This window comes from Camellia sinensis, chromosome 6 (genome assembly GCF_055761805.1).
Source record: "Camellia sinensis isolate YWXY chromosome 6, ASM5576180v1, whole genome shotgun sequence".
NCBI lineage: Eukaryota > Viridiplantae > Streptophyta > Magnoliopsida > Ericales > Theaceae > Camellia > Camellia sinensis.
This window is the reverse complement of record NC_138966.1, coordinates 15,163,094-15,235,182: the sequence shown is the minus strand read 5'-3', so window position 1 is coordinate 15,235,182 and position 72,089 is coordinate 15,163,094. Positions and strand designations below refer to the sequence as shown.

General features: G+C 41.7%; 2 protein-coding genes across 2 annotated transcripts; both read left to right on the top strand.

The window, feature by feature from the left end:
• The first annotated feature begins 46,154 nt into the window (after nucleotides 1-46,154).
• LOC145793184 (uncharacterized) lies at nucleotides 46,155-47,341 on the top strand. Its single transcript, XM_082875937.1, has 2 exons — nucleotides 46,155-46,404; nucleotides 46,797-47,341. The coding sequence occupies exons 1-2, from the start codon at nucleotides 46,155-46,157 to the stop codon at nucleotides 47,339-47,341; spliced, it is 795 nt and encodes a 264-aa protein (XP_082732063.1).
• Nucleotides 47,342-47,386: 45 nt separating this feature from the next.
• LOC145793183 (uncharacterized) lies at nucleotides 47,387-48,309 on the top strand. Its single transcript, XM_082875936.1, has 3 exons — nucleotides 47,387-47,534; nucleotides 47,632-47,750; nucleotides 47,842-48,309. Exons 1-3 carry the CDS (start codon nucleotides 47,387-47,389, stop codon nucleotides 48,307-48,309), a joined length of 735 nt encoding a protein of 244 aa, XP_082732062.1.
• The last annotated feature ends 23,780 nt before the right edge of the window (nucleotides 48,310-72,089 follow it).

Genomic DNA, 72,089 nt, shown 5'->3' with positions numbered 1-72,089 from the left:
AACAGGGTAGTCCCGAAGAGGAACATAAGAAAACCACGGGCGTACTGCTCCGTCTCCTCAGGGGTCTCGGGCACCATCTCCGCCCGTCGGAAGTGGGAAGAGAACCAAGTATATCTGACTCTCCCAGAAACCCTGTCAACAGCCGGGCGAGCCCCCAACAGATATGTCCAAGCGGCCTTCCACTCGCCCATGTCCTCGTCATAGGGGATGGGCCAACCTCCTATGTCTAGGCCGGTCAACACAGCGAAGTCTAGAGGGGTCATAGTCATGTCCCCGGTGGCAGAGAAATGAAAGGAGTTGGTGGTGTCCCACCATGTCTCTACCAATGCTGCCATCAGAGTCCTCCTGGCAGAACAACGTGACAACCCAACGTAGAAGGCCCCGAACCCTGCCAAATCTACTAAATCTCGGACACCCTCCGGGAGCTCAGCGTACCAGTCCCGCGCGGCGGTGGAACCATACCCCCGTACACTACGAGAACCAACCTGCATTCAGAATGAATACATGTGTCAATAACGAAATGGGCTGTGTGCCGATGAAATGAAATGGGCTGTGTGCCGATGAAATGAAATGGGCTGTGTGCCGATGAAATGAAATGGGCTGTGTGCCGATGAAATGAAATGGGTTGTGTGCCGATGAAATGAAATGGGTTGTGTGCCAATGAAATGAAATGGGTTGCGTGCCAATGAAGTGTGGGCTGCGTGTTCACTATTCAACTGGGCTGTGTGTTCAGAAAATTTAAAATTTGGGCTGCGTGTTCAAATTTCAACTAGTGTGGGCTGCGTGTTCACTATTCTAATCTGGGCTGCGTGTTCAGAAAATTTAAGTTTGGGCTGCGTGTTCAACTTTCAACTAGTGTGGGCTGCGTGTTCACTATTCTAATCTGGGCAGTGTGTTCAGAAAATTTTAAGTTTGGGCTGCGTGTTCAACTTTCAACTAGTGTGGGCTGCGTGTTCACTATTCAACGGGGCTGCGTGTCCAGAAAATTTAAGTTTGGGCTGCGTGTTCAAATTTCAACTAGTGTGGGCTGCGTGTTCACTATTCTAATCTGGGCTGCGTGTTCAGAAAATTTAAGTTTGGGCTGCGTGTTCAACTTTCAACTAGTGTGGGCTGCGTGTTCACTATTCAACTGGGCTGCGTGTTCAGAAAATTTTAAGTTTGGGCTGCGTGTTCAACTTTCAACTAGTGTGGGCTGCGTGTTCACTATTCAACTGGGCTGCGTGTTCAAAAAATTTAAGTTTGGGCTGCGTGTTCAACTTTCAATCAGTGTGGGCTGCATGTTCAGTATTCTAGTTTGGGCTGCGTGTTCAAATTCCAACTAGTGTGGGCTGCGTGTTCACTATTCTAGTCTGGGCTGTGTGTTCAGAAAATTTAAAGTGTGGGCTGTGTGTTCACTTCCAAATTCGGGCTGTGTGTTCGACAAATCAGTGTTTGAGCCGTGTGTCCACCTCTTAACTAATGTGTACTGTGTGTTCGCAATTAATTAATGAGCCAAGTGTTCAGAAATTCGAATGTTTAAACTACGTGTTCAGGATGCAAGCAAAGTACTATGTCATAAGCTAATCTGCGTGTTCAAGCATGGCAAAGGTGCTGAAGTGTACGAAAAATACAGAAAATGAAGTAAATACCTCTCGGGCCTCATGGGAGAGGTGATGCTCTGGCTCTCGGAGAAGCAGATCCCCGGGTGCTCGCTCATCAAAATCAGTAAAATGACGGAAGACGGCACGAGGGAGGACATGTGCTGGCGGATTGTACCTCCCGGGAATAAAAGGTCGGACCCTCGGAGGCAAAGTCATAGGATCAAAATCGTCTCCGGCACCTGGAAAGCCTCCACCATGAGGAGAATTACCCGCCATTTTTCAGAAAATCTGCAAAAGGAGCAAAAATGAGTGAAAATGAGCCAAAATTGGAAAAAGTCAACAAAAGTCAACTCTCGGGAAATGAAAAAGTCAACAAAAGTCAACCCCCGGGAAAATTTTCCAAATATTGAGACAAACTCACCTCAAGTGGCGGAAATGAGAAAAGAAGCTCCGAAACCAAATTTGATCAGTTCAAACTGCTTGAAACTGAATATTTTTCCGAAAACAACTTGCGTGGGGCGTTGGAAAACGCGTATGGAACTCAAATCTGGAGAAGAAAGTGGTGTAGGAGGCAAGAGAGGAGAAGATCTCGGCTGCATTATATAGGCTCCAAGTCTTGGGATGAAGTAGCATGAAGAAAGGAGGTGAAAAGACAAAATGCCCTCGGATTTGGGCATATGGCCGGCCGGCCACCTTTTCTAGCCGGCCAGTCATTTCCTTTTTGGAAAACCGGCCGGCTAGCCATCCACTTTTTGTAAAACCAGCCGGCCACCTCCCCCTTCCCATAAAACTGGCCGGCCATGTCCCCCACAGGCTCACCTAGCTCCCTGCAAATTTTGAAGAAGATCGGAGTTCCCGGGACCTGAAAAAGTTTAAGAAAAGTACACTTCCGGTCGCGAAATTGCTCCGCCGGAACTTCAGCTTCAGGATCTGACATGTGTCTCATCATCATTCATCAAAATCAAAGTATATCCTTTTTGAATGAGTTGTAGCCTTTCCAGGAAGCGGATCGGAGGCTGTGATCGAGTTGCCTTCGCCGAAACACGCATTTCTGTGCTCGTTATTTCACGACAAACGGGCACCCTGATTTATGCTCGTTTTGTACTATCATGCACATAACTTGCATTCTCATGAGCATACTTACATTTTTATGCACATTTCTTGATATTGGCATACCTCTATTCTTGAGCATACGTTGTCACGCATGTTCCACTCTTGCATTGCGATGCATTCACTCACCGGCGCTGCGTGTGTCAAACTTTCAGAATCACATTGAATATATGTTATTAGCATATTGTGCTTGTTGAATTTCTCTCTTTTGCAGGCACGATATTGTATGTACGGTTCAATTGAGGCTGGTGCGACCAGACGAATCGCGTAGGTATCGTATCTTCTCCGTGTGAGACGTGGCGGGGATTGAATAATACTCCGCATTCTAAACTGCATGAAATGTAGTTGTTGCTTTGCATTCTTGCTTAAAACTGTTGCATCTATTTGCGAATACTTGCTTCATTACAGCTTGCTGCATATGCATGATCATTGAGTTATGTTGGGCTTCTTGCATATCGCTTTGCATTTTGCCCCCCCTGCCTGCAGGCCTGCCTGCGGGCACATCTCTGTTTATCTTGTATGTTTGTCTAAGTCTTCGGCCTTGTCAAAAATGGGTCGTCTCTGGGCTTTGACATTCACTCCCGTCACTTGTGACTTTCGAGTTCTGTCAAAGAGGGGCAACTGTAGACACCCCATTTTTGACCGACCTTAAGACTCAGATGTCACTGATTGAGCGCTTGGTGATGTTGCATAATGTGCTCGTTCAGAAGTTTCAGAGTTGCGGCCGTGAGCCCTGCCTCCGGACATCCGAACCCTCTTCTGTGCCTTGTCTCGGTTTGCGAACCAGACTCGGTTTTCTCTGTTTCTTTTCCTGAGGGGAGGGAGAGGTCCCATAGACCATCTCTCAGTGGCCGCGGGCTACATTTGGTGGCCGTAGGCCATTTTGCCCATTTCGGAGTCCGGTTCCCGGTTTTCGGGATCGTTGGCCATGTGCCTCAGTTCGGGACCGCTTAACCATCTCCATTTGCTCTGATTTTTGGTATACTTTCTATTTTCTCCCTTTTGAGGGACACTGGGGTCTGAGAAACCCACTTCGTGGCCGAATGCCACTTTCGGTGCTTAACAGCACATTTTCGGGACCCCGAACTGCGCGTTTTGGCCCCCGAACATTCGTTTTGCAACAGTTTTCGTTCATTTTTGGCAGGTACCTCTGTTTTATCACTGGGAAGGCCGTAGAATGGTGGGAGGCCAGTAATTGTTGCAGCAACCAGTTATATATCCTCCGACGCCCTCCGATGCCTGTTTTTTTACACTTCCGGGCTAATGTTGAACACCTTGGGGCCACTTTCTTGAACTTTGAACCACATACTTGTGATGTACACACATGGGAGGACCCTAAAAGTTGGTGGCCGGCCAGTAATTCCACCTGACCCTTTTGAACCCCTCCTTCCAGGCTAATGTTGAACACCTTGGGGCCACATTCTTGAACTTTCAACCACATATTTGTGATGTACACACTTGGGAGGATCCTAAAAGTTGGTGGCCGGCCAGTAATTCCACCTAACCCTTTTGAACCCCTCTTTCCGAGCTAATGTTGAACACCCTTGAGCCACTTTCTTGGACTTTTAACCACAGGGTTGTGTTGAGGACACATGGGAGGACACCATCATGTGGTGGCCGGCCACTAAACCAGCTTGACCCTTTTGACCCCTAGCCGGCCGGCTAGGGGATGTGGCCGGCCGGCCACCTGCAACCAAAATACTTGGCCGGCCATGATCCTCACACTGTTCACTTTACAGCTGTATGGCTTTATCCCCCAGAAAATATCAATATCCGGGGGATATTTTGTGGGGAAAGTTTGCCTCCTTTTTCCCCCACCTTTACACCTTCTTTTGTTCCATATAACCAAGGGAAAACACTTATGTTTGGGGTTAGAAAAAATTGCTTCCAAGTCTTGCATTGCTTCCCCTCTCCTTCTCTCATTTCTACCCTAAAACATTCAAGTTCCACACTTCATTCCTTCATCACCACCAAGCACCACCATCACCACTTCATTTCCAGCAACAAGGAGAGCTTCTCAAAGGCTAAAGGTGCTGCAACTTGGTCCAAGAAGCAACAAAAGACTTGTCTCCAAGGGTGAGTTGCCTTTTTCCCTTTTTTGAGCTTTTCTTTGCAACATTTCATAGCCATCTATGCTTTTTGCTTTGAGCCCTCCATCTTGCACTTGCTTCATTATCCCTCTAAAATGTCATTTTCTTGCATGATATTTTTAGCTTGTGTGTGATTTGTTTTGGAACATGTTGTAAACTGATAATAGGCTTAGTTTGAGCCCCTCTTCAACATTGAAGAAGAGCTCAACACTGTTTGGGACTTCCATGTTGTACTTGCCTTTATACTCCTTTTTTGGTCCCATTTTTGCATGCTTTGGCAGCCTATTGTGCTTTGGTTTTTGGCCATTTTACAGTTCTGAAAATAGTCTTATTTTGGTCTATTCTTCATGTTTCATTTAGGGCCTTTCATGGTTTGGGACCTCCATATGTCACTTCATGTTATATCTCTCTTTTGGTCCCCATTCTTGCATGTTTTGTTAGCCTATCATGCTTTTGTTTTTGGCCATTTTACAGTTCTGCAAATAGTCTTATTTTGGCCCATTCTTCATGTTTCATTCAGGGTCTTTGGCCGTTTGTGGAATATTTGGCATACCTCATGTTATAGCCTCTTTTGAGCCTTATTTTGCATTGCATTTCTAGCATGTTTGTATACTGTTTTGGAGTTTTTACAGTTCTGTAAATATGCTAATTTTTGGTCCCTCTTCAATGTTGTAGAAGGTAATTTTTCAGTTTGGGCTTTGCATATACCACTTGCCTCTTTGGCCACCTTTTGGCCCTTTTTCTTGCATAGGAGTGCAGCCATACCTGTGTTTGTTTTTGGGGCTTTTACAGTTCTGGAAAACATCATATTTTGGGCCCCTCTTCAACTTTTCTGAAGGGCCCTAACCTGTTTGAAGACAGTAGATGTGAGTTGCTTCCTAATCTCATGTTTAGGGCCATTTCTTGCATGCTAGTTTTGCCCTGTCTTGGTTTGCTGTTTGGCCATGATATAAACTGGAAAAGTGCATATTTAGGGGCTGCCTTGCTTCTGTCTATTCATTGTATGTGCCAATTGTGCATGTTTGGTATAGCTATAGGCCATTTCGGGTGCCAAAATTCATGTTTCGGGACCATTCCGTGCATCGGGTGTACTTTCGCCTCGTTTCAGGGCTGTTTTCCCCCACTTTTCATTGCTGAAAATCCATTAGCATGCTTATATGTCATTTTCATGCCATTGCATTGCGTATGCCATTGCCTCGGTTTGCGTGCCCGTGTGCACGCATTTCGAGGCACTTCATTTTCATCTATCGACCTTTTATGTGAGTGCGGCTGAGGCTCTCTCATGTTAGTATAAGTCCATGTTGCATTCTATATCTCATTTCCATGCATTTGCATTGCATATGCATTGCCTCGGTTTGCGTGCCCGTGTGCACGCATTTCGAGGCACTTCATTTTCATCTATCGGCCTCTTATGTAAGTGCGGCTGAGGCTCTCACATGTTAGTATAAGTCCATGTTGCATTCTATATGTCATTTCCATGCATTTGCATTGCGTATGCATTGCCTCGGTTTGCGTGCCCGTGTGCACGCATTTCGAGGCACTTCATTTTCATCTATCGGCCTCTTATGTGAGTGCGGCTGAGGCTCTCTCATGTTAGTATAAGTCCATATTGCATTCTATATGTCATTTCCATGCATTTGCATTGCGTATGCCATCGCCTCGGTTTGCGTGCCCGTGTGCACGCATTTCGAGGCACTTCATTTTCATCTATCGGCCTCTTATGTGAGTGTGGCTGACGCTCTCTCATGTTAGTGTAAGCCCATATCATATTTCTCTATCATTTGCATCGCGTATGCCATCGCCTCGGTTTGCGTGCCCGTGTGCATGCATTTCGAGGCATCTCATTTTTACAGCATAGTGCATACTAGGTTGTATCTTAGATCGCATTCTGTCATTTTCTCGGTTTGCGTGCCCGTGTGCACGTATTTCGAGGCATCTCATTTTCATAGCATTGTGTATGTTAGGATTGTATCTTAGTCGCATTTCATGCATATCATGCATATTGCATCGTATCCGGGATAGAAGTTAGCCCGGGTGCGGGAAACGAGGTGCATTTCGTACTCCGAGTGACGGAATGTGTCTCAATTCCCAGTCACCGACACTCCGGATTACCCATGATGGAGTTAGGTTTTAGTTGTGTTTTCATGTGCATTCATCCTATATTGAATTGTGCATTTCGACTCCTCGGCCATCATGCCTCGGTATGCGTGATTGGTGGCATGAGGATCGAGGCATGCATATATCTGTGAAAATACATTGCTATGCCCCTTTCCTGCTCTCTGTTGCAGCAAAATGAAGGATCAGCAACTTTTCGGAGATCGGCACGCTTTCCAAGAATGACTGCTAAACAGAGGCTAATTGGGGCATCCCGGTGGATTTCCGCGCAAGGCAGCCTAAACATACATCATCCATCAGAAGCAAGGCAATCCCGGGCTTGCACGCCAGTTTTACTTGCTTTCTTAGCTAATTCATTAATTAATTAGGAATTTGTACATTATTTGGACTGTAATATTCGGACTGTAATATTCTTTTATTTGGGACTGTATTATTTATTCGGACCCTCTGCGCGAGGGCACAACCGTAATAAGTGTGCGTGTGTGTGTTGTATGTCTTCCAACCCCACGTCTTTCTCCCTTTTATTTATCCGCTTATGATGGCTAGATTAGGGCATATTTCAATTAGCATACAGTATGATAGCATGTTTGCATTCATTCATCTGTTTTGCATGCACCGGGCTCGGCGCATCATACTAACTGCATTGTATTTTTCAATTCTAAATTGAATACATGATAGTTGTAGCATCTCATATGCCATGTTTAGAATAGCCGAGCCTGCTATAGTTGCATTTTGCATGTGTTGCATTAGGCATTTCTGTATATTTAGGATTCATACATGATTTCTAATGTAGTTTTTGTTTTGGCTTGGAGTACCCGGTGAGCTTTATGCTTTAGCATCCTTACGTGCGTGTGAGTGACTGCCATGAATAGCATGCTTAACATGAGGCTATTTGCTTACATGATATAACTGCCTGAATGCCTGTGGGTGAAGGTTGGGTTACTTAAATTGGAATAAATCATCAAATGTTTTAAGCCTACCTGCGAGTAGCAAACCACCTTTCAAAAATAAACATGAAATGTTTTGTCCCAATTTGGGCGACCCAGTCTATACTTGTATGCTGTACGCATCACATAGTAACCTAGGCTAATAACCGGAATAAGAACATACAATGTTTTCAAAAATAGATATCATGGTTAGTAGAGGCCGGTCTACGACCGGGCGAGCGGGGGTGCTCACGAAGTGACCTTTCCCAATCGTACCCAAGTTCCCGAGCCGAGGCGACTTTGGTGATGACGGACACGTGGCCTTTGGCAACGAGTCAGGGTTTCCTAAATTTCTCAAAATAAAATATTTAGGTGGCGACTCTGTATCTGGAAAAGCAGTCCATGTTTGGCACTTCTTTCAAAAAATCTGTTTTCTCAAAACGATTTGCCGGATTTGGACTCTTTGGTTCAGACTTAGAACCGTGACTACAAGTTGAGTCCGAACTGTAGCGAGGTCCCCCCCGCGGACTTGTTACATATAGCTGTTTCGCCCAGAAAATATCTTGATCCGGGGGATATTTTTTGGGGGAAAACTTGCCTCCTTTTCCCCCACCTTTACTCCCCCTTATTTTGGTCCATATAACCCGCAGGCAACATTGGTGAGAAGGGTTAGAAAAATTGGTCTTCAAGCCTTGATACACAAATCTCCCTCCATCTCTCTTATTTCCTTGAAAAACCTCCAAGTCCTACACCACCATTTCTTCTACACCACCAACCCCCACCCTTCCATCCTCCATTCCAGAAGTTTGAAGGTGTTCTCCAAGGCCTAAGGAGCCACAAACTCAAGCCAAGAGACAACCAAAGTCAAGCCTTCAAGGGTAAGTAGTTTTTTTCCTTTTTTGAGCTTATTTTGGTATCTTTTCTTAGCCATACGTGCTTACTGATTTGAGCTCCGACCAAAACTGAAAAGGTCATTTTTTTGAGCTCATTTTCTTGTTTCATTAAGGGTTGAACCCTGTTTGAGCCCCCCATATTGCACTTGCTTTAATATCTTCCTTGAATGCTGTTTTCTTGCATGCTTTGGCAGCCCATTATGCTTCCATTTTTGGTCATTTTACAGAACTGAAAATAGTCTTATTTTGGCCCATTCTTCATGTTTCATTCAGGGCCTTTGGCTTTTTGATGGATATTTAGTATACTTTGTGCTTTGGCCATCTTTTGGCCCATTTCTTGCATAAGAGCTTAGCCATATCTATATTTGTTTTTGGGGTTTTTACAGTTCTGTAAATATGCATATTTTTGGTCCCTCTTCAATGTTGTAGAAGGGCATTTTTCAGTTTGGGATTTTCATATGCCACTTGCCTCTTTGGCCACCTTTTGGCCCATTTCTTGCATAAGAGCTTAGCCATATCTATGTTTGTTTTTGAGGTTTTTACAGTTCTGTAAAGTGGCTTATTTTTGGCCCCTCTTCAATGTTGTTGAAGGGCCCTAACCTTTTTGGAGTCAGCAGCTGTGAGTTGCTTCATAATCTCGTATTTAGGGCCATTTTTGCATACTAGTTTTGCCCTATTTATGCTTGCTGTTTGGCCACGATTTGTACTGGTAAAATGCTTATTTTGGGGCTGTATTGCTTCTGTCTTTCCATTCCATGTACCAATTATGCATGCTTTGTATAGCTGTAAGCCATTTCACGTACTTAATCTTGCATTTCGGGAGAAATTCCATGCATCGGGTGTGTTTTCGCCATATTTCGGGGCTGTTTTCCCCACATTTCAGTGCTGAAATTCCATTAGCATGTTTGCATATCATATTTCCATGTCATTTGCATTGCGTATGCCATTGCCTCGGTTTGCGTGCCCGTGTGCACGCGTTTCGAGGCACTTCATTTTCATCCATCGGCCTCTTAGCATAGCATTTCAAACCTCGCGTTTGGAGGGATTGCCCGGTGTTTCAGAAAGAGAGAGAAACGGAAACGTAGGAACGTATCCCAGTGTTTCAGAAAGGTATAAGAAACAAAAGGACGTATCCCAGTGTTTCCAAACAAAGGAGCGCGCAAAACAATGCAATGCAGGTGCACAAGACAATGCGATAAAATGCATTTTCTATGCAAGTATGGGGGCATTTTCTATACAACATTGAAAGCATATTCTATGCAGAAACATAACGATGCGCGGCACGCATGCAACCGAAGTGTATATGAAAGTTCACATTCTATGCAATGGAAGGGCATCAAACAAGTACTCTGGTGCCTCCGATTTACCTTTCGGAGGACTTGGCAACACAACTCTGCTCGAAAAAAGGGACACCCTGTTTACATTGGCGAGAGATAACATCTGCTGCTGCTTTAATTGCCATTCTGACTTGAAGCAGGCTTAAGCTTGGAGTAGAGGGACACTCATTCTTCGGTGCACTGACAAGGCCTGAAGAGGTACATCCCAAGCACAATCACGGAGTTTTCCGAAGTTGAAGCACACTCAGATACCCGATATTTTCCTCTTTTGCTTTTGTTTTGTAGTCTGGAACCCATATAGCTTCAAATAGGTCCTTGTTTTACTGTTCTTGCATGACCTGGGTTGAACCCTGCGGTTTTAAGAAAGAACAAATTCTTGTTTTGCACAAGTGTAGAGAATGGCACAGCACTCTGAGCACAAAACGATTCATTGAAATTGAGAAATGAGTTCTCGATCGGGTATTGAGCCTACAACTGACCACGGCCAAAACGACTCAAAAAAGGAAAACAAAGGTAAAATAACCTAAACACAACGAGACACGCTCGGAACGACTCAAAACAAGATTTGAGACAAACAAAACAAAAGTCACGACATACAGACGTGCACAGGGAGCCTGTTTCTTCGGGTATTGTTTCCCACCCTTTCTCATTTGTGATTCTCACATCACTCGGCCCTCAAGCTCTGTTTTTCTGAAAAAGCCCTTTTCCTCACTTTTTCTCTCAGCGCACATCTCTCTGTTATTTAATCTCTCATTTTTCATCCCTCCCCAGGGTGGTTGATGAATAAACAGGAAGTTGCGAGTTCTTGCCCCTAGCATTCTGCTAGATTCTCTTCTTCTGCTCACAACAGCGAACTTTCTCCCATAGAGGGGTTGTGCTACAATCAGGTATGTAGCGAATCTGCAGCTGGCGTTGGTTGACGATGCTCTGCTGGGGAGCTTGGACGTGATCAGATTTGTCCATATGAGGGAGTGGAATATCTTGATCCATTCCAACTCGTGCTTCGCACTTGGCTTGATACCTCGTTGCTTGGAGGATGTGAGAGCTTGCTGTCCTTTGTTGTTAACTTCAGTTGTGTCCTTTCTGGCAAGTAGAGTGCCCTTTTTGGCAAATGCATTGACAATAGAGAAAAGACAGGAAGCCTGACTCAACTGTGCCCCTAGTTCATTATTTTGACCATTTTTGTTTTTGCTTTCTACTAAAACAATCTTGACCAATATGAGAGTTAGATTAACATACTTGTTCGATTTTTGATTTGAAAATCATGCAAGTTAGGTTATGAGCACTGAAAATTTTCCCTTTTTGGGTCCAAGAAATGGTCCAGATTTGGAAAAGATGGAATAATTTTCGAGAAAATTAGTCAACCTCAGTAAAAACTCTCAAAAACTATTTTTGCAAACGGCCGATGCTTAACAAGCGCGGAACTTACTCTTGAGACGTACAACCTCGGATCTGGAGGAAGATTGCCCCCTTTGCTCGAAGAGAGCTGCATGGCAACGGAAAGTTGCCCCTTGTTTGAACGGCACCGCAGCGCATTGAATGGCAACGGAAAGTTGCCCCTTGTTTGAATGACGCCTCAGTGTATTGAATGGCAACGGAAAATTGCCCCTTATCTGAATGGCACCGTAGTGTATTGTAATCAGTCCTCAGAGCGATGATTGTAACCGAACTCCCGGATACAAAAAAGACAAAGATGACTAGAACCATCACATGGACACAGTTGAATTTGAAGTATTTTACGGCTGGACTTCAAAATGAAGTTGCCTATGTATCCCAAAGATGGGAATCAAGCCTCACGTAGTTCGGGGTGTAAGGTATACTCGGGTATTATCCTCTCCTTTTTAGACTCTAACTTTTGCCAAGGCGCCCGTTGCGGGTTTTCGACCTTGCGAGCTTTGTTCTTCTTTTCTTTTCAAATTTTTTTATTTCCTTTTCTCTTTTTTTTTTTTTTGCATTTTTTTTGCATTTTTTTTCTTTCTTTTTTCTTTTCTTTTGCATTTTTTTTGCTTGTTTTTTTTGTATTTTTCTCTTGCTCTAACTTTTGCCTGGGTCGCCCTTCCGGGTTTTCGGCCCAGCGAGCCTCTCAAAGGGTAAAATTGTAACAAGTCCATGCCAAATGGTTTTAGGGTTTTGAAGCCATCCGTATCTAGGAGAGTGGCTGTTGTATTGATTTACTGAAGGATCCATCTTCGGCTCTTCGAGCATATCTGACATTTTTGCCCCTAGTTTGAGGGGGGGCTTCTGATCTAGCTTTACAGGCTTCCTTTGATCTGATCTTCTTGATCTGACTTTGGTGCCTCTTGTTCGAGGCCTGCTTCAAAATGGCCACACAGGCCTCACGTTGTGGTTGACCGTTGAACGTTCTGAACTCAGGTTCAAGGTTTGAAAGTGAGGGGTCGAATCTCGAGGCTGAGAGCGATCCTAAGCTGCACAATCTCAAGAGCGTTCCCACACAAGTCTTCGCCGGACCACGCAAAATATTTTTTGAATTTTTTTTAAGAAAACGACAAATCGCTCGCGCCGAAGACAATGTAGGACCAATCTGGATCAAGCCAGGATCCTTCCCAGTACTCACACTAACAAGCATGATCTCAATCATTAAGGGCTTAGCATGCCTCTCTTTCTCTCAATTGATCAAATTTTGCAAAACCCGAGGAATTCCTTCCTCTTTGTTTTTATCACAATGTTTTGAAAAAAGTTTTGGAAAACTTAGGTCGATGCAATGAATTCAAGGCACAGAAAAGACACAGCTTCTAGTCAAATACTGCCATCTTACTTAGAATTTCTGGCACAACTGGCACACGGCAGAAGCAAACACAAGAGTGTGAAAATCACTGTTGTTCCATTCAGATCTGTTCACGTAACTGGCTCCAAGGCAGAAACAGACTCAAAAGAAAGCAAAAAAAAAGACAAACACAAAACAAGCAAGTGATGTCCGAGGTAACACCCCCGAAATCACCCGACTCTAACAAAACAGGACTGACTCAACACAACAAGACAGACCCGACTGACTCAGTATGAAAAGACTGACTCAATACAAAACGACAAGACTGACCCAATACCCAAGTCAGAAAGTACAAAACTAACATTCGCAAATGCTCAAAACAATGCGTGCCAAACGCCACATCTTGGAATAAACTGAACGCCGCCCGCGGGTGGTTCATCCCTCGATCACATCACATTATCCCCCATAAGTTCACCGATCAAGTGCCGATAGACTTTGCAGGACCTGGTGCGGGGATGACCTTGTTGTCAATCAAATTTTGTATCTCATGGCGGAGACGGACGCAACTGTCGGTGTCATGACCGGTTTGTTGATGAAAAGCACAGTACTTAGTCAGGTCATGCTTTAGAGGGAGAGGGTCGGGTAGAGGTCGTTGTTCCAACGGTTTTAGATGTCCTTTCCTGAGTAGGACCCCCAGGGCTTTAGACAAAGGCATAAAGAGTGGGGTGAAAACCCTCTTGCCTCAGGGTAGATAGTCCGAAGTTCGGGGTTTTGGATTGGATGCACCAACAAAAAGGGTGGCTGTTCTTGGTGTGGTGGTGGCGACCATGCCCACTTCAGAAGATCTTGCAGTTGCGTCACCGCCGGGGGTCGCATTCGAACTGTGTGTAAACGCCCTCCTGGGCTGCTCCTTCTCCTGATCAACAAGGCCCTGCTTCATAGCATCCTCGATCTGTACCCCCATCTCATGCAGATCCGAAAAGGTAGGGAAGGGGAGCACGATCATTTTCTGCATTAGTTTGGGTTGGAGGTTGCGCACAACCATCCTTATCTGGTCTTTGTCGGAAGGCCTTGTAGCCATCATCAAGGCCTTTGCTCTCCACCTCGCCACAAACTCTGAAAAACCCTCCTTTGGCTCTTGGCAGGTGACTTCAAGATCACGAGTTGTGACCTCAATCTGTGTGTTGTAAGAGTATTGATCACTGAAGGCCTCAGCCATCTCTTCCCAATTCTGTTTCACAGAGTTCTCCAATTTCGCATACCAGATTGTGGCTATCCCAGACAGGGTCCGGCCAAACAATGATAGCTTCTGTAATCTGGTGAGGCCCATCGGCCTTAGAATGTCTGAAAACAGCCGCAAGTGCACCATGGGATCCCCGGACCCATCGAAATAGTCAATATGTGGCATCTTGAATCTGTCTGGCAGCGTCACAGCTGCATCGGTATACCCATCCTCGATGTCCGGGACGGATTTCATGCCTTGAGCCTTCTTGAACAACCTTTCAAGCTTGCTCATCTTTAGCGCCGTTGGATCCGTCTCTAACTCAAAAGGGGAGTCCGGTAGGTTGATGGGTGTCTTGGATAGCTGGGGTAGAACCGGGGGCGGAGCTGGCCCGACTGGAATGTCCGTATTATCCTGGACGTGGGTTCCCTCCCCGAGTATGGGAACTCTTGGTGGGGGAGGAGCCTGGTGCGAAGTAGATACTCCAGTTTGCTACTCCAATCTGGCAATTGTCTCTGCCTGTTGGGCTATGACCACAGCCTGTTGCTTGGCGAATTCTGCTTGACGGACAGTGTCTTGCTGCATGGCTTTCATACTATCCTGGAGTTGGCGCACCATCTCTTCCAGACTCGACATACTGTTCTAATCTAACTGAGCAACCGGTATATCTGTGTCGGCAATAGGCTCGGAAATCTCAGCCCGACTGCTCAAAGATCACTGATCTGGTAGCTGTTGTACTGGTGGTCTGTGCCTGACTAGCCTTCTCTGGCCCTGATTACCCTTGAACTGAGTCTCTGACCTGACAAAGTCTATCAGTACAAGTCCAATGAACCTCGGGGGATATTGGAGCCTTCTGAAGCTATAGTTCCAAGACTACCTAGCAAAAGAGAAAACAGGCAGCATCTTAGCCCAATTTCATCAGAACAGGCATAGGCATAACTAAATAACTGTATTATACTATTGATCACTGTTCCCCAAAATCATTGCCCCAAATCTGAATCTGATACCCGCAGATATAACTGATTCTCAAAACACTGATGCCCGCAGGCCTAATACCCAGACTTGCAAACTGATATATGCATTCCTGTAGAGGCCAACTCCAAAAAGCACATAGCAAGCAAATGAGAGCCAAAACACCCCTATGTTGGGGTAGGGTTTCCCTGTCCTATTTTGTTAGGAGCTAGGGTTTCACTACGCACGCAGCGGTTTTAAACAACCTAATATCGGGTAAGCAACCTGTCCTAGCTTGGAATGGTCACTATGGTTTCCGAATATGCACTAGGTCGAATGGTCGAAAAGGGTGCCCCGGTAAAACTGGGGTTTGTGTTCCCATACTGTCAGAGCCCATAACCGGTCAGCCTTATGGTCATGCCATGACAAGACAAGCCTCCGGCAAACCGTTCAGGAATGGCAGATGGCAAACATGGTGTCCTAGGCGCGCCAATGCACATGCAATGCAAAGAAACACATAAGTGAAATCAAAACAAGATATCACGAGTTCGAGTCAAGCTCTCTAAACTCCCCAGAAGAGTCGCCAGAAACTGTAGATGCGCCCGTGGGACCCCGCGCTACAGTTCGGACTCGATTTTTGTTTGCAGTTCTTAATCTGAACCAAAGAGTCCAAATCCGGCAAATCATTTTGAGAAAACAGATTTTTGAAAAGAAGTGCCAAACATGGACTGCTTTGCCAGATACAAAGTCGCCACCTAAATATTTTTTATGGGGGAATTTAGGAAACCCTGAGTCGGTGCCGAAGGCCACATGTCCGTCATCACCGGAGTTGTCTCGGCTCGGGAGCTAGGGTACGATTGGGGAAGGTCAGCTGTGAGCACCCCCTCTCGCCCGATCCGAAGATCGGCCTCTACTAACCGTGATATCCATTTTTGAAAACATTACGTGTTCTTATTCCATTTATTAGCCTAGAATTACTATGTTATGCGCACAGCAAACAAGTATAGACTAGATTGACTAATTTGGAAATAAGCATTGCATATCCGTTTGTTTTGGAAAATGTTTAGGAATTTGCTACTCTCAAGTAGGCTAAAACACGGATTTCAACGAGTTTTTCCAACTCAAACAATCCAACCTTCACCCACAGGCATTCAAACAGTTTATCTCACATAAGCACTTAGCCACATGGTAAGCATGCTATCATGTTAACATTCACACGCATGCGAGATGCTAAAGCATAAATACTTACATCGTACTCCGTGCCAAAACAATAAACTAGTTAGCAAACATGCGTGATCCTAGTTCATGTCAAGTTGACTAATGCAGCACATGCAAGATGCAATTAGAGTAGGCTCGGCTAACCTAAACATGGCATGTGAAATGCAACCAATTAATGCATGTATTCAATTTGGGATTGAAATACAAATGCGGTTAGAATGATGTACCGAGCCCGGTGCATGCAAAACAAATGTATGGATGCACGCATGCATAGCATAAAGTATGCTAATCTAAACATGCCCTAATCTACCATGATAAGCAGGTACATAAAAAGGAAGAAAGAAGTGGGGGTTGGAAGACATTCACACACTCACCCACACTTATTACAGATTTGCCCTCGCCCGGAGGGACCAAATAAATATTACAGATAATTAACCTACAAGCTAATTAATTATTACAAATTGCCTAATTAGCTAACAAACTAACTAAGCTAGGAAAAACAGTAAACCGCCTCGGGAAGAGAGCCCAATGCAATGTGTGCTCGGGTCTTGCTCGGAAGTGCACCGTCATGCATAGGCTGCCTCTGTTTTCCTTTCTTTACTCCTCTGGAGGCTGCCAAAACCTCAGGATTGCTTCTCTGGACACTAGGGAATGCCATCGGCTGGGTAGAATGCCCACCGGCAGTGGAATGTAATCACCGGCCATTGGTGAAGCTATCGGCAGAGGGAAGATTGCCGGTCGGCACTTATCACTGCCGGTCGGCAGAAAGCTCCTGCAGAATCTGCAATTGACAGCAACAGAGGGCAAGGCAGAGCATGGCAATACAATTCAAGGCATGTATGCACCAATCATGTCCCTTATCATGTTAATGACTCAAAGGGACATGCTCCTTGGTTCTCGGACCATCAATCGCGCATTTCCAAGCGTGATGGCCCAAAGGACCAAGTGTGCACATTTTGATGTCAAATGCAATGCAAACCAACAAACCAAAGTCCAATTCCTATCACTAAATCAAGGAGCAAGACATGCATGCTAAGTGCAATGCAACCTAGGCATACAAGCTAAGGATGCAACATGGAAATGCAAGATGCACATGCAAGCATGCAAACAAATATGCAAGGTTAGCATGCGAGCAAACAAATAATGGACTTAAACAAGATTTGGACAACTCTAATAAGGCCCAAAACAGTGGCCAAAGTGACCAAGATAAGGGACTAAACACATACACACATGCACATGTTAAAGGGGCCAACACTTAGGCACAAATGGGACAACTCTCAAACACTTAAAAGAGGAACAACGTGGGCATATGGCATGCAATGTAAGCTCTGAAAATCATGTTAATGATGGTGCCAAAACAAGCAAACAAGATAAGCATAGCATACAACAAATGATCTAAAGCCTAAGGCTCACCAAAGAAGCATTGAACTACACTTAGCGCAACCACACATGGCATGAATTAAGTGACTGAAAATAGGGATGTGACATGCTAAAATGAGCCTCAAAACCCACCTAAATGGCATCTAAATGGCTTAAGTATGGAAGCATGGACAAGGGCCCAAACAAGGAGCATAAGACAACAACCTTTTAACACATTAAAGGTGTATCAAATGCAAGCATATAGGCATGCCACAAGGACTGAAATAACATGACAAGTGGTTCCAAACCACCGAAATGATGCAAGGATGGCATGCTAGAGGGGTCAATGCTCAAGGCATACAAGAGAGTTTGCATGGTAGCTATACAAAGCAAAGCATTGATGCCTCAAATGACCAAAAACAGTCCCTTAGCACACTAAAACAAGCATAAAAGCTTCACAAAGCTAAGCCAAAACAAGTAAGCATAGTGGTCTAAATGCTAGATACATGTTGAGGCAATTTCATGGCATTACAAGACAAGTATGCAAAGCAAGCATGGTGTGTCTAAACCAACTTAAAACAGTGCTATATCATGGAAAAATAGGCATAAATAACACTTAAGACATGGCCAACATGAACTTAAAAATGGTGCTCACACATGAGGCTAAAATGGCACTTTTTGAAGACAACAAGGAGAGGGGATGACCCTCTCCTTCCTAGGACCTTAAACCACCATCCTCACCACTGAAATCCCTCAAGATTTCAGTGGTGAGGAGGCCCAAACAAGGTGGTCCCGAAACTCACCAAAAATAGCACAAAATGGGGCCAAACAAGGCCTAAGAGGGGTAAACGACCCCAAAAACAAAAGTGGTCTTAATGAAGTATCTTAAACACAAAAAAAAAAGAACTTTTTTATGTTATACACAAAGCTCAAATCAGCAAGAAAGATAGGCTAAAAGGGAGTGTAAAAACGGGAAATAAAGAGGGAAAATGGGTTACCTTTGTAGCCAAAAGGGGACAGCAGCCTCTAGACCCAAAAATGCAACCTTCAACCTCTGAAAACAAGACCCAAGGACCTCAACGTGATGATGGAAGTGTTGTGCTAGGAGGTGTAGTTCAAATGGCCAAGAACTAGACCCTTTTGGACCCTCTAACCCACCCAAATGTAGAGAGAGAGGGAGATATAGAGAGGGAGTGATATATATGTGATATATATCAGATTTTTCTAACCTCCTAAAGGGGAGGAGAGGCTCTCTTTTTATAGAGAAACCAAGGGGGCAAAGCTTCTCTTAGAAGCTTTGACCAAAAAGGCCAAGCTTCTCTTAGAAGCTTGGAGCAAAAGGGCCAAGCTTCTTGGAGAAGCTAGGCAAAGGGGTCAAGAGGTTCAAGCTTCTTCAAGAAGCTAAAAAAAGGGTCAAGCTTCTTGGAGAAGCTAAAAAGGGTCAAGCTTCTTGGAGAAGCCAGACAAAGGGCCAAAAGGTTCAAGCTTCTTGGAGAAGCTAAAAAAGGTCAAGCTTCTTAGAGAAGCCAAAAAAAAAAGGGTCAAGCTTCTTGGAGAAGCTAAAAATGGTCAAGCTTCTTAGAGAAGCTAAAAAAAAAAGGTCAAGCTTCTTGGAGAAGCTAAAAAGGGTCAAGCTTCTTGGAGAAGCTAAAGAGGGGCACACCGGCCAGCAAAAAAAAGGTCACCGGCCAAAACAAAGTGCCGGTCGGCAAAATATAGTGCCGACCGGCCATTGGTTTTAAGAAACCACTGCCGGTGGCACCAATAAACGGCCGGTGATGTGAGGGGACAGTCGGTGGGGTGTGGGAATGGCCAACAAACCATTCCCTGCCTTTCAAGGCAAAAAAAACACGAGTGTTTGGTGCAAAACCAGACACCGAAAAGTCGAGTCGAGAGATCCTGAGGCGAGGCGCGCAGCCGAGACCTCCAGGAACTCGAGACGAACACAAGCACGGATGATCACCGAGTGTTCCAACGGTGACATCCAAGTCCTGAGGTCGGTAAAAAATGGGGTGTCTACAGGTGTTTTGGAGATAGGTTGGGTTCCTGACATAACATCAACCGTAATTCTATTTCTCTATCCACTGACTGGCCAGGCAATTCATTTGGAAAGACATCGGGGAATTCTCTAACCACTGGGATGTCGGCTAACTCAACATTTCCATTCAATTCACTTAGTATACTACATAGATAACCTTGACACCCCTTTTGGATCAACTTATAGGCTTTCATGGATGAGATTAAGTAAGGTAGGGGTACTACTCTTTTACCCTGGAAAATAACCTCGGCTTGATTTGGGGGTTTCAGTGTGACATTCTTTAAAACACAATTAATAGATGCATGATTCGCTACTAACCAGTCCATTCCCAATATGACATCAAAGTGAGTCATGCTTAACGGCATTAAATCAACTAATAATTCTACGCTCTCAATCACAACGACAAACGCCCTATAAATGGATGCAACAATCATAGTTCTCCCAGATAGAGTAGACACATATAACACATAATCAAGGGGTTCTTGTTCTCTATTTAACTTCTTGGCAAACTTAGTAGATACAAATGAATGTGTAGAACCCGAATCAATCAATATGTATGTATCTTGAGAGCAGATTGGGAGTATACCTGACACGACTGTCTCAGCATTCTGAGTGTCTCCTGGTACCAATGCAAAAACTTGGCCCTGTCTCGTCTGGGCCCTTCCGATGTTATTTCTCTGTGCGAAGCCCGAGGTACTCCCATTCTTCTTACCATCATCAGTCCTTGCCTTCAGACAGTCTTTCACGTGGTGACCCATTTCACCACATTCAAAACAGGCTCCTGATGTCCAACGACAAACCCTGGAATGCGGTTTCCCACAACTTGCACACGTCGGCTTAGCATTATCTTCCTGGTTCGAGTTGCTGGAGCTGCCCAAATTCGCTTTGTTCTTGGCGTCAAATGGAACTCGGCAACTATCATAGTTCTGTCTCTTCCTCGGGCTCTCTCCTGAATTCTGATATCGATTCAAGTTAGCTTCTGCAAGGATGGCCTTGTCCAATACTCCGGTGTAAGTCGGCATGTTGAGCATGTTAACTCGATCTTGTATTGGCCCACGAAGCCCACTTTCAAACTTCCTGGCTTTTCTATATTCATCATCGACCATGTGAGGCGCATATCTCGCCAACTCGGTAAAAGCACGGTCATATTCTGTCACTGTCCTACTGCCTGGTGTTAGAGTCTGGAACTTTGTAGTCTTGCAGTCTCGAACGCTAAGGGGAAAGTGTTTGTTGTAAAACAACTCCAAAAATCTAGCCCAAGTCAAACCTGGGTTGCTTTCTCGGGTCATCATCCACCATCTTCATGCATCGTCGTCTAGTGTGAACGCGGCCAATGACACCTTCTGGGCGTCGGTGCTGGGAAAAATCTCAAACAGTTTCTCCATTTCCAAGACCCATGCCTCGGCTTTCATCGGCTCTATACCCCCAGAGAATCTCGGCGGTTTCATTTTCTTAAACTCTCGGATCAGGGCTATGGTGCCGTCCCCATATAAAGCTTGCTGTGGAGGCACTTGCGGCGCTGGAGGAGGTGGAGGTGGAACTACATGTCAGCCGTTTGTCTGCTTGGCCTGGGTAGAAGTAGTACTAGCGTCTTGTGGCCTAGGTTGTCTCAACTCACGGACCAAACCTTCGACCAATCTCTCTAATCTATCCAATCTATCTTCGGGATGATCTCGGCCAACTGGTGGTCTACCCCTCCTCATGATGCTAAGAGTATGCAGAATGTGAGTTTAAAACAAAACGATCAAATAATATGCATGCAAATAACAAATAGTCACGCCGAGATGATGCACACATTGTCAAGTAGCAAGCATTATAATGCAATCCTAACATCGATTCTAAGGGAAATCCTCTGCTCTCTAGGACTCGAAGTGTGTGAGTAACGTACTATAAGAAACTTGGGCTCTGATACCAATCTGTCATGACCCCATTCCGCCCCTAGTAGAATGGTGCCATGATGGCCAGTAATCCGAGATTACCAAAGGCCAACTTCCAAAATTCACACACAATCAGAGTATAAATATATGGGGCTCACAAGTGCGGAAGCAATATATATACAATTCTAATTAGTCCCCAAGAGCTGTGCATAAGTCAAATGGAATGACATACGTCTTAACAAGGTCTTACAACTTGGGTACAATAAAATGAAGTATAAAAATACATCTTGACCAAAAGGCTTCTCGAACCATCATATACAAAATATAATGAAATGCAAGCTAAGAAGCATGATCTTCAAGATGCTACAAAATGCGAATCCAAAACAAGTTGAAAAGCACATCTAGGCGTCGCCGCCGTCCTGCTCATCACCTACATATATATAGAGAGGGTGAGCTTGGATACTTAGTGAACGGTACAAGTAATAAAGGGTTTGCATGAATAATATCTGAGATCTTTATCAAAGCGATACACATTATATCTTGTACAAAATCAAAGACAAAACAAGTTCATCTAACAAGTCTTTCAAGCTTCATCAATCAAAGTCTTTCAAGGCTTTCGAGTTTCAAGGGATGACATTAACAAAGGTTGTGCTACAAATTCTTATAATCCCCCAGCACGTACGGACTTTCAAAGGTTGTGCTACAAATGCTTATAGTCCCCTAGCACGTACGGACTTTTAAAGGTTGTGCTACAAATGCTTATAGTCCCCTAGCACGTACGGACTTTCAAAGGTTGTGCTACAAATGCTTATAGTCCCCTAGCACGTCTGGACTTTCAAAGGTTGTGCTACAAATGCTTATAGTCCCCTAGCACGTATGGACTTTCAAAGGTTGTGCTGCAAATGCTTATAGTCCCCCAGCACGTACGGACTAGTGCCATAAATACTTAAAGTCCCCTGGCACGTACGGACTTCCCGAGAATGTCATCCAAAACAAAACTTATACTTGGCACACAAAACAGGGATAATCATTCATGCTTGATTAAATACTTTTCAAAACAAAGCAAAGCAAGGCTTATTAAAACATTATAACATAGCTTTCTTAAAGATACCACTCACATAGTTCTTCAACGTCGGGGTCAAGCGAGATTCCAAGTCCTACAAACACATGGCAAAGTCTATTGAATGCACTTTCAAACAAGCTTTACATGAATGCAAATGATCTCGGCATTCCTTCAAAACTAAGTCGAACCGAAACAAAACACTGTTTCTCATCTCGGGAAAACTTGCTGGGCACCAACTAGGTCTTGGCCGAGGTCCCACACCTCCTTGCCGAGGTGTGGCCCCCGATGGCCACATTCAAGGAAATGAAGTCGGGAAAATCTGGGTTTCCCTTTCTTGAAGAACATGAACATGAAGAACATGGATGCAAAGATCATAACTTATCATTACAAAATCTGAGATTTCATGCTATGAATTCAAAAACATGGACCTGGGTACCCATACTCGAAGATCTTATGAAAACAAACACAAAAACATGAATCTTGATGCAAGCTTTCGAATCAAACAAGGCTTTTATTCAAGAACACATGAATAACACTTTCTCTTTCTAAAACCAAACTTTAAATTGGTGCATGGCTTACAAATCGTGCTCGATCATGCATTGCAGCTAGATGAACAATAAAAACAACAAGAGTAGATTAAGATTCTAACCTCGAAACACAAATCGAACGGTTTGAACTCTAAGGAGCATGCTTGGAAATCTATTTCTTCTCTAAGAACTCCTTCTCCCTCTTCTAGAGCTTCTCTCTCCTCAAGAACAAAGACATACAACAAATGATACATTTCTCTCTCTGTCGGCTGATTTAACACTCAGCTCGTACACGTGGCAACGGCTGGTTGGCTCTACTCAAAAAGTGACTGAGTGAAAAGACAAGGCCATGACAAAGTATGTTCAACAAGTAAGTGTAGACACCCCATTTTTGACCGCCCTTAAGACTTGGGCGTTACTGATGGTTTACTCGGTGTTGAGAGATGTGCAGGGCAAAGAATCAATTTCTTCAGCTAGAAGAGAGGCAAATCTTTCAAAACACTTTGTTTAGGGTTTTGGAGTTGAAGAAAAGAGGAAAGGAGAGGAGAAAACTAGTTTGGGAGAAGTTCGGCATGAATCCGGGTAGAAGCGAGTCGAGCAGCCCTCGCTGAATCGGGCTTATCTATCTGTATACTTGGAGTTAAGCTATGAGGCCACCACCGTTGGAAAGAAGACTTCCGGGGCTTCATTTTGCACTCAAGAATCTCCTAGATCCAAGTCCGGGTGGGGGAGATATGATCAGTTGAAGTTGGGTATCATCCCGGTTGGATCGAATCTGTGCGGCTTCACGGAAATGGGCATAACTTTTTGCACAGCAGGAATTTTGATGCAAGGTTTGAGCCATTGGAAAGCTAACTTCCGGGGCTTCAATTTGGACACCAATCGGCAGTTTTTTGACCTTACCGGCCACCCATCGGCACTCTGTTTGTGCCGACCGGCAATTTATTGTGCCGACCGGCCATTTATTGTGCCGACCGGCAGATTAAAGTGGCCGACCGGCCTTTTTTTGCTAGCCGACGACCTTCTGGAGCATTCTGCAGATTGAGTGGATTCCAGCTGTGCCAGCTGGAATGCACAGAATCGATCCCCCACGCACATGTGTGTTTGTTTTGCACCTTGTGAGCCTTTGAACCCCTTAACCTTCTAGAAGCTTGAACCCTTTGGCCAAGCTTCTTGGAGAAGCTTGGCCAGCTATTTTAGCTTCCTCTAGAAGCCTTGCACCCCCTTGAACCCCTTTGACCCTTTCCCTTTACTTAGCTTGTAAGCTAAATGCTTCCCTTGCCTTATATAAGCACCTCTCCTCCTCCTTTGTTGAGGTTGGATTTTTGGGAGCAAAAACCAGACCTAATACATACATATAACATATATATCACCCTCTCTCTCTATATCTCCCTCTCTCTCTACATTTGGGTGTGTTAGAGTGATCAAACACCCTTGTTCTTGGGCCATTTCTTCATCAACTCATAGCACAAGGCATCCAACGCCCATTCCAGCAGCTTGAGGCTGTTCTCCAAAGCTTAGGAGCACCTAAACTTGGTCCAAGAGGTGCTGATTTGCTGGTCTTCAAGGGTGAGTCCTCATCTTCCCTTTTCTAGCCTTTTCTTGCTTCATATCTAAGCCATGGTTTCTTGCATCTTTGGGCTCCGACCCAAACTTCAAATCATCATATTTTGAGGTCCTCTTCATGTTTGATTGAGGACCTCTTGCTGTTTGAGGATAGTAGCTAGCACTTCCTTCTTTATCTCTCCTTTAGGCCCTAATCTTGCATGTTATTTTTGGCCTATGTGTAATCTGTTTTTGGGGCTGCCATAAACTGTAAATAGTCTTATTTTGGGCCCCTCTTCAATGTTGTTGAAGGGCCCTAACCTGTTTGGAGTTAGAAGCCATGAGTTGCTTCATAACCTCATGTTTAGGGCCATTTTTGCATGCCATTGTTTCCCTATCTTTGCTTCTTGTTTGGCCATGACTTGTACTAGAAAAATGCTTATTTTGAAGCTGTTTTGCTTCTGTCTTCATGCTCCATGTCCATATTGTGCATGCTTTGTATAGCTGTAAGCCATTTCGGGTGCCAAAAGTCCATGTTTCGGGACTATTCCACGTATCGGTTGTGTTTTCGCCTCATTTCGGGGCTGTTTTCCCCCAAATTTCAGTGCTGAAATTCCATTAGCATGATTGTATGCCATTTCCATGCTATTGCATTACGTATGCCATTGCCTCGGTTTGCGTGCCCGAGTGCACGCATTTCGAGGCACTTCATTTTCATTCATCGGCCTCTTATGTGAGTGTGGCTGAGGCTCTCTCATGTTAGTATAAGCCCATGTTGCATTCTATATGCCATTTTAGCCATTGCATTGCATATGCCATTGCCTCGGTTTGCGTGCCCGTGTGCACGCATTTCGAGGCACTTCATTTTCATATTATGGCCACTGTTTTGGGCCTAACTAGAGCTTCCTAATTCATGTTTAAGACCATCCTTTGCTTATTTGCATGCTCATCTTGCATGTTTGCTTGTATCGGCATGTTGCATCCTTAGCTCGTATGCCTAAGTTGCATTGCATCTTGCATGCATCACCTTGCCTCTTGAGATGAGTATGATAGAGGTTAGGCCTCCTTGTGTGTTTATTTGGCTTGCATGCATTTTGAAATTGAAGTTGCACACTTGATTCTTTGGACCATCATGCATGGAAATGCGTGATTGGTGGTCCGAGAATCGGGGCACATCCTCCTTTGAGTCATTAACATGATAAGGAATGTGATTGGTGCATACATGCCTTGAAATGTGCTGCCATGTCTTGTTTTGCCCTCTGTTGCTGTGAGTTGCAGGTCCTGCAGACTTTCTTTGCCGACCGGCAGTGTAAGGTGCCGGCCGGCAACCTTTTCTCTGCCGACAGCTTCAATTTTGTGCCGATGGACACATACCAGTGCCGGTGATGATCCCACTCAGCCGGTGGTACTCCCCAGTGCTCAGGGATGCAACCCTGAGGTTTTGACAGCCTCCAGAGGAGTGAAAGAAGGAAAACAGAGGCAGCTTGCGCATGGCGGCGCGTCTTTCGAGGCGTTTTCCTATTTTAATTAGTCTATTTAATTTGTTAATTAAATTAGTTAATTTGTAATATTAATTAGCTCGCGTAGTTAATTAATTTGTAATATTTATTTGGTCCCTCCGAGTGAGGGCAAATCTGTAATAAGTGTGCGTGAGTGTGTGTATGTCTTCCAACGTCACGTCTTTCTTCCCTTTTATTTACCTGCTTATGATGGTAGATTAGGGCATGTTTAATTTAGCATACCTTATGCTATGCATGCGTGCATTCATGCATTTGTACTGCATGCATTAGGCTCGGTACATCACGCTAACTGCATTCGTACTTCAATTCAAAAATTGACTATGTGATAGTTGATCGCATTTCATATGCCATGTTTAGGGTTAGCCGAGCCTGCCTAGATCGCATTTTGCATGTGATGCATTAGTCACTTTTAACATGAACTAGGACATGCATGTTTGCTAACTAGTTTACTGTTTTGGCACGGAGTACGATGTAAGTATTTATGCTTTAGCATCTCGCATGCGTGTGAATGTTGCCATGACAGTATGATTACCATGAGGCTAGCTGCTTATGTGATATAACTGCTTGAATGCCTGTGGATGGAGGTTGAATTACCTAAATTGGAATAATGCATTAAAACTGTGAGTTTTAAGCCCACTAGATAGTGGCAAAACCATCTTTTCCAAAAGCCCACTTGAAGGTGGCAAAACCTGCATTTTAGCCTACTTACGAGTAGCAAACCATTTTCAAAACGAACATAAAATGTTTTATTTCCAATTTGGGCGATTCGGTCTATACTTGTTTGCTGTGCGCATAACATAGTAATTCTAGGCTGATAATCGGAATAAGAACACGTAAAGTTTTCAAAAACGGATATCACGGTTAGTAGAGGCCGGTCTTCGGACCGGGCGAAAGGGGGTGCTCATAGCTGACCTTCCCCGATCGTACCCAAGCTCCCGAGCCGAGACAACTCCGGTGATGACGGACACGTGGCCTTCGGCACCGAGTCAGGGTTTCCTAAATTCTCCCATTTTAAAATATTTAGGTGGCGACTCTGTATCTGGCAAAGCAGTCCATGTTTGGCACTACTTTTTCAAAAATCTGTTTCTCAAAACGATTTTCCAGATTTGGACTCTTTGGTTCAGATTAAGAACCGTGACACAAATCGAGTCCGAACTGTAGCATGAGGCCCGCGGGCGCTGTTACAGTTTCTGGCGACTCTGCTGGGGATTTTAGAGAGCTTGACTTGAACTCGTGATATCCTATTTTGATCTCATTTATGTGTTTCTTTGCATTGCATGTGCATTGGTGCGCCTAGGAACACAGTGTTTGCCATCTGCCATTCCTGAACGGTTTGCCGGAGGCTTGTCTTGTCAAGACATGTCCATAAGGCTGACCGGCTATGGGCTCTGACAGCATGGGAACACAAACCCCGGTTTTACCGGGGCACCCTTTTTGACCATTCGACCTAGTGCATATTCGGATCCATAGTGACCATTCCAAATTAGGACAGGCTGCTTACCCGATGTTAGGTTGTTTGAAAACCGCTGTGTGTGTAGTGAAACCCTAGTTCCTAACAAAATAGGACAGGGAAACCCTACCCCAACATAGGGGTGTTTTGGCTCTCTTTACTTGCTATGTGCTTTTAGAGTGTATCTCTATAGGAATGCATATATCAGTTTGCAAGTTTGGGCATCAGGCCTGTGGGCATCAGTATTTGGGGAATCAGTTTTACCTGAGGGTATCAATTTTGGGACAGATATTTGGGGGACAGTGATCAGTGTTGAGCACAGTCATTCCACTATGATCATATCCGAGCTGAGATACTGTCTGTTTTCTCTTTTGCAAGGTAGTTCTGGAACCATAGCTTCAGAAGGCTCCGATATCCCCCAGGCACATTGGACTAGTGCTGATAGACTTTGTTAGGTCAGAAATTCAATTCAAGGGCAACCAGTGTTCTTTTGTCGAGGCAAGGTAAAGAAGGGCCAAACAGGGCTCATTGGTTCATCTGATCCGACAGTCACCAGCCACATCACCTTTGTTCGGACTCAGCAGACCATGATGGCACAGGGTTCGGAAGAATTTGTGGCCATGATAGCAGCGCTAAATCAGGGAACTGCCATGCAAGCTGAGACCAGTATTGAAATGCAACGTCCATCTGGGGCATCTGCCTCACATCCAGCTTTGGGACCCCAGCCAAACTTTGACCCACTTCCGCCAGTTGAAGATTTGCCGTGTCTGAATTCTCGGGAAAGGTTGACTCAAGCTCAGGTGCTCAGACCCCTGGTACAGCCTACTGAGAGGCTTCGACCCTTTCATGTTAATGAGCTCAACCCGACTACAGTGAAGATTGCGAACCTTGAGAAGCAATTCAAAAGGCCCAGGGCCTTAACTCCATTCCCGACATTGAGGATGGGCACACCGAGGCTGCCGTTCGGCTCCCAGACAGATTCAAAATGCCATGTATTGACCGTTTCGACGGGTCTGGAGATCCAATGGTACATATCCGACTTTTCTTGGATGTCCTAAAGCCGATGGGACTGACTAAGCCATAGAAACTCTCTCTATATGGAAGAACCCTGTCGGGTGTAGCAGCTACTTGGTACACTAAGTTGGAGGACAAAGTGAAGCAAGACTGGGAAGAATTGGCTGAGGCCTTTGTTGATCAGTATTCTTACAATACCCAAGTTGAAATGACCATGCAAGAGCTTGAAGCAACCCGCCAGAACCCAACAGAGCCTTTTGTGGAATTTGTTGCGAGGTGGAGAGCAAAGGCAGCACAGATGACAGATCGCCCTTCTGAGAGGGATCAAGTGCAAATGATGGTGCGAAACCTCGAGCATGATATGTTGCAAAAGTTGATAGTCGCTCCATTATTCACTTTCAAAAGTTTGCATGAGATGGGAGTGCAGATCGAGGATGCTATGAAGCAGGGCCTCTTTGACCAGGAGAAAGAGCAGCCTAGGAGGGCGTTTTCCCGCAGTTCGAATGCGACCACCAGTGGTGATGCAGGTTCAAGATCTTCTGAAGTAGACATGGTTACCACCACCGCATCAAAAACAGCCACCCCATTCACCGGTGCGTCCGGAAGTAGCTCACAAAAAACCAAATATCCACCTCGAGTCAAGAGGGTTTTCACCCCACTCCATATGCCTTTGTCAAAGGCTCTAGAGGTCTTACTTCGGAAAGGACATTTGAAACCGTTGGAACAACGGCCCCTACCCGATCCTATCCCTGCAAAGCATGACCAGACTAAGTACTGTGCGTACCACCAACAAACCGGTCATGAGACCGATAGCTGCTTTCGTCTGCGCCACGATGTACAGGATTTGTTTGACAACGAGGTCATCGCCGCGCCAGCTCAGTAAAGTCTATCACCACTGGATCAGTGAACCCGGGGGATAGTACGAGTATGTGATCAGGGGATGAACCACCTGTGGGCGGCGCTCAGTTTACTCCGGATGTGGCGTTTGGCACGCACTGTTTCGAGCATTTTACGAATGCTAGTTGTTGTGTTTTCTGACTTGGGTATTGGGTCAGTCTTCTCAATTTGTATTGAGTCAGTCTTTTCATACTGAGTCAGTCGGGTCTGTCTTGTTGTATCGAGTCAGTCCTGTTTTGTTAAAGTCGGGTGATTCCGGGGGTGTTACCTCGGGCATCACTATTTTGTTTTGTGTTTGTCTTTTTGCTTTCTTTTGAGTCTGTTTCTGCCTTGGAGCCAGTTATGCCAACAGATTTGAATGGAACAGCGATGATTTTCACACTCTTGTGTTTGCTTCTGCCGTGTGCCAGTTGTGCCAGAAGTATTGAATGGAATGACAGCGCTCTTCGCCTGCCTTTTCTGTGCCTTGAAATCATTGTATCGACCTAAGTTTTTCAAAACTTTTTTTGAACACTGCGGTGAAAACGAAGAGGAAGGAATTCCTCGGGATTTGCAAAATTTTGATCATTTGAGAGAAAGAGAGGCGTGCTAAGCCCTTAATGAATGAGATCATGTTTGTTAATGTGAGTACTGAGAAGGATCCTAGCTTGATCCAGATTGGTCCCACACTGTCTTCAGCGCGAGCGATTTGTCGCTTTCTTAAAAACTTTCGAAAAATGTTTTGCGCAGTCCTGTGAAGACTTGTGTGGAATCGCTCTTGAGATTGTGCAGCCTAGGATCGCTCTCAGCCTCAAGATTCTGTCCATTTGTTTTCAAACCTCGGACTTAAATTTAGAATGTTCAATGGTCAACCGCCATATGAGGCCTGTGTGGCCAGATTCGAAGCAGCCCTCGGACAAGAGGCAAGAAAGTCAGATCAAGAAGATTAGACCTCATCAGAAGAAGCTTGCAAAGCTAGAACAGAAGTACCCTTCAAACTAGGGGCAAAAATGTCAGATATGCTCGAAGAGCTGAAGATGAGTCCTCTTGCAAATCAACAGCCACTCTCCTGGATACGGATGGCTTCGAAACCCTATAACCATTTGGCATGGACCAAGCTACACTTTTATCCTTGAGAGGCTCGCTGGGCCGAAAACCCGGAAGGGCGACCCAGGCAAAAGTTAGAGCAAGGGAAAAATACAAAAAAAGAAAAAAATGCAAAGAAAAGAACAAAAAAAAAAGAAAATCAAAAAGGAAATGAAATGAAAAGAAATGAAAAGAAAAGAAATGAAAAGAATTGAAAAGAAAAGAAAAACAAAGCTCGCAAGGTCGAAAATCCGCATCGGGCGCCTTGGCAAAAGTTAGAGCCTAAAAAGGAGAGGTTAAATACCCGAGTGTACCTTAACCCCGAACTACGTCAGGCTTGATTCCCATCTTTGGGATACGTAGGCAACTTCATTCTGAAGTCCAGCCCTAAAACACTTCAAATTCAACTGTGTCCATGTGATGGTTCTAGTCATCTTTGTCTTTTCTGTATCCGGGAGTTCGGTTGCAATCGTCGCTTTGAGGACTGATTACAATACACTACGGTGCCATTCAGACAAGGGGCAACTTTCCGTTGCCATTCAATGCGCTGCGGTACCGTCCAAACAAGGGGCAACTTTCTGTTGCCATACAGCTCTCTTCGAGCAAGAGGGCAATTTTTGTCCAAATCCGAGGTTGTGCGTCTCAAGAGTGGGTTCCGTGCTTGTTAAGCATTGGCCGTTTGCAAAAATAGTTTTTGAGAATTTTTACTGAGGTTGACTAATTTTCTCGAAAATTGTTCCATCTTTTCCAAAAACTGGACCATTTCTTGGACCCAAAAAAGAAAAATTTTCAGTGCTCATAGCCTAACTTGCATGATTTCAAATAAAAAATCGAACAAGTATGTTAATCTAACTCTCATATTGGTCAAAATTGTTTTAGTAGAAAACCAAAACAAAAAATGGTCAAAATGATGAACTAGGGGCACAGTTGAGTCAGGCTTCCTGTCTTTCCCTGTTGTCAATGCATTTGCCAGAAAGGGCACTCTACTTGCCAGAAAGGGCACAACTGAAGTCAACAACAAAGGGCTAAAAGCTCTCTCATCCTCCAAGCAACGAGGAATCAAGTCAAGTACGAAGCACGAACTGGAATGGGGCGAGATGTTCCACTCCCTCATCTGGACAGATCTAACCACGTCCAAACTCCCCAGCAGGGCATCATCAACCGATGTTAGCTGCAGATTTGCTACACACCCAGTTGTAGCACAACCCCTCTATGGGAGAAACTTACTGTTGTGAACAAGAGTCTAGCGAAATACCAGGGGCAAGAGCCCACAATTTCCAGCTTATCCATCAACCACCCAGGGGAGGGATGAAAAATGAGAGATTAAAGAATAGAGAGATGTGCGCTGAGAGAAAAAGCGAGAAAAGGGTTTTGAGAGAAAAACCGAGCTTGAGAGCCGAGTGATGTGAGAATCACAAATAAGAAAGGGTGGGAATAATACCCGGTGAAACAGGCTCCCTGTGCACGTCTGTGTGTCGTGTCTTTTGTTTTGTTTGTCTCGATTCTTGCTTTGAGTCATCTCGAGCGTGTCTCGACGTGTTTAGGTTGTTTACCTTTTGTTTTCCGTTGTTGAGTCTTTCTCGCTGTGTTCAGTCGTAGGCTCAATACCTGGTCGAAAACTCATCTCTCAATTTCAAAAATAAATCGTTTTGTGCTCAGAGTGCTGTGCCATCCTTCACGTTTGTGCAAAACAAGATTCTTTTTCCATAAAACTGCAGGGTCCACCCCCGATAAGTGTGAACAGTAGAACAAGGACCTATCTGAAGCTATGTATGTTCCAGACTGCAAAGCAAAAGAAAAAAAAGGAAAATTTGGAGCATCTTAGGGTGTTCCAGCTTTGGCAAGATCCAAGACTGCATTTCGGGTGCACCTTTCCAAACCTCGCCATTTCTCTGGAGTATGAGTGTATCTCGACCCCAAGTGTAAGCCTGCTTCAAGTCAGAATGACAATTAAAGCAACAGCAGATGTTATCTCTTGCCAACATAAACAGGGTGTCCCCTTTTGAGCTGAGCGTATTACAAAGTCCTCCGAAAGGTAAATCGGAGGCACCAGAGTACATGTTTGATGCCTTTCCATTGCATGGAGTGTGCACTTTCATATACACTTCTGTTACATGCGTGCCGCACATTGTTATGATTCATGCATAGAATATGCTTGATTTCGATTCTGCATGGAATTTGCTTTCAAATATTGCGTAGAATATGCTCCTGTTTCTTGCATAGAAAATGCTCGTATCTTTTGCATAGAAAATGCACTCTTCCATACTTGCATAGAAAATGCACCTCATTTGCATAGAACATGCATTCACTCGCGCTATCATGCGCACCTTACTTGCACTTGTTAGTGCATTGTATTTTGTTCGCGCTATTTTGCGCATCGCACTTGTTAGTGCATTACATTTTGTTCGCGCTATTTTGCGCATCGCACTGTTTTGTGCATTACATTTCCTTCGCGCTATTTTGCGCATCGCACTATTTTGTGCATTGCATTTGTTCGCGCTATCTTGCGCACCTTACTTGCACTTGTTAGTGCATTGTATTTTCTTCGCGCTATTTTGCGCATCGCACTGTTTTGTGCATCACATTTCCTTCGCGCTATTTTGCGCATCGCACTATTTTGTGCAGTTTATCATTCGCGCTATTTTGCGCATTGCACTGTTTTGTGCAGTTTATCATTCGCGCTATTTTGCGCATTGCACTGTTTTGTGCAGTTTACATTCGCGCTATTTTGCGCACCTCAATCGCACTGTTTTGTGCAGTTTATCAATCGCGCTATTATGCGCATCGCACTGTTTTGTGCATTTCATAGTTGTTCGCGCTGTTTTGTGCATCACACTGTTTTGTGCATTTCAAAGTTGTTCGCGCTGTTCTGCGCATCGCACTATTTTTGTGCATTTCATTGTATTGTTCGTGCTGTTCTGCGCATCGCACTGTTTTGTGCATTTCAAAGTTGTTCGCGCTGTTTTGTGCATCGCACTATTTTTGTGCATTTCAAAGTTGTTCGCGTTGTTCTGCGCATCGCACTATTTTTGTGCATTTCAAAATTCATTCGCGCCGTTTTGCGCATCGCACTGTTTTGTGCATTCCAAAGTTGTTCGCGCTGTTCTGCGCATCGCACTGTTTTGTGCACCTCACTTGCATCTTGCATGCATTCTATCGCGCTATCTTGCGCACCTCACTTGTACTTGTTAGTACGTTGCATTGTTTTGAATACAAACCGGCTTCGCGTAGCGTATAAGTCCAACTTTCAAAATCGGCTTCGCGTAGCGTATAAGTCCAACTTTCAAAACCGGCTTCGCGTAGCGTATAAGTCCAACTTTCAAAACCGGCTTCGCGTAGCGTATAAGTCCAACTTTCAAAATCGGCTTCGCGTAGCGTATAAGTCCAACTTTCAAAACCGGCTTCGCGTAGCGTATAAGTCCAACTTTCAAAACTGGCTTCGCGTGGCGTATAAGTCCAATTATCAAAGTCTCCTTTCATATCATTTGCATCCTGCCCCTGAACTACGCTGGTTTGATTCCTTGCAAAGGGATACGTAGGCAGCCTGCGGGCACAACCATTCATTAATTTGTATTTTGTTTGTTTGTCCAAGTCTTCGGCCTTGTCAAAAATGGGTCGTCTCGGGGCTTTGACATTCACTCCCGTCATTGTTATGACTTTCGAGTTCTGTCAAAGAGGGGCAACTGTAGACACCCCATTTTTGACCGCCCTTAAGACTTGGGCGTTACTGATGGTTTACTCGGTGTTGAGAGATGTGTAGGGCAAAGAATCAATTTCTTCGGCTAGAAGAGAGGCAAATCTTTCGAAACACTTTGTTTAGGGTTTTGGAGTTGAAGAAAAGAGGAAAGGAGAGGAGAAAACTAGTTTGGGAGAAGTTCGGCATGAATCCGGGTAGATGCGAGTCGAGCAGCCCTCGCTGAATCAGGCTTATCTATCTGTATACTTGGAGTTAAGCTATGAGGCCACCACCGTTGGAAAGAAGACTTCCGGGGCTTCATTTTTCACTCAAGAATCTCCTAGATCCAAGTCCGGGTGGGGGAGATATGATCAGTTGAAGTTGGGTATCATCCCGGTTGGATCGAATCTGCGCGGCTTCACGGAAATGGGCATAACTTTTTACACAGCAGGAATTTTGATGCAAGGTTTGCGCCATTGGAAAGCTAACTTCCGAGGCTTCAATCTGGATACCAATCGGAAGTTTTTTGACCTTACCGGCCACCCATCGGCACTCTGTTTGTGCCGACCGGCAATTTATTGTGCCGACCGGCCATTTATTGTGCCGACCGGCAGATTAAAGTGGCCGACCGGCCTTTTTTTGCTAGCCGACGACCTTCTGGAGCATTCTGCAGATTGAGTGGATTCCAGCTGTGCCAGCTGGAATGCACAGAATCGATCCCCCACGCACATGTGTGTTTGTTTTGCACCTTGTGAGCCTTTGAACCCCTTAACCTTCTAGAAGCTTGAACCCTTTGGCCAAGCTTTTTGGCCAGCTGTTTTAGCTTCCTCTAGAAGCCTTGCACCCCCTTGAACCCCTTTGACCCTTTCCCTTTACTTAGCTTGTAAGCTAAATGCTTCCCTTGCCTTATATAAGCACCTCTCATCCTCCTTTGTTGAGGTTGGATTTTTGGGAGCAAAAACCAGACCTAATACATACATATAACATATATATCACCCTCTCTCTCTATATCTCCCTCTCTCTCTACATTTGGGTGTGTTAGAGTGATCAAACACCCTTGTTCTTGGGCCATTTCTTCATCAACTCATAGCACAAGGCATCCAACGCCCATTCCAGCAGCTTGAGGCTGTTCTCCAAAGCTTAGGAGCACCTAAACTTGGTCCAAGAGGTGCTGATTTGCTGGTCTTCAAGGGTGAGTCCTCATCTCCCCTTTTTTAGCCTTTTCTTGCTTCATATCTAAGCCATGGTTTCTTGCATCTTTGGGCTCCGACCCAAACTTCAAATCATCATATTTTGAGGTCCTCTTCATGTTTGATTGAGGACCTCTTGCTGTTTGAGGATAGTAGCTAGCACTTCCTTCTTTATCTCTCCTTTAGGCCCTAATCTTGCATGTTATTTTTGGCCTATGTGTAATCTGTTTTTGGGGCTGCCATAAACTGTAAATAGTCTTATTTTGGGCCCCTCTTCAATGTTGTTGAAGGGCCCTAACCTGTTTGGAGTTAGAAGCCATGAGTTGCTTCATAACCTCATGTTTAGGGCCATTTTTGCATGCCATTGTTGCCCTATCTTTGCTTGTTGTTTGGCCATGACTTGTACTAGAAAAATGCTTATTTTGAAGCTGTTTTGCTTCTGTCTTCATGCTCCATGTCCATATTGTGCATGCTTTGTATAGCTGTAAGCCATTTCGGGTGCCAAAAGTCCATGTTTCGGGACTATTCCACGTATCGGTTGTGTTTTCGCCTCATTTCGGGGCTGTTTTCCCCCACATTTCAGTGCTGAAATTCCATTAGCATGATTGCATGCCATTTCCATGCTATTGCATTACGTATGCCATTGCCTCGGTTTGCGTGCCCGAGTGCACGCATTTCGAGGCACTTCATTTTCATTCATCGGCCTCTTATGTGAGTGTGGCTGAGGCTCTCTCATGTTAGTATAAGCCCATGTTGCATTCTATATGCCATTTTAGCCATTGCATTGCATATGCCATTGCCTCGGTTTGCGTGCCCGTGTGCACGCATTTCGAGGCACTTCATTTTCATATTATGGCCACTGTTTTGGGCCTAACTAGAGCTGCCTAATTCATGTTTAAGACCATCCTTTGCTTATTTGCATGCTCATCTTGCATGTTTGCTTGTATCGGCATGTTGCATCCTTAGCTCGTATGCCTAAGTTGCATTGCATCTTGCATGCATCACCTTGCCTCTTGAGATGAGTATGATAGAGGTTAGGCCTCCTTGTGTGTTTATTTGGCTTGCATGCATTTTGAAATTGAAGTTGCACACTTGATTCTTTGGACCATCATGCATGGAAATGCGTGATTGGTGGTCCGAGAATCGGGGCACATCCTCCTTTGAGTCATTAACATGATAAGGAATGTGATTGGTGCATACATGCCTTGAAATGTGCTGCCATGTCTTGTTTTGCCCTCTGTTGCTGTGAGTTGCAGGTCCTGCAGACTTTCTTTGCCGACCGGCAGTGTAAGGTGCCGGCCGGCAACCTTTTCTCTGCCGACAGCTTCAATTTTGTGCCGATGGACACATACCAGTGCCGGTGATGATCCCACTCAGCCGGTGGTACTCCCCAGTGCTCAGGGATGCAACCCTGAGGTTTTGACAGCCTCCAGAGGAGTGAAAGAAGGAAAACAGAGGCAGCTTGCGCATGGCGGCGCGTCTTTCGAGGCGTTTTCCTATTTTAATTAGTCTATTTAATTTGTTAATTAAATTAGTTAATTTGTAATATTAATTAGCTCGCGTAGTTAATTAATTTGTAATATTTATTTGGTCCCTCCGAGTGAGGGCAAATCTGTAATAAGTGTGCGTGAGTGTGTGTATGTCTTCCAACGTCACGTCTTTCTTCCCTTTTATTTACCTGCTTATGATGGTAGATTAGGGCATGTTTAATTTAGCATACCTTATGCTATGCATGCGTGCATTCATGCATTTGTACTGAATGCATTAGGCTCGGTACATCACGTTAACTGCATTCGTACTTCAATTCAAAAATTGACTATGTGATAGTTGATCGCATTTCATATGCCATGTTTAGGGCTAGCCGAGCCTGCCTAGATCGCATTTTGCATGTGATGCATTAGCCACTTTTAACATGAACTAGGACATGCATGTTTGCTAACTAGTTTACTGTTTTGGCACGGAGTACGATGTAAGTATTTATGCTTTAGCATCTCGCATGCGTGTGAATGTTGCCATGACAGTATGATTACCATGACGCTAGCTGCTTATGTGATATAACTGCTTGAATGCCTGTGGATGGAGGTTGAATTACCTAAATTGGAATAATGCATTAAAACTGTGAGTTTTAAGCCCACTAGATAGTGGCAAAACCATCTTTTCCAAAAGCCCACTTGAAGGTGGCAAAACCTGCATTTTAGCCTACTTACGAGTAGCAAACCATTTTCAAAACGAACATAAAATGTTTTATTTCCAATTTGGGCGATTCGGTCTATACTTGTTTGCTGTGCGCATAACATAGTAATTCTAGGCTGATAATCGGAATAAGAACACGTAAAGTTTTCAAAAACGGATATCACGGTTAGTAGAGGCCGGTCTTCGGACCGGGCGAAAGGGGGTGCTCATAGCTGACCTTCCCCGATCGTACCCAAGCTCCCGAGCCGAGACAACTCCGGTGATGACGGACACGTGGCCTTCGGCACTGAGTCAGGGTTTCCTAAATTCTCCCATTTTAAAATATTTAGGTGGCGACTCTGTATCTGGCAAAGCAGTCCATGTTTGGCACTACTTTTTCAAAAATCTGTTTCTCAAAACGATTTGCCAGATTTGGACTCTTTGGTTCAGATTAAGAACCGTGACACAAATTGAGTCCGAACTGTAGCATGAGGCCCGCGGGCGCTGTTACAGTAAGATGGCATAGGCACTCCAGCAAGTAATGATCTCAGCTAAAAATAAGGCATCGGCAAGTAAGGAATAATGATCTCGGCTAGAAAGGACAACACTTGGCCTAGCTGTGCCACACCTTGTTCTAGGTCGTACAAATCCAGGAACAAGATCACTTAGGCGCAAGGTAACATCTCGGCCTAGATAATACACATCTCGACCTTGGTGATGAACACCTCGGCCTAGATGATGACATCTCGTCCAACATGCCTTGGTGAAGGTGGAGGTCAACCAAAGTGGTTCCAAGATGGTTCTAAGCTTAAGGTGACCTCGGCTTGGATTAACCTAGGCTAAACACACACACCAAACAAGGAACAAAGCATGCAAGTAATACTTATGCAAGACAAATCAAGGTTTTGCAAATGCAACATATCAAGACATGATCATGGGATATATGCAAGCATGACTAAAGTAAAGTGAGGGTTGTTACAAGATTCTTATAAATTCTATACTTGACCCGTGACCATCCCATCCCTAGGCTCAAGTTCTATAATTACTTAGTTTACGTGAGATGAGAAGACTAGTTATATCAGATGAATTAGTCGTGCTTAAAAAAAAAAAAAAAAAAAAAAAAAAAAAAAAAAAAAAAAAAAAAAGATACAACGAAAAATTATTCAAATAAGACAATATACTTTTGTAATAAATAATTTTAATTTTTTTTAGACGGTGTGCTTGATCAATCATGCAACACAAAAAATGTAAAGAGAGATTAACAATCAAAACATGAATTTTAATATATAAAGAGAGATTAACACTTTTATAGTTTATGTAGCACTTGTACCCTTTTAAAAACTTTTGGGAAGTGTATTTGAATCGTTTATTATGTTCTGCGAGTCTTTAGTGTTGTTGTATTTTGGATGAGTGAAAATTGATTTAAACTTGTTAGGATTGTTCGCGTCGAAAAGTGGTTTGGAACCTTGAAAACCTTGTTTTAGGGTCGACATCGGTCTTGGTGGTGTCGACACCTTCTCTTTTGGTTGGCCACAGGGGTCGACACCAATCTGGGAAGGGTCGACCCTTGTTCTGCAATTGCATTCTGCCTTTTGGTGTCGATGCCAGCCTGGGAAGGTCGACACCAACCTGTGCACTGTTTGTTTTTGCGGCCTGAAGGGTCGACACCTCTACTGTAAGGGTCGACCCTTGTCCCGATTTTGCCTTCTGCTTTTTCGTGTCGACACCAGACTTGGGGAGGTGTCGACACCTGTGTTGCTGCCAAACAAAAGTTTCAGATTTTCTTCATAAGGGTCAACACCTGCACAGCAAGGGTCGACACCTGCGAACATTTTTCTAGATTTTCAGTCCGGTTTTGGGCCTACTTTTTAGGGGGTTTTAACTTGATCTTTTGGGTTGACTTTGGGGCTTTATTTTACTTTGACCTAGTATTATAAATAGACACCCACTCACCACTTTTCTTTATTTCTTTTTCTCTTTTCTCCCTCTGAAACCGTGAGACCCCCTCTCTCTTCCTCAAAAAACACTTTTAACTCAAAATCTTTAAATCTACTCTCTTGGAAGCATCTTCTTGCCATGCTCCTTTGAGAAAGATTGTAGATCTCATCAAGAGCTTCGTTTTGATCCAAGTAGAAGTTGGTTTCGACAACTTTGGAGTTTCAACCTTTTGCTTATCTTCTCTTCCAAGTTTGAGGTAGGGACATTCTTGATTTATATATACAAGTTTTGCAGCCTTTATGTCGATTTTAAGAGTTTTCAAGTAGTTCCTTGTTGATTTTAATCTTAGGTTTTGAAAATGTAGAGATGTTTTAAATGTGGGTTGTATCCCAACTCTTTTATAAATCCTAGAAGTTTTTCCTTTCAGTTATATATATATATATATATATATTCATGAAGTTTTTAGTTGATTTCGTAACTCTTCTTGAGAAATTTCGAAAATGGGTTTGGTGGCTCATAGGATTGATGGTTTTTGTAAAACAAACTCTACCTTGTGCTCATTTAGAGATTTTCTTGAAATCTTATACAACTTGAGTCGAGATTAAAGTGTGTGGTGAGATTTTATAAAAGAGATGAACAATGTTAGGGTTTTTGTGAAAATCTAGAAATTTGGGGATTTTTGAAAACATGAGGAAAACTATGAAACTCTTCTTTTCTTGTGTTTAAAAAGTAAATGAGCGTGGTTTTCACAATGTGATATAAAGAAATGACAATTTTCGTGATATAAAAGAGTGGAGGACTTATTTTTAAACTATTGTTGAATGTTTGGAAATGTTTAAGTGGAAGATGATAATTGTTGTGCATTATGGATTGTGAAAATTAATGTTTAAAAAACATTACACATTGTATTGATTAGACTATATTGCTAAGAATTGTGAAAGGTGAAATTGTGGCTAAGTGTAGAAAACATGTGGTTATCTTGGGAAAGAGTAATGGAAAAATGTGATTGTTGATGTTATTGTAGAGACTTGGAAAATGAGAAATTATTTATGAAGTTATTACATAATGCATTAGTATGCATGATTGAGGAATGAGAAATTGGTATGTACCATGGATTGCGGGAATTGCTATGAGTTGAAGGTATATATGTTATTTTGTGAAATAACATTGAAGAAAGAAAATGAGAAATGTATTTACTCAATATTGTCGCCATGTACTTGAATGGAGAAATGTTTTGAGTTATGGAAAATCATTGCATTGCATATTCATTCAATTATCATTTTTGCATTATAAATTCTAATTGAAGATCTTTAATTTATGAAAGGAAATAAAGTTGTGATATGAATTATGGAAATGTGAAAAGGGATAAATACGGTGGTAAGTCCGGTTAGAGGGTATAGATGAATTTTGTTAAGTTGGCCTGAGTGTCCTTGGTGAAAGACCAAAAAGCCGCGCGGATAGGTGTCGAGCCTTCCGGTTAATCCCGGTAAAAATGACAGTTTGGTAGTACTCGTAGAGTCTTTTGTAGACACCAACCTAGGGATTACCAGTGTCGTATTTAGCTGTCATGACCCAAACCCGCCCCTCTGGGTTAAGGACATAACCGGCCAGTAATCAAGGGATTACCTACGGCCTTAAACCAAACCAGACGTAACTCATCAGAGTAAAGGGGCCAAACGAAGCAAACTTACAAATTGTTCATAGAGATGTGCTTATATGGCACATCATAACAAATCATATACGTACATGTTAATAACTCACGTCAAAATAGGTAATAACACAAAGTTCTGTACATACAGGATCATTAAGTCTAAATTGGTCAAACCCAAAGTTTATATACAAAAGTGATCCAATGTTTTCGCCAATATAGCAAAACCATAACAAAAGAGCAAAAGAGGCGAAGACAAGTCTCGTGCGCGAGACGTTTGGGCTGACTCTTCAAAACCTTGACTGTTTCACACAAACTTCACTGAGGCTGGGTTTGGACCTCCCTTGGCTCACCTACAGACACATGAATGAGCGTGAGCGAAAGCCCAGTGAATAATATCGAATAAAGAAGATACACTAGAACACTATACAACAGACGGCCTTGGGCCCAATTCATATTCTATCTAATATATATATATACATACATAGGTCAAGTGACTACAATTCCAAACACATCAAATGGTCTCGGGCCCAATTCATTCATATCCGACGGTCTTTGGCCCAACCGTTCCTGTTCGACCGCCTTTGGCCCAATCATTCATGTCATACGGCCTTTGGCCCATTCATTCGTGTCATACGGCCTCTGGCCCATTCATTCATGTCATACGGCCTCTGGCCCATTCGTTCATGTCATATGGCCTCTGGCCCATTCGTTCATGTCATACGGCCTTTGGCCCATTCATTCGTGTCATACGGCCTCTGGCCCATTCATTCTTTCATTCATGTCAGACGGCCTTAAGCCCATTCATTTATATCCGACGGCCTTTGGCCCAACCACATGGCATAGTGAACATTTGTCCATAATTCGAATTAACAGACTTATAAGACTTATAGGGAAATAAGCAATCGGACAAATAACATACTTCCAAATATCTTTACTAAGATATTACTCACAGTGTTCTGTCAGTGGATTCACCCTTGAGCTTGACCCTACACATTACATAACACATATGAGTCACAAACGATTCAATCCGTTCTTAATTCATACATCCCTCTTAGGCTTCTTTCTTATCCTTTTAATTCATTCATAATGCTCAATGCATGCCTAAGAGTACTTAGAAGTGAAAGAGAATGGAAAATAAAACACAAAACTCCTTACAAATTTTCAGAAATAGGGGTTCCCGCTTGAGCGTGGCTTTGGCCGCTCGAGCGGACCCCTTGGGTTTGCAAAAATACTGGTTGCCTTATTTTTATGCTCGACCGTGAAGTCGGGCGCTCGAACTGAAAGTCCCACTACATGGCTCCCCACTCGAGCGTCAATCTACCCGCTCGAGCAGACCATGTCTGTAAAACTTCTAGGAGCTCGCATTTCCCGCTCGAGCGGTGCTTTCCCCGCTCGAGCGAACATGCTAAATTCTGGAAAATCCAAAATTGTTCTTGAGGCTCAAACTCAACCTTCAAAGGTCTAAAACTCATAATTTCGGTCCAAAACATGCAAATACACCATATAGCATATGGATATAAGCAACATGAGGCCAATCATTCAAAATCATGGTCCAATTCTTCAAAATTAATCAACATTCCTTTATATAATCATGGCTCATGCATTCAAACCTCATATAAGCTCCATATCTTTAATAATGAAACATGCATGCCAATTTTGACTTCATTTCTATTTCAAATGATGCAAATGGTGTTCATTCTCATGAAACTCAACAACACTACAACAAAATTGACTTTTTACGACAGCACATCAACGGCATACAATAAATGCACGCCGTAGTTTCTCACTTTTACGACCTGCTTTTTTTGCATGATGTAAATACTTTTCCAAGCACGACGTGTCTATTGCGTAGGCCTTGAATGGTAATAATGATGATTTTTTTACGGCTTGCAATGCACGCCATAAATAATAAAACTTTCTACGGCGTGCGTATGGCGTGCCGTTAATACATTAATTATACATGACGCACATACGCCAGCCATGAAAAGTAAATACTTTTCACGGCGCACACAACGCTCGCCGTTAAAAGTATTGCATTTTTTACGACGCACACATCGCCTATCATTAAAAATATTACCCTTTTTATGACGCACAATGCATGTCGTGAATTGTATGATAAAATAAAATATAAAAAAAAAAGGCGCTAAAATGAAATTTGGGGTGCCAATTTTTCCCCCCCAAAATCACTATACCCAGCTGACCCTGTTCCCATGTTTCTTTTTTCAAACCCATTCTTTATTCTCATCTTCCTTTTATAATCTCTTCCATTTCTCATGCGAATCGATCGAATCCCAAATCTCGCTGGGTCTTTCTTGCTAGGTGAGCTCTTCCCAAATCTCTCAGCTATTCCATCTCTCTCTTCCCATCTCACAGGTATATTTCGTCTATCTCTTTCCATCTCACAGGTATATGTATCGTCAAAGAAAGCATGGAAGAGAGAAGGAATAGGATAACCAGATGCTTCAAAGCTTAACCCAAATCTCGCTGGGCCTTTCTTTCTAGGTGAGCTCTTCCCAAATCTCTCAGCTATTTCGTCTATCTCTTCTCATCTCACAGGTATATGTATCGTCAAAGAAAGCATGGAAGCGACAAGGAATGGAATAACCAGACACTTCAAAGCTTAACCCTAATTCCATCCAATTTTCTTACAAATTCAAAGGTCAACAACCTTTTCTCAAAACTTTAGGGTTCATGCTTTGTTTGAATTTGAAACCCTAGTGAAACACTTAGATTTACTTTTTTTTTTTAATCCGTCTATTAGGCGAAACAAAAATAAAGAGCTTCTCGACTATGAAAAAGAGGAAGCGAAAGTCCTTGAATCCGTCACCACCAAAGCCAGTTTTCTTTGCGTTGAGGTAATTATTTATTTATTTTTTTTACACTTTAAGGGTTTAGTTTATGGATTTAACATGTACCATGTCTTATTTTTCAATTGTGTGTGTGTGCTTTTTTTTTTAATTTATTTATTATTATTTTCGTTTCTATTGCTAGAATGCACACATGCAGGTAATAATTTTCAATAATCATTTCCATCTGCAGGTCTAAAAGGCTTAAATTTGGGCCACAACTGTTAGTTTATTAAGGTTATGGTAATTTTCTTTGGGTTTAATCTTACCACCATTCAAAGTTGCACACCATGTATTTGAAAATTTGTTCCAGTCATGATATGTATCAGAAAATTATAGCCATGTGTGATTGCGAAACTGGTAGTCAGATGTTCTTAAATGAGAATTCAATCAGTGAAATTTCTTGGTCTTTTTTTACAGTCTCTTAGACTATTTAAGAAAGTTGGATGTATAACGTATTATGATTCTTTGGTTATATATTGTGGCAACAGGTGGAGTTTGGAGCCTATGGCTATGGTTGTAAAGTGCTTTGAAAATTTATGAAACTACCCAAAGGAGGAGGAGAGCCAATTCAGTTTGGAAAGTAATTTAAATGGTTTTTGTTTGTTTCTTTTTCCTTTTTCTTTAGTTTGTTTTGAATTTTTTGGATGGGCTTTTAAGTGATGACTCTAAACATTCTTTTTTGTTGTTTTTATTATCAGGTTTAGCTCTGGTTTCCCTCCCTTCTTCTGTAAAAAATAAAAAATAAAAACTAGTGTTTTGTTTTGATTTTCTATAATTTTAGTTGGTTCCACTGTAATTCAAGTTAAGGTCATTTGTGGACATTTTGCTCAGGATTACAAAGTTAATTACTGTTTTTTGTCAACTCAAGTTCACATTCCTTTGTGAATTTATTTGGTGGTGGTGTTATTGTTATGTTGCCTTTTGTATTCATCATGTTCATACCTTCCTTTGCTTTATGTTTGAATTAATTTAATTCATAAGTACTTGTTCAAGGGCTTGCAGGCTTTGGATTCATTTTCTTTCTTTTCAACAGAGTAATTTAGTTTGTCGGGGGCTTGGTATTTGAGGATGGGTAATCACTTTGTATTGCTATTTGATCGTTTGCTTACTGAATCGACTTTGGAAACTACAATCGAGAGCTTGAACTTGTCAAAACAGACAATAACCTTAGGAACTGAAGACATCAAAATTGATATCTCTTCACGTGACATACATTCAATAGATTGTTCAATCCCAAGGAAGATTGTAAAATGCAGGATATGCCAGGATGAGGATGCAGATTCAAATATGGAGACACCTTGCTCTTGCTGTGGCAGCTTGAAGGTTAGCTACATATGAATTGTTATGATTGCTTCTCTAATTTGAAACTTTCTAAGTTTTTTTTAAAATTTTGACCTCAATCATTTTGTGAATTGACATATCATTTTTTCCTTTTAAAGTGTTTTGTAATTATTTGTACAAAATCAAATCCCTAAATTGATCCATAAACCCTTAAAATTGAAAGGAGTAAAGATCATAAAATACTGTCTTTCAATTGATTATTTTATATGCTGGCTCTGATTTTGATCCCCATCCATCACTGTCCAGATTTCACCCCGGGCACGGATTGAAGGGCTTTCATTTAGCTAATTTTCTAAAGTGTAGTCGTAACCATGAGGAAATTAATACTTTTCAGTGCCAACATGGTAGAATTCTTGGAAAATAGCTCTTATTTTTTTTTTTTTTTTTGATAAGCAAGAAAAGATTTTAAAATTTTGATGAAATAATACAGTCCCTACTGCTTGCCCGAAGTGTCCTTTTTTGTCACTGCTTGCCCGAAGTGTCCTTCTCATGTAAGAGAAGAGATTAGAGAGTTCATGTCCAAAAAAAAGACACAAAAAGAAGAAATGAACATGTTGCCTGATTTCGATAACATGGACATGGAAGATGAAGATGAAGATGATGATGTCAGTGAGATCAATGTCAATCAACACCGCAAGTTGACAAGTAGTAGCCAAGGTTCATCCAAATCCAAATCCAAATCAAAAATGCCAAAGAGAAAAGGGCCTATGGATGTTTACTTCACACCCAATCCTGAATCAGTGGTGAAAAATTGAAAAGACCAAGCAAAAGGGAAACAAACCAAAATTGATGCAAATGACCCTTACAAAAAAGAAATGAGAGCTCGGGCAGTGCAAAGATTTGCAAGGTGGATGTATGATGCTGGTATCCCTTTAAATGCAGTAAATTATGAGAGTTTTGGACCAATGATTGAAGCCATTGGCCAATATGGTCCTGGTATGAAGCCACCGACTTACCATGAAGTGCGGGTTACCCAACTCAAAAAAGAAGTGAAACATACTGAAGATTTGATGAAGTATCATAAAGAGGATTGTGCAAAATACGGGTGTTCCATAATGGCTGATGGTTAGACTCATAAGAGGGGAAGGACATTGATTAACTTTTTAGTTAATTGTCCAAGAGGAACCATGTTTGTTGAGTTGGTTAATGCTTCTAGCTACTCAAAGGATGGGCAAAAGCTATTTGAATTACTAGACAAGTTTGTATAGAAAGTTGGAAAAGAGAATGTGGTGCAAGTTATCACTGATAGTGCTGCAGCTAATGTGTTGGCGGGTAAGAATATTTCCTCATTCCTTACATCGAAATTGTTTACTAATTGTTTGTTTTGTATTTAAAATTTAAAAACTTGAAAATAATAATTCTTCATTATTGTTACATTATAAGGAGGTTTTTGGAAGCTAAGTATGAACACTTGTATTGGACACCATGTGCTACTCATTGTTTGGACTTGATGTTAGAAGACATTTTCAAGATACCTAGACTGAAAAAGACATTTGAAAGGGGTATTGCAGTACATGGCTACATTTACAATCGGCCTACGTTGCTAAACATGATGAGGCGCTATACAAATTTGAAAATTTTGATCAAGCCTGGAAAAACTAGATTTGCAACTGCCTTTTTGACTCTGTCTAGGATGCATCAACAAAAAAACAATTTGAGAAAGATGGTCACCTCCGAAGACTGGACCTCATGCAAATGGGCAAAGGAGCCACAAGGTAAAAGAATGGCACAAACTTTGTTGATGCCTTCATTTTGGAATACTGTTGTGTTTGCCCTTAAGGTCTCGGGTCCTCTTGTCAAAGTACTTAGATTGGTTGATATCGAGAAAAAACCTCCCATGGGATACATTTATGAGGCAATGGATAGGGCAAAAGAATGCATTGCAAGTTTATCTGATCATAAAGAAGAGAAGTATAATGAAATCTTCGAAATTATTGACAAAAGATGGGATGTCCAATTGCATCAACCTTTACATGCAGCTATGCATTTTCTTAACCCATAATTCTTTTACCCAAAAGCGTTAGAGGTGCAAAGAGATCATGAAGTGATGAATGGGTTTTATGAATGCATGCAAAGGTTGGTTCCAGATGTCACTGTTCAAGATTTGATCACTAATGAGATGAGTATTTATATGAAGGTTGAGAGTCTTTTTGGAAAGTCTGTTGCGATTAGGCAAAGAAATACAAGAGCACCAGGTAATATATTATAGACTCATAGAGTTTATTTTTAGTAATACTTTTAGTAAAACCTAATACTAGGTAACAATTATTTCTAACTAGTGGATTATCGCAGCTGATTGGTGGGCATCATATGGTTCTTATACTCCAAACTTGCAAACTTTTGCCATAAAAGTCCTTAGCCTAACATGTAGTTCATCGGGTTGTGAACGAAATTGGAGTGTATTCGAACATGTGAGTATTTAACATTCTAACTAATTTTTTGTTCAATTCAAATTTTTTTTTTCTCATTATATAGAATTTAATAACTTTTTAATACTTGCAGCTTCATAGCAAGAAAAGAAATAGATTGGAACGACAACGTCTCAATGATTTAGTGTATGCCAAATACAATAGAACATTGAGATTTAGGTATGACATGCGCAACACTCTTGATCCCATATCTTTGCAAAATATTGATGAAAGCAATGAGTGGTTGCTTGGGAGGATGGATGGAGAATCAGATAAAGATAATGAGCCTATGTTTGATGATGATGATGGCTTGACGTGGGCCACTGTTGCTAGAGCTTCTGGAGTAGAAGAAAGTAGCCATGCAAGTAGAGCAACAAGTTCACGCTCAAAGGCACAACTGAGGATATCTAAATCATCAACATTGACTCCACTTCAATTAATAGATGAGAGGAAGCGGGCTCAGATGACACAGAGGAGGAAGATGTTGAGGGATACAAATCAATTGATGGAGAAGAAGATGATAGTTTGCTTGCCATTGATGTTGAGGATGATGATTGACTGACACCGACCTAACCTACCCTTTCTTTTGATATTGATGTTTTTAAGTGTTAAGACATATATTAGTATTTGTTGGATATTTATGCTTTGGATGTTTAGTGTTATGCTTTTATTTTATTGAATGTGGATTATTTGATCTTTGAAAATTGGAATGTTATGTAATATGCACTTTCATGGCTTTGAGAATTATTCTATATTTTGTCTTGAATCTTGATTACTTTTTATTTTTTAAAAAATTGTCTTAGTACTATGAATGATTAGTCTATATTAATTTTTCTATTTTTTACGAAGACTGTGTGCCTTACTTCAATAAAGCCCGCGCCTCGCCTTGCGCCTTGCGCCTAGGCTCCAAGAGACCTTCGGCGCCTTAGTGCGCCTTGAGCCTTTAAAAACACTGAGCAAGATTTTAAAATTTTGATGAAATAATACAGTCCCTAATATGGGGATTCCATATTATGTAGCTGGCTTCTAGTATCTTGGTCTAACGCATGAAAAAAGACAAGATGCATAAACTACATGCTGATTTGGGTCAAATTTATTTATTTCATTTCATTGACAAGATGGAAATGGTTCTGGAATTTATTGTTATCTAATATTTTCTTGATAACTAATGCAGATACCTTTTGCTACTAGTTTTTGTTTCTCATTATGCTTCAGCCTTTGAGGAGCAGTCTTGTTTTTCAATCTGAATTTGAAGAATCACGAAGGGCGTAGGAAAAGCATTCAATGAGTTGAAACAAGGAGAGCCAACAATTGAACGCTTGTTTGATTTGACCAGGTTCCAATCCAAGGTAAATTTTTGGTTTAATCAACTTTGGTTATTTTCAGTTTCTAAGAAATATGGTTAGGCATAGGCATTCCCATGAATATAGACAGTCGATAAATGAAAAATAAAAACAGGGCAATGAAGTTTAAACTTTAGGTATTAGGGACATCAAAGTCATTCCTCGGATAACTTTGGTAATTTTCAGTTTCTAAGAAATATGGTTAGGCATTCCCCTTGAATAGACAAGTCAATAAATGAAAAATACAAACAGAGCAATAAATGTAAACCTTAGGTATTAGGGACATCAAAGGCATTCCACTGGTGTGAATGTTGACTGGTGTGAATGTTTTTACCTATTGCAACAAAAGACTTCTGGAATTCATGGCACCTTTTTATTTACTGGTGTGAATGTTTTTACCTATTGCAACAAAAGACTCTTGTTTGTTAGTAGCACAGCTGTATTTCACTGGTTAGGAAACTTTGAAAGGGTACTCCAGTTTATTGCAATGTGATAAGGTTGTAATATGCTGTATTTTGCTACTCTATAAAAATAATTAGACCTTACTTTGACAGCCATATATATATATATATATACACGCACATATATGTAGAGAATTCGTCCTGCAAATCACATGCATGAATATGCTCAGCAAATTTAGAACTTAAAATGGCCACTGAATTTTAATTAGTTTGTGTTCATCAAATGTCTTTTATGCTTATTTTTAGTAATTAATTATAATTTTTGTTGGATATAATATTTATCTTTCTGTGTGTTGATTTTCAGTCACTCAAGCTATTTTAGCCCAGGTACATAATTGTAAATTGCCTTGATTTCTTTATTATTTTCTTCTTCTTTCAAGGTCCTAGTCTAGGGTTTTCATCTTAGGTACCTCTCTCTCTCTCTCTCTCTCTCTCTCTCTCTCTCTCTCTCTCTCTCTCTCTCTCAAGATTTTACCTTCAGATCTTTGTTTTGCTGGGTTTTGATTTTGGCTTCCTCGTCTAATCTTTATAGATGAAATATTAAATTTCGACTTAAATTGGTTGAATCAGAAGGAATGTTCTTCTTATTGAATAAAAATTGATTCTTTTTTATTGTGGTTTCTGTTGTGGTGACAGTACATAAATCTGAAGAAAGGAAAAAGTTTCAGCCATGACATGAGGTATGCCAATTTCTGATTTTGTTATCTGGAGTTTCTTTGGTTATGTTTATGGTGTCCAATTCACTTCAAAAATTGTAACAAGTGTACATGTTTTTCTAAATTTTTTGTATAAATTTTGTAACTTTATTAATCTTAGGGTCTATTTTGTTGCTCATGGTTAAATGCATTTAATATGAAGTTGGGTGATATGGGTATGACTGAGATTTTTACCATCAACTGAAAAAAAAATAAATAAATAAAAACTCATGTTAACTTCGTTGATAAAAGTGACACATTTGTTTGTCTATGATAATGCAACTCATAAATCATATTACTGCTTTGAGAATTGAATAACCTCTAAATAGAAGAAACACTCTTTGACTTTGTTCATAAATCACATTTGTTTTATATGAATCCTCGAATAAATAGAAGAAACATTTGTTGGTTCTAGTCAAATTGATGCTTACTATTACCTTTTTTAAAATAAAAAAAAAAAATTCTAAATTTTGATTTCTATGTTCTTTTTATTGGATGTAGATTTCTCATTACATGTTTGATAATATGCTTAACCAAAACATATCCTTGTGTTTTCACGGTAGGGAATTGGGTTTTTTTTTTTTTTTTTTTTTTTTTTTGTCCGACTTTTTTTGGATTTTGAGAAAGTGATGCAAAAGTGGGGGCAAGGACTAAGCCAGTATCTTGGCCATGATTAGGCTTTAATATATTGGTGATACTCCGAAGTAATTTGGTATTACTTACTCAATTTTTTATCTTATTTTTTGCTTACTTGCAAGCACCTTAAGCTACCATTTCAATATGCATTCTATTTATGCCCTATTTGGTTCATTGGAATGAGATAGAATGGAGTATAATGATTATTCCTTAATCTTCCTTACGAAATGATCATTCCATTACATTGGTATATAATGTTCTATTTACAATGTATTTTTCATTGTTTTTGTTAGTCAACCAAATCTGAGAATAAATATTTTGACGTAATGATCATTTCCTTCTATTTCATCTAGTGAACAAAACACAATCTTAGGTGACCTTTCTAACTCTTACCATTTAGACTAAATTTAGATTAGTGATCAGATTTTATAATGGTGGGTCTTGATAATGTGCTATAGCAATCCATGGTTATTAAGGTAAGGTTGAATCCCTTGAGTTTTTGGATTGTTTAATTATCTATACTTATTTGCTAAATGCTTCCGCTGATTGTGTAGTTAATTATTATTTTGCAGTTGGTGTCTTCAAAAAGAAAGGTACCAAACTATGTGAAGCAAGCTTGAAGGATGAGAAGCATCTAGTTGAAGTTTTCTTTGTCATGCAGACAATAAATGTAATATCTGGTACTTATTTAGCATCATAGAGGTCTGCCAGTTTAGCTGCTCTTTTGGTTGGAGATCCTACTGCTATACGTGATCGTGAGATGTTTTTGCTTTGAGGATACTATTGAAAGCACTGTTGCTTGACAATCCATTTCATCAGCATTGATTTTGAGTAGAAATTCTAACATCTATGGATAGTTTTTGATATGACATTGATGAATGGATTTCTCTAATCTTTGGATAGTTTTGGATTTTGTTTAGAATATAGTTTTTAAATGGTTTAGAACTTTTTGGATAATTTAGAACTTTAGGATTTTTAGACGGTTTGGAACGTAATGATAGTTTTTAAAAGTTTGGAATGTATAGACAATTGTTTAATGTTCTTAACTTATGAATATAGTTTCTTTTTGATACTCGATACAATATTTTGGTGGTTGATTGATATTTTGTGAAGCTTGTTTGTAATTCTTGTTAGATTGTACATAATAGGTAAAATAGATCCTGCTAAATTAAAAAAAAATACTATATATTCTACGGCAGGCATAATAAGTCGTTATATTACATATTTTACGGCGCACAATCAGCATCGTTATTTGTCTCACCAATTAACAGCGTGCAAAAGTAGTCATAGAAAAAGTAACAACGACGCACAAAATTTGTCGTTAAATAGTTTTTAACGGCGTACTACAGCATGTCGTAGAAAAAGTAACGACGACGCACAAAATCTGCCGTTAAATAGTTTTTAACGACGAATGAAGCATGTCATTAAAAGTAAATGACTTTCCATGACTGGTCATAATATGACGCGCGCTGCACGTCGTAGAAGGGTTTTTACAGTGTGCATTGCGCACCGTAAAAACCCTTTTTCGTTGTAGTGCAAAACCATGCTTGCATGTATGATCCAACTCTCAATCTTTTATAATTGACATGCTACATGTTAGATTATGCAAATTTATGGCAATTCATAGCAATTCTATGCATGCATGTGCATATCTCATCAAAATCAACACAACTCATGTTCTTGATTACCATTCAATCTTTAATTCACAAAATCACAACTCAAACTCATGAATTAGGGGTTGATTACTCACCTAGGAGCTTCAAACACTCAAGTTCTCTGAGTTAAACTTCAAATTTTCAAGCCTTGAGCCAAAATTGCACAATTCTTCCCCTTTCACTCTCTAGAGCCGGCCTCTCTCTCTCTCACTAAAGTATAAACTTAGATTTTGAACTCAAAACAAATGAGTGTGAGTGAAAGTTGGCCTATTTATAGGCTCCCTTAATCAAATCACTTAAAATTAAGTAATGGTCGTTTAATTAGTCATTCTGAATCTGATTATTTTGATCCGAATCAATTTTCAATTAAATTTCACCGTAAGCTCTAAAAATTACGCAAATCACAATGGCGTAGTCAATTTCGGTTTCTGTGGCCGATAGGGCCTTCAATTTAAATTCCAAAGCAGAAAGCCAAACAGATTTTCCTACGGTGAACAGATAGAAATTCAAAACCACATATATTCATATAAATGGTACTCAAAATCATATCAAACACATAATCATATTCATAGTAAGAATCAATTAGCATAATACGGGACAGGGTTATTACATTACCGCCCCTGTTGATTAAAATTGGAAGCTTTGAAATGTGTTGAGATCGTAAGCTTTTGTTGAAAAATGGAAATCTTTGAGAAAAGCATGAAATGAAAATTTCTTTAAAAAGAGCATGGCATAGCATCGTCATTTGCATTTTAAGTTGAAGTGGCATAACTGTATATACTTCGTTAGAATTCTCTACTGGGCTTTATGCTCACCCCTATGGGACGTTGGTGCAGGTAAAGACATGGTGATCCCGCCAAGTTGAGGCCGCGAATAATTGTAAAGAGTACATAGCTCTTATTTTGTTGTGATCTTTTTGTAAAGCCAAGGGCTAATGTGTATGGGTCCGAGAGACAATTTTGTGTAACCGGGCTATTGCCTTGGAAGATGTAAGCCCTTAAGGGCATTTTATTTGTTTTTGAGATTGGATACTTCACATGTTATAGAGTCATGTATTCGTTATGTTGTGAATGTGAATCGCAAGTGAAACTTTTGTATTTAATCCATTTATTATATATGGGATGTTAGAGGGATTATTGTCTTTGATTAGTGAATGCTCATGAGTATGGGTAGTTCATGTTGAAATATTTTCGGGGCGTTACAACTTGGTATCAGAGCTACCGAGTTTGAATATTTGGGGCTCGTGGGGAGTGGTTGTTATACCACAATGGGTTTATTTCGTATGATTAGGAAATGTTTTGTTTATGTGATTATGTGATAGCATGCTTATGTGACTGTGGGTATGGGATTAGACTTTTGGGATGTTATTTGCGCCTATTAGATTCCTTGAGGTCTTATTAGAAGGGTACTTGATCAATACTCATTCTACTAAGAATTCTTGGTTTCTCATGGGACAAATCTCATCACTAAAGGATAATTCGTATGTGCTTATGTGGAGTGAATTGGATTGCTTATGTGCTGGAATATATAATATTTGTATTAGTTCTACGCGTGAGGCGAGTTGTGAGTACATTTGGAATTATGTACCAATTTATCTATCATGTTTCTTAATTAGGATGTCAAGAAGGGTTCAAAGTCGTGATGGTGAGAGTGTGTGCCTCGGGGAGGCTGTTGCGTCATGCATTTAGTTGATTTTGTTTTTGAATTTTATAGGATGTCTAAACGGGAAAATAGATGGCAGATGAGTAATAGGAGTATTGGTAGGGGGCATGGCAGTTCCCCTAGCACCTGTCGTTACCGCATCGGTTGTCGGCGAGCAAGTTGCACGCAAGCTCGTGAGAGCAGTGCAAGATGCTCTAACTCGCAATGAGGGGGACAACGGGCGTACCCTCAAGCTTACTAAGGAGTTTCTTCGCTCCAACCCACCGTAGTTTTTGGGAGGGGCAAGGCCGCTGGGGGTAGAGAGTTAGTTGGAACAGATTACCAAAACTCTTGGCATGCTCAGAGTTGAGGATGGGGGGTTGAGGGTTTCCTTGGCAACCTTCCTATTGTAGGGGAATGTGAGTTATTGGTTGAACTATGTGAAGGGTATCGTAGGTACCACATAGGTTGCGTTTACCGAGGCCTTCTTGGCCAAGTATTTTCCTCCTTCTGTTTGGGAAAGGTTAGGGAAACAGCTTGTTGAGTTGCGTCAGGATATTACTCCTTTGGCTCAGTTTGAGATGAGGTTCACTAGTTTGTCGAGATTTGCTCTAGAATTGGTGGCAACAGAGGAACGTCGTTGTTATGAGTTTGAGAGGTGGTTGCGTGATGATATCCAGGAGAAGGTGGTTAGATCTAAGTAGAAGAATTATTTTGATCTAGTTGAGGCGGCGGCCCTTGTAGAGGCCGTGGTTAGCAGTATGGGTCGAGCTAGGGAAGAGGCCACTTCGGTAACTCCTACAGTTCATAAGCACCCTAGACCTAGCAAGAGATGGAGGTGAGCGCATGCTCACTCGCAAACTCGGTCCTTGTTTTCATCAGGGGTTCCGAGCTCATCCGTTGGGGGATTCAGTAAGGTTCAGACTCCAAATCGGGTTTAGAGTTGGGAGGCTGTTGTTTGTTTAAATTGTGGTCAGCGGGGCCATGCTAGACGTTTTTGCCCTTTGCATGTAGATCTTTCCGGCGTTTCGGAATCTAGTCGGACTTTGCCCCATCAGTCCAGTTGGGAACGTTATGGTATCAAACCCGAAGAGGTCAGGCTTCGGAAGCTTTGCGAGGGTCGACCTTTAAACCAGCGCGGTAGTATCACCCTTAAGAGGGATTTTTGTTTTAGAGATCTATGTTATAAATTGTGAAACTTTTGTGATTGATTGGTGTGTTGTAGGATGCTAAGGCACCGTAGCTATGTGTTGTGTATGTATTGTTGTTTGTTACCCTCACATGTTGGGGCTTGCTAATGAAACTTGAATTCCTTGTTATGTATGCGTAAATGGACTGGGTGATCCTAGTATTACTGTACATCCACTGTTGAATTTTGTGATGGCTTTTAATTCTTGATTAGTTTAGAAATTGTTGATGGGGATTGGGAAGTCTAAGGAATTCTTATGACAACGTAGTGTTAGGATGAGAGCCAAAATTTTAAAAGCTTTATTGTGTTAAATTTGAGGAAGTGTGAGACCTTGGAGTTTTGTGAAGATTGGTGGAAGTGATGTGGGAATGTCTAGGGAATGTGAGATTTGCATCTCGGGGAAGTAATGATTGGTTGGTGTTTTTAGGTAACGACTGTACCATTGGTAAGAATTGTCTTGGGTAACCCGGATCGTGTGATCGCTGTTGACCTACTCGGTCTTGTGTTTGGTATAAGAGTGTGTTGGCTATCTAGGCGTGTGAATAGAATTCCTTTGGGAATGGTATGTAGGTGTTTGAAGACTGGGAGCGGAGACTCTCGGGTGATTAGTTAAGTTGAATGGTATCAAGATGGGTGACAAATAGTCACTTTAGAATGGTTTAGACATGGATTGTAAAGTTGATCTTTTGGAAAATTAGTACATTTTGGCTAGTAGGCAACGTGGTGCCGTGGGTTGTGCCTAGGGTGTTAGGCCTTACGTTTGTGTGTGGTTATCGGTGTGCGCATCTCTGTGTAAGTTTTGAAGCCCGTGAATCGGAGTAAAATGTTAGCTTCTTGAGTAAGAGTACTCATAGGTCTTCGGGCGTAGTTGGTCCTTTTGGTTAATGTTGGTGTTGGTATGGAACTTTTGGAGTTTGGAAAGTTGTGTGTTACACTGTTTCTTTTAGCACCATGTTATTTCTAATTGTAGTGGTTATGAAAATGTAATTGTCACTTTATGAAAACACTGTAAGTGGGAAGGATGTGATTGGGTGATGGTTGGGATTCACCGGATGTTTGTCGAGAAGATACATTGATAAGTGAACGTTAGTTTTTGAAAACCCTCAAGGCTTCTTTTTTTTATTTATTTTAACTAAAACCCTTGGGGTAGGATTTTAAAGTATGTTTTGGGAAAACGTTTTGCAAAATAAAGAGTGGTGTTGCTCGAAGTTTATGATATAAATCTTTTGTTGGAAAACAATATGAATTTAAGTGAATTTTGAGAAAAAATAAAAATGAGGAAAAGAGTTTTCATTTAATGATAATGTGAACAAACCTCCTTTTAACTAGTTTATGTGGTCATGTGGTTACCTTGTGTGGATGATAAGTTGCATGGTAAATATAACGATATTGACCGAACAGAATGGTATGATTGTGGTACTCTGTGTTTATGGCACAATATTTGTATTTGTTAATTACCATTGTGGAAACGTTATGTTGATGTGGTTATGGCATCACCGTCTGGGTGATGGGATTTATTGGGTGACGGTAGAGGTTCACCAGTTGTTATGTTGGAAAGGAATTTGAAACTAATGAATTTTTGTAATGTTGCTTGAAAGGCATAAAATGTGTTTTGGTTTGGAATCGGTGTGAGTTTAGAACACCTTTGGGAAAAAATATTTTGCATGTAAAGAGATGACTTTTACCAATAATTGAGAAAGAGATGAAAATCTTCTTTTGGAATGGAGTTGTTAATTATTGTACCCTTACGGTTGTGATGGTGTAACCACTTCAATTGTATTTCTAAATCTTGAGTTTTGTACGTTCGGTTATGTGAATGGTTGGGCGTTGTAAGAACTTGTTCAACCGGAGTTTTGTTTTGAGTCTAGTTTTGTTGTAACCTTTTTCCTTAAACGAGGTAATCAAGGATCCTGTGGTGAAAATCTAGTCCCCATCTTGTTGGAGTGCGAAGCGTGGAGAGTATTCAAGCTAGCGGTAAAGGATACCAGAGGCGTGCGTTTGGTTGCCGTGGTTGTTTGTTGTTCTTGCCTCATAGGCCCAGTTAGTGGTGTGAATCAAGGGGAAGTTTGAGACCCTTTCCTTGTGTTCCTGACTAATTCGGTATTCTCAGCGTTCCTAGAGTCGAAGTAGTATTCCAAATTTGGTTGTGGCCGGAAGTTGGTGTGGTGTTTCCTTAGTTGGTTGGGAGGTCTTCCTTGGCACCGTTTGAGGCCTTATATGGCCGACCTTGTAGGTCACCATTGTTGGGTCCAGAGATTCTTAAGGCGACAACCAAGAAATTTGCTCTCATCCAAAAGAGTTCAGCTACGGCCCAAAGCCGACAGGAAAGTTATGCCGATAAGAGTAGACAACCTTTATCTGTTGAAGTAAGTGATCACGTGTTCCTTAAAGATTTCACTTAGTAGGTTTGATGAGGTTTGGCAGCGTGGGAAGTTGTCTCCGAGGTTCATTGGGCCTTTCGAGATATTGAAGAGGATTGGGGAAGTAGCATACCGATTAGCTTTACCGCCACAACTTTGGGGAGTTTATAATGTGTTTCAATTATCTATGCTTAGGAAGTACAAACCCGACCCTCCATGTGCTAGATTGGGTTGATTTGGAGGTAGATGAGGATGCCCCCCTACAAAGAGCGACCGGTTCAAATTTTAGCTACCCGAGGGCAAGTGTTGCGAGGTAAGACCATACTGTTAGTGAAGGTGTTGTGGAGACACCAGGGGATTGAGGAAGCGACTTGGGAATGGGAAGCAGAGGTCCGCTCCAAGTATCCAGATTTATTTGAGCATGTCTAGTTGTTTTCTTTTAGAATTTGCATTGTCCCCTAGTGATGAAGGGGAGAATGTTAAATTGTGATCATGTATTGTTGTATGTATTGTCGATTTGAGTATGACGTTATGGAACGATAAATTATTCTAGAGGTTTCATTTCATTTCTGGTTTGAACGTTTGTGTTTTAATGAAATGGTGAGGAAGAAAATAATGAATGATTAGTTGAACTTTGATGTTGTGACTTGGGAATGTGGTTAAAATGATTGTTGTTACTAGAATACTTTGGTTGATGGTTTGTTTAAATTTCGGGGACGAAATTTCCTAAGGTGGGGAGGTTGTAGCACTTGTACCCTTTTAAAAACTTTTGGGATGTGTATTTGAATCGTTTATTATGTTTTGCAAGTCTTTAGTGTTGTTGTATCTTGGTTTTGGATGAGTGAAAATTGATTTAAACTTGTTAGGATTGTCCGTTCACGCTTGTTCGCGTCAAAAAGTGGTTTAGAACCTTGAAAACCTTGTTCTGGGGTCGACACCGGTCTTGGTGGTGTCGACACCTTCTCTTTTGGTTGGCCACAAGGGTCGACACCAATCTGGGAAGGGTCGACCCTTGGTCTGAAATTGCATTCTGCTTTTTGGTGTCGACACCAGCCTGTGCACTCTTTGCTTTTGCTGCCTGAAGGGTCAACACCTCTGCTGTAAGGGCCGACCTTTGTCCAGATTTTGCCTTCTGCTTTTTGGTGTCGACACCAGACTTGGGGAGGTGTCGACACCTGTGTTGCTGTCAAACAAAAGTTCCAGATTTTCTTTATAAGGGCCGACACCTGCACAGCAAGGGCCGACACCTGCGAACACTTTTCCAGATTTTCAGTCTGGTTTTGGGCCTACTTTTTGGGCCTACCTTTTGGGGGGTTTTGACTTGATCTTTTGGGTTGACTGGCTTTATTTTACTTTGACCTAGTACTATAAATAGGCACCCACTCACCACTTTTCTTTATTTCTTTTTCTATTTTCTCCCACTAAAACCGTGAGACCCCCTCTCTCTTCCTCAAAAGCACTTTTCACTCAAAATCTTTAGATCTACTCTCTTGGAAGCATCTTCTTGCCATGCTCCTTTGAGAAAGATTGTAGATCTCATCAAGAGCTTCGTTTTAATCCAAGTTGAAGTTGGTTTTGACAACTTCGGAGTTTCAATCTTTTGCTCATCTTCTCTTCCAAGTTTGAGGTAGGGACATTCTTGAGTTATATATACAAGTTTTGCTACCTTTATGTTGGTTTTAAGAGTTTTCATGTAGTTCCTTGTTGATTTCAATCTTATGTTTTGAAAATATAGAAATGTTTTAAATGTGGGTTGTATCCCAACTCTCTTATAAATCCTAGAAGTTTTTTCCTTTGAGTTATATATATATATATATATATAATCATGAAGTTTTTAGTTGATTTCGTAACTCTCCTTGAGAAATTTTGAAAATGGGTTTGGTGGCTCAAAGGATTGACAGTTTTTGTAAAACAAACTCTACCTTGTGCTCATTTAGAGATTTTCTTGAAATCCTAGACAACTTGAGTCGAGATTGAAGTGTGTGGTGAGATTTTATAAAAGAGATGAACAATGTTAGGGTTTTTGTGAAAATCTAGAAATTTGGAGATTTTTTAAAACATGAGGAAAACTATGAAATTCTTCTTTTCTTGTGTTTAAAAAGTAAATGAGCGTGGTTTTCACAATGTGATATAAAGAAATGACAATTTTCATGATATAAAAGAGTGGAGGACTTATTTTTAAACTATTGTTGAATGTTTGGAAATATTTAAGTGGAAGATGATAGTTGTTGTGCATTATGGATTGTGAAAATTAATGTTTGAAAAATATTACATGTTGTATTGATGAGACTATATTGCTAAGAATTGTGAAAGGTGAAATTGTGGCTAAGTGTAGATAACATGTGGTTATCTTGGGAAAGAGGTAATGGAAAAATGTGATTGTTGATGTTATTGTTGAGACTTGGAAAATGAGAAATTATTTATGAAGTTATTACATAATACATGAGTATGCATGATTGAGTAATGGGAAATTGGTATGTACCGTGGATTGCGGGAATTGCTATGAGTTGAAGGTATATATGTTATTTTGTGAAATAACATTAAAGAAAGAAAATGAGAAATGTATCTATTCAATATTGTCGTCATGTACTTGAATGGAGAAATGTTTTGAGTTATGGAAAATCATTGCATTGCATATTCATTCAATTATCATTTTTGCATTATAAATTCTGATTGAAGATCTTTAATTTATGAAAGGAAATAAAATTGTGATATGAATTATGGAAATGTGAAAAGGGGTAAATACGGTGGTAAATCCGGTTAGGGGGTGTAGATGAATTTTGTTAACTTGGCCTGAGTGTCCTTGGTGAAAGACTAGAAAGCCGCGCGGATAGGTGTCGAGCCTTCCGGTTAATCCCGATAAAAATGACAGTTTGGTAGTACTAGCAGAGTCTACTGGTAGACACCAGCCTAGGGATTACCAGTGTCATATTTAATGCCCCTGTTGATTAAATTGGAAGTTTTGAAATGTGTTGAGATCGCAAGCTTTTGTTGAAAGATGGAAATCTTTGAGAAAAGCGTGAAATGAAAATTTCTTTAAAAAGGGCATGGCATAGCATTGTCATTTGCATTTTAAGTTGAAGTGGCATAACTGTATATACTTTGTTAGAATTCTCTACTGGGTTTTATGCTCACCCCTATGAGACTTTGCTGCAGGTAAAGACATGGTGATCCCGCCAAGTTGAGGGCGTGGATAATTGTAAAGAGTGCATAGCTCTTATTTTGTTGTGATCTTTTCGTAAAGCCAAGGGCTAATGTGTTTGAGTCCTAGAGACCATTTTGTGTTACCAGGCTATTGCCTTGGAAGATGTAAGCCCTTAAGGGCATTTTATTTATTTTTGAGATTAGATACTTCACATGTTATAGAGTCATGTATTCGTTATGTTGTGAATGTGAATCGCATCTAACACTCTCAAAATAAAGACATAATCCATTCATCCATAAGATCCATAAAACGTAAACGAAATTGTATATACCAAACATCATAGTTAATATTACATAAGGGTATTTCATATAAATTACAAATGTTTACAAAATAATAAAGTGCCCAACGGGCTTACAACTTTCCAAGTCAACACTTGGTTACAAGAATGGAAGAGTTCTAACTCTTTTACATATAAGGCCCTTAGCTTGAATTACAGGTAATACAAAATAAACATAGCAACCAAAAAGAAGCCTACTGCCTCTAAACCACCCAAGCTAAGTCCTTGGAGGCGGCACATCTCTAGTACCTGAAAATGATGTCCAATATAGAGTGAGCCAACGCCCAGTAGAGATATGCTAAACATAATATGAGAATTAACTAAAACATTAGTATCTGATAAATGTTTAACACATGTACATCGATTAACATCATATCTATAACCCATCAACTTTGGCATTCATCTTTCAATCTGGTTTCATCCCTATTTCCAATTCACTTTATTAACAAGGTTCGTTTATCCAAGTAATTCAATTGAGACTACAACTCATAAGAATAACACATCAATTTATCAACAATTCAAAATGAGACTACAACTCATATTGTTAATACTTAAATCCATCAATAATTCAAAATGAGACTACAACTCATATTATTAATACTTCAATCATATTCAACTCAAAATGAGACTACAACTCATATTGTTATCTATGTTATGAAAACATAATTAAGATTACGGGACTTTCACCCAAGACACTCCGGCCAACTTAATTATCCATGGAGTCCATCCCCTATCTCCTCCCGGATAGGTTTGGGAGTACATCCCCTATCTCCTCCCAAACCATGGAGTACAACCCCTTTCTCTTCCCAAACAAGAATACATATGCAATATATTTAAAGGCTTTATCATATATAATGATCAATTAATGCACATATTCAATGTGTTATGACTATAAGCACATATGGAGTATATCCCCTATCTCCTCCCAAGCATGATACACATACAATGTATTGAAGCACATTATCATATACAATGATTAATCAAATCACATATTCAATGGTTTACTTAGGCCGTCATATTCAATGACATATTTCAAATTGATTAGTTGTAGTTTACCTAATCATCATGCTTGTTCTACAACAATCAAGACTATCCTCCACCGGTAGCACAAAACAGTTATTTCTAAACAGATAGTAAATTGTATCAAACAGATAAATTAATAACACTTTCCATTGGTGAGCGATTAATCATTCCAACTACACCATCCCACCTCATACTTTTCCAATTTCATTATTTGCAATCCAATTTCTTATTCCCATAATTAATTTCATTAATTACACAAATAAGTCAATTAAATCCAACTAAGGCATTTCCCCCATTTTTTTCAACATTGGCCCAAAAGTCCAAATATCATCATTATACATCAATAACCCCATTTTTAGACCCATATACACGTATGTAGTTCAAAAGAAACAAAACCCCTCTTTTGTACATTTTAACATTTAAAACCCTAACACCCAAAATTTCCCAACTCTATCCATTTATTCAAAATGCCAAACATCTATGTTAAAGCTCATAAAAAAAAATGAGTAGTTATCCCTACCTCAAATGGAGAGACTCAAAGGAGATGAGGAGAAAAACCCAAGATGCTCCAAATGCGAGATTTTTCAAATCAAAAGATAGCCCAAGCCAAGCTCCAACTTCCTTACAAAAAGACTAGGATAGAAGAGCTATAGATCAAGAGTATTTGTAGAGAGAAGGGGTGTTTTAGAGAGAGAGTGTACCGATCTAGGGTTTAGAGCAAAAAGGAGATGAAAAAGTGAAGAAGAATCACACTGCTGCAACTGATATACTCGAGGCTCGCTCGAGCGAAGGATTGGTCGCTCAAGCGACCAGACACAAAAATAACTCGCTCGAGCGCAAGAAGCGTCGCTCGAGCGAACAATGCGAAGCTTCAGGTATGAAACCCATAAGCACGCTCGAGCGAAGAAACTCAAAACATAGGGCTCGCTCGCTCGAGCGAAAGAAAGCTCACTTGAGCCAAGAATGACAACCTTTAGGTCCAAACTGGATGCAGACGCATGCTCGAGCGCAAGAGAGCTCGCTCAAGCGAAGAGACACAAAACCAAGGCTCGCTCGAGCGACAAAAGCCTCACTTGAGCGAAGGAACAAAAATCTAGACAGCAACCACATGTTCCAACACCCAACCAACCTGTTCCAATCTTACCCAACACATCCCAAAACCCAAATACAAGGAATTAAAGGATGGAAACAAGAATAAGACAACAACAACAACCACAAGACCCGAGTTAGGGGCACAACACTTGACGGGGAAAATCGGGATCGCTATATCGCAAGTGAAACTTTTGTATTTAATCCATTTATTATATATGGGATGTTGGAGGGATTATTGTCTTTGATTAGTGAATGTTCATTAGTATGGGTAGTTCATGTTGAAATATTTTTGGGGCGTTACAATTTTGAATGTCAAAGTGATACTTCTCAATAGTTTAGGAATGTCAGTGTAAATAATCCTTTTTTTTTATTTGTTGTAATTTTTTCTTACAATTTATTAGGTAGAAATTGTTTAAATGAATTGAAAAAACCTAATTATCTAAGAGATTGGGAGAGACATTTTGGCTTTTAATTATTAATTATTAATTTAAAATAAGATGCACCAAATACGCACGTCATATTAATAAGAGTATATGATCCAACAAAAAGGGGTCTGAGTTCTTTTCAAATGGAGAAATTTCCAGTTTAATGCAGTTAACTATGCAAGAGAGTTCCATTTAAATTATTTAAATTATTCATATTGTAAACTACGTGTCTATTATAAATAATGATATATGTACCAATCGATATATCAATTAATGTACTAACGGATGGTATAATATAATTTTAGAGGTTTTGAGTCTTTCTAAATTATATAATATGTGAGGTTATAATTTTAAAATGACAATGTCATAACTATGTTAGTACATTAATTGGTGCGTGTAGCACCATTGGTCTATTATTTATAAATAAATAAATAAATAAAAATTTAATAATCAAAAAATATGATTTTATCAAATTTAACTTTTAAAAATGGCAACAAAAATAGACCATTGATTTTTTAAAATTAAATCTAATAATCTTACATGATAAAGATTATCAAATTAAATTTTTTCCATAAATACTTTACACATAATATCTTACAGATTATACAATTTAATTATCAAAATAATAATAAATAGGATGGCACCCACAAATCCAATCACAGGCGGAACCATTGAGGCACTGAGGGGGCCACGTCCCCCACTACTTTCAAAATTTAATTAGTACCCTTATATTTATAGAATATCTAATTAAATGATTCATGATTTTATAAAAATCATTAACTAATTTTCTATGTCATAATGTATAGCGCATAATGAGATGATGACCAACTATTTCACATCCTAATTAATAGTATTAATTTTATCAAGTCAATTTTATTTATATAACAGGTATATGTCACTTCTTTTATTTTTTAAAAATTAAAGAGATATGTATACATTTTATTCATTTGATTAGGTCAATTAACAAAATAATTTAAAACAATAGTCCAATCAATATTATGATTTTTAATTCATTGTTCAAAATTTATAAAGGAATGAAAAAGATGAGTTGTTAGATTTATTTATTTTTTTTATTTTATATAAAATACTATTTTTACAATGCTTATGTAACCAATTGATTTGGATTAGTCATATAAACAAAAGTATCTTCTTCTTCTTCTTTTTTTCTTTTTTTCCTTTTTTTTTTCTTTCCTTTTTTTGCACACACCTTGGCCTCTGCTGTGAGAATTTATTCTTAATTGGTTTGCCACTGACTATGTTTCATTTTGATTTGTGAAAAATGGGTTGAAAGTGATTCAGACAAACTGACTGGTAAAGCTTGTTTGAGTTATTTGGGTTCCTTAATGGGAGGGCCCAATAACTATTGTTTAGGCCCAGTCCCCTCTTTTATTCTATTAGGGTTTCTTATACTTATATATATGTAAATCAAAGGGTTGTTACTCCCATTGAAAAACAACGTGAACGACATAAGAGAATGAGGGAAAGAGCTGGTGTTAAGGTTTTCCAATTGTGAATACCATCTTCTTTTAAGAAAGCAAAACTCAAGACAATGGCAAAATTAAACAATATGTATTTAAGTTTATATTTTTGAAATTAATTATATTTGTGGAGAAGTAGTTCGGAAATACTCTTCGGATCCTAGGAGATGCTGGTGATCCTCAGCTAGTCGCCTAAAAAGATACAAACACTCCGGTCCGGGGTGCCGAAATTAGCACTCCGACAGACAAGTTAGTTCAGATACTCAGGGTAGCTTCTTTACTAAGTTTTTTCAAGTGATTTTTACATACATTTCTATAATCATTGTTCCTGTATTTATACCTATTCTTTTTGATCCTCGGGGCCAGGGCCTACTTTTTAATCATTGTCCTCTCATCTATTCGGCACTAAGGACTTACACTTATTCGGCACATATATTATATTCGGCTCCCCACTCTCGTAGGATATAGCCGATTAATATCATTCTTCCAATGGTACGCACCATCTGATTTTTCCCATGTATTTGGCCCCCACAATTGCCCCCTGAACTCCCCATTGATGGAAGTTAATCGGCGTGTTTGGTCTCGAATTGGAAAGGTTAAAATAGGTCAGGCGGCTTTGCGTACCCCAATATAGATGTCAGGATGAGCACACCTTTTTGTTCATCATTACGCTTTCCCGCCTCAATCGTGCGTCTCGCATTTATTGTGATTTGAAATTTCAGTCCTTTCGAATTCACAGTTCGTCGAGTATTCGAGACTCTTGGACCGCCAGCAGATATCCCTTCTCTGACTTGCATTCTCTACAACTCTTCTCCATCTACCCTCATCTCCCTTGCTCCTCGTAAGTCTTCTTCTCCTTTCTTTGCAATCTTACTTTTTGTTTATTATTTTCATTTTGGTGAAACCTTTATTCCCCATGAAAATGGCCAAACACTTGAAAGACCTCCTTTCTAAGGGTCGTGTCTCTGGATTCTGGCGACACTTTTCCATCCCCAACGATGTTCATCTATCTCTAGTGACGGACAACACTCTAGATATGGCAGAGGGCGGGGTCCGTTTTCCCATACATCCATTCCTTAGGGCCGTCCTCCGCTATTGGGGTCTGATTCCTTCTCAGCCCAACGTGAACTTTTTTTGAATCGTAATGGGGATCGTAGAGTTGAACCGGCGCCTCAGGGTCGACCTTGGGATTCCGACCATTTGGCACTACTATGCTTTAGCCAAATCTTCTGGTCGGCTTGGGCAGTACTTTCTTAGGGCCAAGGATATTGACCATTATTTGGTAACCATGCTAGCTAGTTCTGGCAAGCATGTGGATGACGTAATTGTTAATATCCGAGGGAACTGGGAATTTGGCAAAGGCGAGGATCGCCTAGACCCTATTCCCAGATGGAGGGGTGAACTAGGTTGCCGTGTGTCTCCTTGTGTTTTACAGAACTTTTCTTTTACTCGGCTTTCCCCCTGTGTCTAACCCTTTGCCTTTGCAGGCAGTAATTTGAAGAAGATTTTGGTTTCTACCGATGATGCAGTCCTTGTGCAGGTTGCGACTGCACTCGGATACTTTGGGCATCCAAACTTACAGAAGCAAGGGAGGGCGGTCCACATACTTCTTCGATACGAGCCTACTTATACTACTTTTTCGACCGCTGACAATATTCCAATTCCATCCGGCGATCGACAGCTTGCGGCTCTTATCTTCCCTAGCTTCAAGAGTCTCAGACAAGTTGGTCTCGAAGCCTCTGACTCGGGGCAAGACATCGAGCCGGTGGTAGAGGTAGTCGCCGAACCAAACAGAGAGTTCGTTGAGGAGGCCGAAGAGGTTGACGAGGCCCTAAACTCGGTGTTTGAGGCAGCCAGACGTAGTCAGCCTACCTCGTCGTCCACTTCGGGTCGGGCAGAGTTTTCTTTTGGAGATATTTTTGGAGGTTTGGGAGACTTACCCGGCGATTTTTTTGAAGGTATAGCTGGGGAAAGCCTCATGCAAATGGCTCAAAAGAAAAATGCCGAGCGTATGGCCGTCCAGAAAAAGGGCGAGATTGCCTGTTCTGGACCTGCCTTGGTTAAGTCTTCCAAACCCGTTATTGAAGAGCCAATTAAGATCGTTGCAACCGAAACGGCGAAAGAGGTTGAACAACCGGTCATTGATGAATGGTTGATTCCGGAAGAGCGGGGCAAGAAGCATAGCGCCGAGGGAGAGACCGGTTCAGAAGATAGTCTTGCCGACAAAAGGCCTCGCTTAGAAGAATCGGACGTGGTTGTTCCTTTTATTGTTCAGCCAAAGATCAGAGACACGCCGATTCCCTCTGACGCATCCATCATTACCGACCCGGCGGTAGCCTTGAGCCTGGCAGCTTCAGTCTCCCTACCAGCTGATAAGGCATCCTTTCATGCCGTGTCGGATTTGGTGGCCATAGCCCTATCCGCGCAGTCGGCCCTTTTGGTAGGTGAACTTTGACTTGTTTTGATTTTGGTTGCCTATGGCATCTAACGATCCCAACTCGTTTTGCAGACGGTCGACAGGATCGCCAACTTGGGCCGCCGCCTACACGATGCCCTTGAGAGGATTGACCATTTGCAGTCAGAAGTGGTCGATCAAAAGAGCAGGGCCGAGTTTGAGATGATGAGGGCCGCTATGGAGACTGTGCGAGCTGAAGTCGAAGTGGAAAGGGCTCGGGCTGCCGATCAGCACCGTTCTGATGCCGAAGATAGGGCGAACGCGAGCAAAGAATCGCTTAGGCTAGCGGAGGAGGTGCTTAATAGGATGGAGACTGAGTTAGCGGAGTTGAAGGCGGCCAAGGAAAAGGCAGAATCTGAGGCTTCTGCCGCATTCGAGGCAGGAAAAGGCGCCGTCTTCAAAGAATACATAGATGAAGTCCCCAAGTTTGAGAATCGGGGGTTCAAACATGGGTGGCTCAAGGCCCTTGATGCCACTAGGGTTACATTGGCCTTGCCAATTCCTTATGAGCAGGTTGACGTTGAGCCACTTGAGTCTGACCCCGAGGATTGATCTGGGAGTCATTCGAATTTTATGAAATACTTTCCCTTTTAATGTGTGTTTTTGTTTTTAGGACTTTTGTTGGTTCCGAGTAGTTTTCATGTATAAATTGGCTACTGTCTGCGCTCAATTTATTAATGAAAATTATCTTCTTGTTTTACTACTAATGCGCAGTTTGTGATGTTATGTTGGTGTAGAATGTTTGCTTTTCACTACTTTAGTTAAAATGACTACTCTGTTGACTTTTCTATGATTGAATGTCATGGCAATCTCATCATTCGTATGGCGAATAGTTCGTTGGTATTATGCTGAAATGATTTATGGGCCAACTGGGGCATTTAATCTGAATAGATTGATTAATTTGCCCTTGCCCCAGGCGGTGCATGATCATTTGGGCGCCGGAGGAGGCGAACTTGGTTTTGTTGTCGATTCATGGGTCGACTGGGGCACTTAAGCCGAATATATTGATAAATCTATCACTACTTTGCCCCAGGCGGCGCATGATAATTCTGAAGTCAATTCATGAGCCGACTAGGGCACCTAAGCCGAATAGATTGATTAATCTATTACGCCCTTACTCTAGGCGGGGCATGATCGTTCTGAAGTCGATTCATGAGCCGACTGGGGCACTTAAGCCGAATATATTGATAAATCTATCACGCCCTTGCCCCAGGCGATGCATGATCATTCGGGCGCCGGAGGAGGCGAACTTAGTTTTGTTGTCGATTCATGAGCCGACTGGGGCACTTAAGCCGAATAGATTGATTAATCTATTACGCCCTTGCCTCAGGCGGGGCATGATCATTCTGAAGTCAATTCATGAGCCGACTGGGGCCCTTAAGCCGAATATATTGATAAATCTATCACGCCGTTGCCCCAGGCGGGGCATGATCATTTGGGCGCCGGTGGGTCTATCCAGTCGGCGTTGGGCAATTGAGGTTTTCACAATTAATGAAATTGCCTCGAGGGTGCTGCCTCTGTAAAGGATAAATGATTAAGGGTACAACTTTTATGAACACAGTAAACAACTGACTCCAGATTTTGAAGGTATCGTGTGAATGTCGAACAGACTTTTCTTTAACAGCAAAGGGGAAGCGAGGATGCTAGCTGAGCTAGGTGGAGACATGCATAGAGGTGGTGACCCTTCGCGCACAGGGGGTAAGAGTTCCAGGAATCGAGAGAGGCATCAGTCTCCTCGACGTCGAAGCAGGTCGCCCAAGCGGGACAAGCAGTCGCAGGGCAGATCTTCTCAACCTCGAGTTGAGAAGGGATCTGACTCGAATCCGTGCCTATTAAGCTTTGCGATATTTTTGGGGAATAGACCCGTGACAGAGGCAGACTCAATCGTTCGGGACCCAAATGTAGCGGTCGAGTTTGCTCGACAAATTGTTCCTCATGAGGTTCAGCAATCGATGGTAGGTCGTCAGGACTACGAAGTATTTCGCAAAGGCATTCACGGGGCGATGAAAGGGCTTTACACTGCCTATGAAATCGGCATGCGGTTGCGTGCTGCCCGCCGAGAGATGGAGAACAAGGAGGAACGTATTCGAAGTTTGGAGGTTCGCGCGGAGGCGGCTGAGCGCGAGTTAAGGAAGACCAAGGCGGCCCAGGCACAACCCGCCGGACACGGAAACCCAATCTAGGAAGAAAGGGTTACCAGTCAGCTCATCAGTTCTGCGCTTGCCGATCGTGAGACGGCGAGTATGTTCGCAATGGAGAACGCAAAGGGAAGGGCCTATGAGAAAGGTTTTCATGACAGTCGAAAAGTTGGAATCCAAAAGACCAAGGAAAAACTTGCTGAAGAAGTTTGCCGATGTGAAAATCGTGGATTTAGGCACGGTTGGATCAAGGTATCTCAAGCTGCAGAAGCTCTTCGAGCGTCGGGCATTGATTCGGTATCGCCACTCTACCACAGTAAACATTTTCTGTTTTCAGCTTTTGAAGTCGAGAAGAGTGAGGATGAGGGTGGTGCCGTATAAGTATACTTATTGTAAGGTTGAAACGCAGATCGCATTCAAAACTATGTAATATATTGCTTGTTTTATCGAATAAAAAACATTCTATGATAAATATTTTGTTGCAGTTCATATTTGGTATGTATGCGTTTCGTTTTACTGTATATGTTTGAATGAATGTATAAACGTTGATCGGTAGGGTCGGCCCATACGTGATAGCCGTTTATCCCTGAATAAGGCTATTATAACTTGAGGAAGCCGAAAGCCAGTGGGTAGAGTAGCTACGGCAAATTCAACTCGGCTCGGGTCCTAGATTTTCGGCCAGTGCACGTGCTTCAAAAAGTCGTTTGGATAACTATGTCGTGGCGAATGTCAAACGACGTTTTTCTCATGGAGTTTAGTGTTAGTGAAATCGCCTCGGGATTGGGGCCCCGAGATCGCTGCCAATATTGAAAATAAAAGGAGTGGGCGCTTCGCGCAGATAAACAATCACTCATGTGTGGTGGGATAAGTGGGGATGTTAGTTAGAGACTGGAGTTCAGCCGATCTTGGTGTTGCCATGTAGCGCGGTAGAGGACCCATCCATATGGGAAGTAGGGCATCCAAAAGTTGGCATGAATCTTCAAGTCGTCGAAGCAGATCACCCCGAAAGGAAAGGCAACGACCGTTGGGTTTTTTTTATCCTTCCTTGTCCTGGATTTTGCCTTGACATTGTCAATGGTATTAGGGGAGGACTTGGGCACGGTTGGGTCAAGGCATTGCAAACTGCGGAGGACTTCCGGGATGGGAGTTGATTCGGCGCTGCCGCTTTACCAATGCGACTTCTCCCTTTTTTAGCTTTTAAGTTTGGAAATGGGTATTGTAATGCTCAAATGCAAGTTGCGTTTATGTAACAACTGTGCGATTAAATAAAAATTATAATGCTCAAATGCAAATTGCGTTTATGTAACAACTGTTTGATCGAATAAAAAGCTTTATTTCGAACATTTGCGTCTTATTCTGAATTTTTTATATGCTTAGTTAAGCACCTTATTTGTGATGTTAGCGGGTTTTTCTTTCGTTCGTGCCAAAGGGTACTCCGAATTCAGAAGCTAAATCGGCACTTAGGTGTCATGCACCAAAGGGGGCTCCGAATTCGGAGACTTAGTCGGCCCTAAGTTGTCATGCACCCAAGGGGGCTCCGAATCCGGAGACTGTTTAGCCAATCGCGATATCCACGAAGGGCGCTCCGAATCCGAAGACTTTAATCGGCCCTAAGGTGTCGTGCACCCAAGGGGGCTCCGAATCCAGAGACTTTAATCGGCCCTAAGGTGTCATGCACCCAAGGGGCCTCCGAATTCGGAGACTTAGTCGGCCCTAAGGTGTCATGCACCCAAGGGGGCTCCGAATCTGGAGACTTTGTTTGGCCAACCGCGATATCCATGAAGGGCGCTACGAATCCGGAGACTTTAATCGGCCCTAAGGTGTCATGCACCCAAGAGGCTCCGAATCCGGAGACTTAGTCGGCCCTAAGGTGTCATGCACCCAAGGGGGCTCCGAATCAAGAAACTTTGTTTGGCAAATCGTGATATCCACGAAGGGCGCTCCGAATCCGGAGACTTTAATCGGCCCTAAGGTGTCGTACACCCAAGGGGGCTTCACATCCGAAGACTTAGTCAGCCCTAAGGTGTCATGCACCTAAGGGGGCTCCGAATCCGGAGACTTTGTTTGGCCAATCGCAATATCCACGAAGGGCGCTCCGAATCCGAAGACTTTAATCGGCCCTAAGGTGTCATGTATCCAAGGGGGCTCCGAATCCGGAGACTTAGTCGGCCCTAAGGTGTCATGCACCCAAGGAGGCTCCGAATCCGGAGACTTTTTTTTGGCCAATCGCAATATCAACGAAAGGCGCTCCGAATCTGGAGACTTTAAT

Coding starts and splice junctions, on each gene's coding strand:
- LOC145793184 (XM_082875937.1), top strand. CDS start 46,155: ATGAGAGCTCGGGCAGTGCAAAGATTTGCAAGGTGGATGTATGATGCT. Junction 46,405..46,796: donor GTGTTCCATAATGGCTGATG/GTTAGACTCATA, acceptor ACTTGATGTTAG/AAGACATTTTCAAGATACCT.
- LOC145793183 (XM_082875936.1), top strand. CDS start 47,387: ATGAATGGGTTTTATGAATGCATGCAAAGGTTGGTTCCAGATGTCACT. Junction 47,535..47,631: donor AAGAAATACAAGAGCACCAG/GTAATATATTAT, acceptor GGATTATCGCAG/CTGATTGGTGGGCATCATAT. Junction 47,751..47,841: donor ATTGGAGTGTATTCGAACAT/GTGAGTATTTAA, acceptor TAATACTTGCAG/CTTCATAGCAAGAAAAGAAA.